General features: G+C 42.0%; 1 protein-coding gene across 4 annotated transcripts; it reads right to left on the bottom strand.

Moving 5' to 3' along the window:
* Positions 1 to 5,290: 5,290 nt before the first annotated feature.
* UHMK1 (U2AF homology motif kinase 1) lies at positions 5,291 to 35,709 on the bottom strand. 4 transcript variants are annotated; one of them, XM_035711103.2, is made up of 9 exons: positions 35,260 to 35,709; positions 33,308 to 33,600; positions 32,173 to 32,364; positions 29,885 to 29,979; positions 24,830 to 24,906; positions 24,580 to 24,678; positions 19,845 to 19,933; positions 17,535 to 17,656; positions 5,291 to 5,315 (listed from the first exon to the last, which is right to left on the bottom strand). In XM_035711103.2, exons 1-9 carry the CDS (start codon positions 35,525 to 35,527, stop codon positions 5,312 to 5,314), a joined length of 1,239 nt encoding a protein of 412 aa, XP_035566996.1. In that variant the 5' UTR covers positions 35,528 to 35,709; the 3' UTR covers positions 5,291 to 5,311. The 4 variants fall into 4 exon arrangements, with proteins under 4 accessions (XP_035566996.1, XP_035566995.1, XP_035566994.1 ...); XM_035711102.2 differs by lacking the exon at positions 5,291 to 5,315 and adding an exon at positions 10,700 to 16,297; XM_035711101.2 differs by lacking the exon at positions 5,291 to 5,315 and having other exon boundaries at positions 10,700 to 17,656.
* Between the last annotated feature and the right edge of the window lie 18,587 nt (positions 35,710 to 54,296).

Consider the following 54,296-nt stretch of genomic DNA (forward strand, 5'->3'; position numbering starts at 1 on the left):
CCCCTGCTTCATAGGACACAAAAAAGGGCTCTACAGCCAGGCCCAGGAAAAAGCAAATGCTTCAATAACCAAGGTAGATTGTTCAAAAGCAGCAGCCAGATCAACAATCTTTAATGCTTTGTTTTTTGCTTTTTCACTTTAGATGTAATGTTCCCAATCCAGAAGAAGTATGCTGCCCTTGGTGAGTCTGTACCAAGCTCATTCTTTAGATGAGGTCAGCAGGAAATCATGGGCTGCTCTCACCAGACGGGGAAGCTGAATAGAAACCGGGGCATCCCTGCCTCCCCCTCACCCACACTCCACTCCAGAAAGGAGAGCTGGCTCCTCTTCCCCCAGGAACCGACAAAGCCAGCATCTAGCCAAGGCCTGGGGCGTTTCCCTTAAATGCTGGCGGATGAGACAGAGAAGAAAAACTTCCTTCTCCTGTAAGTGGGATGGAATTTCCCCAGAGCCCAGGAGCCTTGGGGACACTCAGCGGAGGGTGAGGCTGGAGGAGGAGGAGGAACTGAGGGAAGACAGCAAGGTGTTGATGAAGACCTAGACGGTCAGGGTGGACCCGGTGGGAGGTTCTGCTCTGGACTCAACCCTAGGAGGGGATCAGCCTAAGAGGCGTGTGGGTTCTGTGCCAGAGTTAAAAACTATATCAGAGGGACCCAATATGTGCCTCAACTGTACTGAAGCTTTTTAACTTCCGGAAATCAACTTATTTTTATCCCAATAAAATCGGCCCAAAGGCAGGAAACCAAGTGACGCTTGACACTTCTACCTAAGGAACAGGCTCTTGAGTACACAGAGCTGTTTGGCTCCCTACTTCCAAACACTCATCTCTGAGCATCTCTACAGTGGCCCAAAGGCCCACTGAATTGCTTCCCCAATGAAAAGATGAATTCTAACTAGAGCTATAAAGTGCTGCTTATAAAACTGTCAACACTTTTACAATCCGTGATGGCCACTCCAAGACTCTTTTAAACTTATTTGGTGGCTCAGTGGCTGAGCAACTGCTTTTGGCCGAGGACATGATCCTGGAGTCCTGAGATCAAGTCCCACATCGGACTCCCTGCATGGAGCCTGCTTCTCCCTCTGCCTGTGTCTCCACCTCTCTCTCGATCATGAATAAATAAATAAAATCCTTAAAAATAAATCAATAAATAAACTTATTTGGGTTCCCCTGGTCTCTTGTTCAGGGCTTGCACCTGGGATCTTAAGGACCCCATGTAGAATATGTATCCTTTTAATTCGATGGCGATTTTAAGACCAACGGTGTCTTTCAATAGGAAATATCCAAATAAGAAAATATCCAAACAGGAAATGTGACTTTCACAAAGAATGACCAACTCCCTGGACTAGATGGGGGAGGGGTGTGCCATCCAGCAGGTTCAGGCTACTACTCCAGCGTGGTCAGGCAACCCTGTCCTCTTCTCTAGATGGGCTCTGAGCATCCGTCAGGTTGTCCTAACAGAGCTAACCGTTACTTCACTTACCCTTTCCTGAGAATTTTATTTTTCCACAAAAAGCCTGTGGTTTCAAGTTACTAAGGAACTTTGGAAGGCTGGAACACCAAGGGGTGTGGGAATAATGAGAGGCCTGTGAACTCAGACAACCAGGAGGCTGAGACGCGTCACAGTTGGATCCCATTCATGTCCGTCATTTCTAGCCTCTTGTTTTGCCTTGAAAACTAGCAAATTAATGTCTCAGATCATGTTCCTGGAACTCAAAGAAATGTCATGAGTAATGAATGAGTAAGTGTGAATTTTATCCAAGAAATGTCATCTGTCTACGTAGAGCGTAGGGACGTGGGGTACGTACAGGAAATTATTCCGTTTCATTGAAGCCAACTGTGAAAAGTATAATTAAAGAGAGACTTAGGGCTTGAAATTCTGGCCACACTGGGGATAGACGGAATGAGGCCACAGAGTTCTACTCTTGACAGATTAAACAGCCTCAGAAACAACTGGCCTCCGTAGGCTCACACCTGCCTCAACAGTAAAACATTCTTTGTAAATTAGTCATCTGCCAACTTACCAGGTTTCGCATCTTAAAGTAATAATTCCCTTTCACTTATTCACACAGCTGTAAGCTGCAAGCAAAACGAAGGGTTCATTACCTTGGAAGGAAAAGGTATTATTAAAATCCCAAATCAAAATCTTGTCCACATCCACACTTAAACTTGACAGTGAAATTGTATTAATGAGGTTATTTTAATACTCAGTAATTTTTATATGGAATAAAAATTTGATGACTGCAATATTTATTTTTTTCCCACAACATCAAAGAGTAAAAAAATATATAATTGAAGGGCGCCTGGGAGGCTCAGTCGGTTGAGCACCTGACTCTTGATTTCGGCTCAGGTCCTAATCTCAGGGTCGTGAGATCCAGCCCCGTATCAGGCTCTGCGATCAGCAGGGACTCTGCTTGGGATTCTCTCCCTCTGCCCTTCCCCTCTCAAATAAATAAACAGAATTTTTAAAAATATATGTAATTTATATTTAATCATTCTCTGACAGGCTTGAGAATTTAATAAGAATAAAAATAGTTAGGGCACCTGGGGGGCTCAGTCGGTTAAGCGTCTGACTTGATTTCGGCTCAGGTCATGATCTCAGGGTCGTGGGATCCAGCCCTGAGTTGGGCTCTATGCTGGATGTGGAGCCTGCTTAAGATTCTCTCTCTCCCTCTCCTCCTCCCTACCACTCCATGCACACTCTCTTGTTCTCTCTCTCGAAAGAAAGAAAGAAAGAAAGAAAGAAAAGAAAAGAAAAGAAAAGAAAAGAAAAGAAAAGAAAAGAAAAGAAAAGAAAGAAAAAAAAGGTCACCTGCAGGGCACCTGGGTGGCTTGAGCATCTGCCTTTGGCTCAGGTCCTGGGATCGAGTCCCACATCGGGCTCCCTGCATGCAGCCTGCTTCTCCCTCTGCCTGTGTCTCTGCCTCTCCCTCTCTCTGGGTCTCTCATGAATAAATAAATAAAATCTTTTTTTAAAAAAAGGGTTACCTATCACCAAAGCACCAACCTCCAAGTTCTCTTTCTTTTTTTTTTTTTAAACATTTATTTTTTATTTTTATTTATTTATGATAGTCACAGAGAGAGAGAGAGAGAGGCAGAGACATAGGCAGAGGGAGAAGCAGGCTCCATGCACGGAGAGCCCGATGTGGGATTCGATATCCCGGGTCTCCAGGATCACGCCCTGGGCCAAAGGCAGGCGCTAAACTGCTGCGCCACCCAGGGATCCCCAAGTTCTCTTTCTTGACCATAACCTGAAAGTCAGATGCTGAGGTCCTTGAGGGCTATGCAGCAATGATGAGAGTTCCACCTCAAGCCAGGAGCCGTCTCTGATTCCAAGTGTTGAGGGGGAGCACGGCATCCCTGCTCCTGATGTTCTAGGGGGAAGGAGCTTCTCTAGTCTCTTCTGGTGGTTGCTCTCTCCCCTTACTTGTTTTCAGAGGAACAGGAGTGGACTGACTGGTAAATCTGGGAATAGGAATGAGGCATGCAGAGCTCTTGCTTCTGCAGGCCTCAGCCATTTGGTAAGCTTTGTGGTCAATGCTCTGCACCTGCAGGAGGCTGCCGCTGAGAGTTATGTCTGTCGAAGCGTCTGGAGCAACATCAGGAAGCCTGTTGTGGCCATGCACCTAAACTACCTTCTCCAGCTGTCAGCAAACAGTAGCATTTTGATCTCTGCTGGCCTGATGACTTCCTATCAGTGAGCTCAGGACTTGGCTCAGAAGAGAGGCACACACATACATATTACAGCTGCCTCATGCCCTGGCAGAAATAAGGACAGCATTCCTATGATAACATACGTCCTTCCTGCTGTAAGATAAGTCACTGCTCTTAGAGGTCTCACAGTGGGAATGGGAAGGGACAGAGGAACGTTATTTAGTGTGAAGAAATGCTAACAGAGGTGGAGCACAAGAGTCGGTGGGGTGTGAAGGAAGTAGCTGACTCAGCCCAGTAACCACACATTTACAAAGATAGTGGTACATGGGCTGATTCTGAAAGGATGAGCAGTTGCTGACCAAGCAGTGATGCACAGACAGAGGGAGAACTCCAGGCAGACGCTGTAATGCCGGGTCTAACACCCCGGGGAGAGCTGGAGAGGAGGGCACAGGGCATACAGAGGAGGGTTTGGTAAACATGGGAAGCAACTGCAATGCTTGTTAAAAACACCGATGAGGGGCGCCTGGCTGGCTCAGTAGGTCAAGCATCTGCCTTCAGCTCAGGTTATGTTCTCAGGGTCCTGGCATCAAGCCCCCATCGGGCTCCTCGTTCATCGGGCAGCCTGCTTCTCCTTCTCCCTCTGCCCCTCCCACTGCTTGTGCTCTCTGTCAAATAAATAAACAAAACCTTTTTTAAAAGAAGAGAAAAAAAATTAAAATTAAAAAATAAAAACACCAACCACCAGGCTCTAACACAAACGTACTGATCCAGAAGGAATGTGCATTTTTAATCAGCACCCCAGGTAATTTTTTGCTCAAGAAATTTGGGAATCACTCTCTAAACTTGGGGAGCCACTGAAAAGCTTCGAGAGTTGGAGGAACTTGATCAGAACAGAATTTTTAACTCCTGTTGGGACAGTGGAGCTTGAGGGCGGGAAGATCGCTATCACGGTTACAACAAGAGCCTATGAAGATCCAAAACATGCCGCTGGCAATGGGCAAAATTTAAGAGATAGTTAAGGTGTTAGAGGGGCAGAAACTTAACTGACTGGTGTGTGGACAGTGAGAGAGAAGAAGTAGAGGTCTCCTACATTTCTGATGAGGTCACTGGGTGGATGGGCTATTCCCAGGAGGCAGAAGAGAATAGTCAGAGGTCTCCTTAGTTAATGAGCAATGGGCCCTTCTGTAAGCGCTGTCCCCTCTGCAAAGGAAGAGTCCATAACAGTCTTTGTAGAGTGTGGTTCAATATCTGATCCTATCTTAATGATCTAGAATGGACACTTAAAACCCCGTGCCAGTTAAACACGGTCTCCTGGTCATTTGTGACTGGGCTTACTGAAAGCCAGCGTTTTTAAAAGTGGCTGGAACTTTATAACTATGGGTAGCCGCATCTCATCAGTGGATGGAGATGCAGAGGGAAGACAGTCGCGGTGACAGCACCAGCAGGAGGAGGCGGAGAATAAAGCAGGAACACTGTCAAAGCAGCAGAGCAGGAGAAAAGAGAGAAAGCACTGGCAACTTCCCAGTTTCTGGGTCCTACCCTTGGGTGAGACCTTGGCTGCATTGTTACCCTTGCACTCCATAAACCGTGGCCTCCAACAGATGCTCCTGGGTTGTTCTGTTCAACTGGGCTAGTACGAATGGGTGAGAAGGGCTGCGGTCACCTACATAGATCACAAGGAAAGAGATAAAAAATGAGAAGCTATCTAGACACTACAATGACTTGCAGAGGAAAGTTAAAGGCTTGTTATTTCTGAGGGAGGAGAAACGGTCCCTTGGGTGTTATGGCTAAAAACAGAATTTTCCATAGCTCTTATCATTAAGTATGATGGAGGTCTATAAACATTATAATTAATGTAATAGTACTAGAAGTAATGAGTAATGGCAGACACTATTAGAGAGCAACCTCCACCCTGAATTTGGTGCAGCGGTATCATCCTCGGATGAACAAGAATACCCCTGCTCATGCCTTCCGCGTCCGTTCAGGAGAAACCAGGTCCTAGTGGACAACTCGGGGTCTGATGACCCCGACACCTATTTCCCAGGATGCAGGAACTCAGGCTAGAAGACAACGGACTTGGCTAAAGAAACTGGGAACGTTGCAGAAGGGGAGGTAGGCAGGGGGATGGGGTAACTGGGTGACGGGCAGTGAGGAGGGCACCCGATGGGATGAGCACTGGGTGTTATGCTGTATGTTGACAAATTGTGTTTAAATTTTAAAAATGTAATTAATTAATTAATTAATTAATTAATTAATTAATTAATTAAAAACTGGGAATTATTTCTTAGGTTAGCTATGCATGGGGACCAGAGCGCCTCAGTGAGTCAAAAGCTTGACCACACCTCATAAATCAGCAGTGGCCCTGGGGTTTTGTCTGGGATGATTTCCAAGCATGTGTTAAGCATTATTTGTCATGGAACTTTGTGCAATAAAGAAGTTTATTTTTTTATTAAATGATCACTAGGACATTTGTCAGTTATGATGGTTCTTTGGATCCTATTTGCTCGTTCGTTTTCCTCTTAAAGTCCCACATTCCAATTAAAATATTTTTGGGGGGAGTATGGGCCCTGAAACATATGCCATATTCAGCATGCCACTCCTCTGCCCCCAACTCCATTACTTAGTGACATGGTAAAAAGACAGGAAGGGGGCCCCTGGCTGGCTCAGTTGGGGGAGAATGTGACTCTTGATGTGAAATCAGGTGTAGAGATTACTTAGAAGTTTAAAAAAAAAAAAATCTTAAAAAAAGGACAAGGAAACATACTGTCATACTGTTTTTTGTTTTTTTCCAAATTTTCTTTGAGCATGGAACTTACAAGAAAAACTGTAATTAGAAACCAGAATTTAAAAAAATCTATCCTGGGTCTGTACATTGTTAGCAATTAGCAAATTTTTGAGACATAGTTTTAAAGAGAGTTGATTTTTTGTATATTTACTATTAGGTCAGGCATGTTGAGGTACTTAGGAATTTTAATTCTGCTTTCCTCTTCAATCATGACTGATGGATGTTAATGACAACACAGTCAATCCTGTTTCCCCCAAGAAAATACACTTTAAAAGAAATGTTAGCATTTATTAAATTGCAAGACTAGGGACAGATTTAGTTGTATCATCCGAACCGGTTTTTCCCCAACTGTTTTGTAGAACACAAATCTATCACAAATTTTAGATAGACATTAAAGGGGAGCCTGGATGGCTCACTCAGTCAAGCATCCAACACTTGATTTCAGCTCAGGTCATGAGATGGAGCCCCCATGTCAGGCTCTGAGCTCAACATGCAGTCTGCTTGCTGCTCCTCTTCCCCCTCCCCTTCCCACTTATGTGCTTTCTCTCTCTCAAATAATAAAAATCTTCTTTTTTAAAGATTTTATTTATTTGACAGAGAAAGAGAGAGCTCAAACAAGCAGGGGGAGTGTAGTGGCAGGCAGAGGGAGACGCAGGACTCGATCCCAGGACCCCAGGATCATGACCTGAGTTGAAAGTAGAGGCTTAACTGACTGTGCCATCTGGGTGCCCTAAATAAATAAAATCTTTTTAAAAAGTAGACATTAAATACAAGAGTCTTGACTGGATCCAGAGGGGGGAGGTCATAAAAGGCACTGAGGCAATGGAGAAAACCTGAACCTGAGTTACACACTGGAGGCTTCTGTATCAACACCAAATTCCGAGGGTGTGATAAGGTATCATCGTTCCGGAGGGCATCGTCTATTCAGAGGAAAGGCATTCTGGAGTCCTTAGCGGTCCAATGTCATGAACTTTCAGACAGTTCGAAAAAAAGGCTACATTTTATCTTCGGCTATAAACAGGGAAGAGCAAGAGGTACAACAGATGTGGCCAAAGGTTAACAACAGGTGAATCTAGGTGAAGGGTGCATTGAGACGATTTGTTCCAACTCTTAATTTAAGTAGGCTTCTGTGCCATGCTGCTCGGAGGAACCTGGGGGAAAGCATGCAGGCCTTCCAACTTATTCCGCCACGGGGTATTGTCATCCTACCTGGCTCCCCGAAGCTGCTCCTGAATCCATGCAGCATGCGAGTGCTCCAAGGATAGTTTGGAGAATGCTGGCTAAGCATTCTTAAGGGAGTAAACCCTGCTCTGAGGTTGGCTTGTTCAATTCCTGCTTAATCTTTGGGCTTTCATTCCTTTTTTTTTTTTTTTTTTTTTTTTTAAAGATTTTTATTTATCCATGAGAGCCACAGAGAGAGAGGCAGAGACACAGGCAGAAGGAGAAGCAGGCTCCCTATAGGGAGCCTAATGCGGAACTTGATTCCAGGACCCTGGGATCATGACTTGAGCCAAAGGCAGACGCTCAACCACTTAGCTACCCAGGTGCCCCTTATACATGTTTTTAAATGCATTTAGATATATGGCGTGCCTTTTTAAGCAAAAAAAAAAAAAAAAAAAAAAACCAAAAAACTTTAATAGCATATTAGGCTCCCAAGAAGCACTCTTCAGCCGCTGCACAAAACTGATACACTGCTGTCCACTCAGTGACCAAATGTGTTTGCGACCTTTGTCCATTTTTACCTAAAACCCAGCTCTTTTTGAGCTTCATCTTCAAAAGGTTACTACAAAATCTCAACTTTATTTTCCTTAATCTATCACTCATATCCTTCTCAAGGATTGTAGTCCTAACAATGTAGATGTTCTAATTATAAGGCATTTTTTGCTTCTGGTCTGGTGAATATTTTCCAACAGAAACATCAATAATATGCCTCACTGCTTTACAATCTCAATCGAACACATTTGTTCAGAGGTCCTTGTTTCAGAGCCTCTTGCCAGATCTTCATAACTCTGGGAGACATTTGATTTAGGTGGTATTTAAATATGCTGCCTTCGTCACTTACTTTCCTTTAATTGACCTAAGTGTTATTTTTATGTCATATGTAAGTAAAGATATTGAAGCATAATAGACATTATATGTAATATATAAAACATACAAGCAAATATGATTTACTAATGCACATAAGTACAATACACCGAAAACGGACGTTTGGAAATGGTCTAATGATTATGTGTTGTAAGCCTCCTCACAGTCCAACCTATGAGTCAAAAATTCTTATTAGAAACTGCAGAATGGTGGAGAAAACCATGAAGTACAATGAAACACCTGTGTTTGTAAATTGGAAATTTGCTTAGCGAATTCAATACACTCATTTTAAGAAGGGACTCCAGGACTTTGATTGTTGAGATATGCAACTTTATGCAGAAGGAAATGTAAAGGTGACAACTGAGCTGTTTTAGAAGATGAACAGGATTTCGGGGCACCTGGGTGGCTCAGTGGTTGAGTGTCTGCCTTTGGCTCATGGCATGATCCCGAGGTCCGGAGATCAAGTCCTGCATCAGGCTCCCTGCATGGAGCATGCTTCTCCCTCTGTCTCTGCCTCTCTGTGTGTGTGTGTGTGTGTGTGTGTGTGTCTCACGAATAAATAAATAACATCTTTAAAAAAAAAAAGATGAACAGGATATCATCATGCGTATGAGATGTGGGGACAGAGATGGCATTTTAGTAAGAGGCTCAATATCCAGCATAAAACATGGAATTTGTAGAATTATGGGTAGTTTGGCATAGATGAAGCATACAGTATGAATAGGGACAGAGGCAGGAAATGAAGTAGGATTTATAGGTGGAACCAGATGGTGACATTTTAGGTGCCAATCTAAGGTATTTTTTGAAGACAAAGGGGATCAGGGAATAGTATGATCCAGCTCATTATTCATCATGCAGATCTATGGAGCACATGAGACCAGACATGGGGAGCCCATAAGAAGCTCCAGCATGGAGGGACAGATCAAGGACTAGACGATGTGGTAGGAGAGGAAATGAAAGAAAGCAGGATCTCAGAGGAATCTCCAGGTTGACCGGAAGGTAACCTAGCAGGGGGTGTTCCCACCAACCCCAAGGAGTAAGATGTCCATCCCCACAACCATACAGTGGAGTAAACACTAGGTACTATCCTGACAGGCGAGTTGTGAGCACAAAGTGTGTATGTGGGGGGAGGAGGTAACACACAAAAAAGTATTTAGTGCAGAGCCTGACACAAAGTAAGTGCTCAATTAGTTACTATGATTATTGCAGCTTTCGGGGAGAAGGTGGGGGATTGAGGATTCCCAAGCAGCTCTTGAATCTGGCCTACGTCTGGTTTCAATCCTAAACCAATGCCCTTTGTTCAGCCCCGTGGTCTCCACATCAGCACCAGCGTCGCCTGGGAATTTGTTAGAAAAGCAAATCTGCAGGCCACCCCAAGAACGACAGTCATAAACTAGGGCTGGGTTCAGCAATCTGTACTCTTAATAAGCCCTCCCAGGTGACACGTTATAAGTGTTAAGGGTGAGAATTGAGGACTTGAAGATTTCGTTTTCTCTGGTCTGAGCTCTTAACACATCCAGAGGGTGTGCCTCATACCACCACCTATCACTTGAACTCCTCATCCAGACCAGTCCAGTCTGGAGGCTTCCTGAAAACACACTGCCCCCAGACATACCAGTGTATGACTACCACTTCTGAGTCGTAGGAGAAACTGGGCAAGTTTCTGTTCCCGACTTGGGCCTGAGGCTCCACCTATAAACTACCTAAAACAGTACCATCAGTGATGCTCCGTGTTTAAGAACTGCTCATGGTCACGATTGAACCTACTACCTCATTTGGTTCTAGTGTAAAAATAGTAGTATAGAAATACTACTACTGTCAGAAATTAAGTCACCTGTCACTTAATGAAAGCCATCTAACTTGAGAAAAGAACCAAGATTAGAACATAAATCTCCCAACTATGAATTCCGTTTTTTTCATTAGATAAGTCTGTTTCTATATTATCAAGAACATTCATTCCAAAATAAAAAGTTACATTTCAGTACTGCCAGTGTGATGCACTACCTCCATCAACAGAAGACTGTATTCTTTAGAAATGGATGGTTGAGGCCACATGGACCTTTTTCAGTGGTAGCTTTTGGTAAAAATCAAATCACAAAGAAAGGTATACGTACCTGTTATCTAAACTTGAATATTTATACTAAATGCAAGAATAGCTGAAATGAAAAAACAGCTCCTTTATTTTTAAGCTTTATTTTATCACCCTTAAGAAACACACATCAGAAAGCATATCAACAGTGCATCTTATGGTTTAAGTCAGTTTACAACAAAACTGAACAAGGCAATTGTGTTTACAGAAAAAGTTTTCAGCAAAAAACTACACGCAATACAGTCCATTGAAACGCAGTGTCCATACTTTTTAGGTATATAGGAAAGTGAAAATAAAAGTTCTTTGCTACTTAGCAAGAGAAAACAAGTTTCAAAGACTTGAATAGGAATCAGGAATTTAGGGATTTCAGAAAAGAACTTCTTGATATTGATACACATCTACATTTATAGTCCCATTGAGTTACTTTAAAAAAACAACAAAAACTCACAAACAATAAGACATCACCAAGAACAGAGAACCATAGTGCCAAGAAATGCCAAGACCAATAGGCTATTGAAACAACTGGTAGAAATGTCACAGACTATTCAATGTGTACTGTAATATTCTTGTAGTTCTGAGGTGAAGGTAAACCAACAGGAGAGAATTACTCCTTATAACTGGCTTTGGTTTGAGGGATATTTCACATTTTTTCTAACCATACCTTCTTATCAAAAACATAGCAATTACATGTTACTGAGGGAAAAGAATAGTAGATTTCAATCTTCACAACCAACCTCTCCAGTGCTAATATAGGAAGCCATGACCTGTTAAAATCTATTGATCATAATTGGATTTCTAAGAGTGATCAAAAAGGTAACAAAGATGGAGCCCTTGTGGGAAAAAATATCCCTTCTACCCCAGATTTGACACTGTTAAGAGGATATAAAGGAATGTTAAATCATTTAAGATTTTCTCAACAAAGAATTAAAAATGAAGGAGTAAATCCTGCTGGAAAAGACATGACAGCTTTACACTCTGCAAAGGAAATATTTCACAGAGATGCAGCTTAACTTTTTAAACTATAATAAATAAACACTACTTACTTCTGTAAGGTGCTATAACTCTGCAGCTAGTGCACACTAATACCCACTGTACTCGATGTGCAAAGGGAAACCCAGGGATGGCAAATCTCCAGTTTCTTTCTGATCCTTGATTTGCATAAGTGTGTTGATGCACACCAAATGCACAAAACTGGAGTTTAAATATTTATTTTTAAAAATTAGGTCAAACTGAATATGGATATTTAATCTGGTTTCATAAACTTGTAAAATAATTTTCTGGGGAAACAATGATGAGGAATGTGTAGGAAAGGCAATGTTCTACACTATAAGTACCACATCAGGATTTTTGCAAATAAACTACCACTTTTTGATCATAAACCAGATGGAAGGTCACTAATGCCAGTAAGAAAGCTATTTTCCTCCCCTCACCTCTCTATTTTATTACTTTTCTTTCTCTTCTTTACTATTAAGTTTGGCAGATATCTGACAACCCATGCTAACAAAATAATACAGCCATCCATAATTCAGATAACCAAATTGTATGCATGATTTAGAACACCTCACCTTGTCTGCTTTTCCATGTACTCCTGACATGGTGAATACCAGTAAGAAGATAGCCTAGAAGGGGAGGGGAATTGCAACCGGCGCGGGGACCAGGGGGCGGGTGTAACTACATGTAATTCTCTTGCTGACAATCAAGAGTCTAACAAAATAAACTCTTTACTGTACCACAAGGATTAATGGTTGGTTAAGGCAAGAAAGATAGAAGACTTCTCTTTGCCTCTAAATTAAAATACTATGAACTTAGGTCATAAAACATAGATGAGTTTCCTTTAGGACACTGTGGAAGCTACTCTCTTTAATGGGAAATAACACTCAGGCAATCATCTGATAAATTTCCCGTGAATTCCAGCATTTATTGTGATATAAACATAACCGCATGATTATGACCGCCCTCTGAAAAGCAAATAGAGCAAATTTAAAACATCAATCCTCATAAACAATATAAGGAACAACAAAAGTGCTGAGCTGTAGGAAGATGAATAAAAACTTTTTATCAGGAAAACAAAGGTTGTATAAACTTTATATCTTATATTCTGAACATCACCTTAATTACCACCTATAAAATATACAATTTCCTAAATGCTCTCTGGTTTATAGATATTTCATTTATAGCCCATTTCTCCTATAAAATTGCAGCAAAAATAGTTAAAATTGTTTACCTCCTTCTTAAATATTCACAGCCTTGTGGATTACATGCCACTGTGTCTACCTACTGGTCATCATACAATTTAAAAAACTGACAAACACTGAGGTGGGAGAGGTGACTAGGATAACAAAGCACAAAATCCTATGACATCAGGCAGAGAAGCAGCTACCCTTAAACAAAACAAAACAAAACAAATTCTTTAGATTTCTAGGGACTTTAAAAACTGAAATATGCACATCCCTCTGTAACGAAGAAAATGTAACTTATCCAAATATCCCACAAGAGGTTCAGAGGAGTTCCACATGATAGAGATTCAACATCTTTATATTCACTGAAAAAGCTTACTAGTAATACTAACTTGGAAAGACCACACCATCTCAAGTAAAGGTGATTTATTGAGCACCTTAAGAAGAAATGGAAAATTCTCTTGAGCTAATGACGACCAAAAGCTGGTTTGTATATGACCATATTTGCTAGGAAATAAATAAAAATAAATTGTAGCAGAGAGCCAGAGTAGTAAAATTTGAAGAAGGAATCTAGTATTAAAAATGGAACTAGATTCCAGGAAGAATTGATTCCGCCAAATAAGTCTGGCTTTCCATCATATGTAGTACTGGGGGGGGAAAATCAAATATGAAGAGTTTTACATATACAAAATAAAGATAAATGAAGGGAATTTTGGACTTTTATACATGTGACTCAATCCAAAAGTTATTCCAAGGAAAAAGGCAGAGGTGCAATAAATTATCATCATCTGGGAGCTTTCACCCAAATGAGTTTTAGTATTTTGAGGAAACACAAGGCACTTGCTTAAATCTTTGACTGTCTCCACATCCCCTAGACTAAAATTTAGTCATGATGAGATTCCATCTGTACCCTAATCTGAATAATGCCACCTAGCATGTACCCTTGCATAAAATTCTAGGTAAAACACAGTTACTGAGTGTCTCGCCCACAGCCTCGCCCAGTAACTATGTTATTGTAATCACCATCAGTTAGATGGTGCTTATTTTCATTAAATTACAAAAACTAAAATGTCATGTGCTGAGTAAAACTAATGGCAGAAATTATCAAGTCAGAATGCAAGACCTAAGAAGAAAATGAAGACAAAATGTTACCTGCATCTAATGAATAAGTGCAAAGGAGCCGGGAAACAGCATGTGAGCGCTCAAACTGGACTCGGGTTTATCCCGAAGGATAACTGATGCCCTCGGCAGGGTGAAAGCCCAGCGAAATAGAATAGAAACATGCCTTATGCCCAGTTTCTCTTCAACTTCGTCTACATGGCAGCACTGTTTCTGGCAGCATTCCTTATTACAAATGTGCTTGGAGATTAAAATAGAAGTAGAAGTAACATGACTCTAGAAGGCAAGTTAAATAAGAATTCAGGATTTTTTTTTTTAAAGGTTAACATATCTCAGCATGCTTTAGCAGCTGGAATTCCAAAAAGAAGGCAATACTTGCCTCAATGAAAACAAAGGAAAGGACAAGTAAAACTCTATGGTTTTGTTCTAAAAGCAGCCAGTTTTGGCTCAAGGCATTAGCAGAGAGGGAATTTCCCCCCAAAGAATTGCTATACTGATGGCCACAAACTAAAGGAAGACATCCAGTGGCAGTGAGTGCAATCTCTTATTGCAAGAGGATAATTGTTTTATTAGTCCTTTAAAATGCAGCCAATAGTTTTACTCTGAGTTAGTGCTACATTTTACTGAGGAGTCCAACTCCACCTGTTCTCAAAATGGGGCATTTGAGTTTTGAAAGTGGCCAGCTAGCCACCTCCTCCAATGTTTCCAAAGAATCAAAATTTCCTATAGAATAATCCATTTATATGTTTTTTCTGGGCCAAAAATGTACCATGACAATACCATGGGATAATAGGAAACTGGAAAGGCAAGAGGGAAGGAAGCATGGATGTTAACTTAGGGAGGGAAAAAAAACTACCTGAGATAAAATTTATCCAAAAGAGTAAGGTTTAAGTGAAAAAACCCCTTGCCTCTTTATTTTTACCCTGCCTCTCAAAAAGAAAGTTCCTAGGTTTTTAGTAACTTCAAGGAATCAAAATTTCTGTATATATATTTCACCCTATAAGAATCATAAAAATTGCATCTTTTGATAATATTTGGTTCAAGTTTGAGAAAGACAGTAAGACTAAACTTCTTATAATATCAGAGGAGGGAAAGAGAATCTGCAAATGTCATCTTTGGTAGTAATGGGCTAAAAGCTATAAAGTCACCATTTAAATCACAGGAGGCATCATTTTTTCAATTCTGTGGCTTTAATATAAAATATTTAATTCAATGCATGGTTACTTAGGCTCATCAATTAGTCCCTTAGCTCCCTCAAAACCTAGTTAGCATCTTCTATAATAAAATTCTACAGTGTTAAACACTACATATAGGTATGAATACAACAGCAACAAGAAGACAAAGAAAGCTGTGAAATTCAGCATCAAGATGCTAGCAGCATACTGCATCACTAAGCTCGAAAGCCTACCTGCAGTTTATTTGTAAGGGTTTCTTCTTCGTGGGGGTGGGAGGGGAAATGAGAAAAGGTACACGTGCTAACCTAGAATACCTCCCTTTAAAAGAATTCATGTATTCTGTGTTCATCAATATATATGGAAGAACCTGGTTTTTCTAATCACCATGGAAGCTGCTACCCCTACTAACATTTATGTTCTAGGAAAGCTTCAGTACTGGTTATACTCTCTTGAACTTTTATTTGGAAACAAACCAGCTAATCAGTTTCTGAGAGGGCCCAAATGAAAAGTAACACTTCTTCCTTCTAAGGGCACATTCTAGACACCTAAAATTTCCCCTTTAGGACCACGCCACAAGGCCTTTTGGCAATTCATAAATCAGCCTCCTTACACTAAATTTGGCTTCATAATAAATATTACGGAAGAGTCCTGAATAATATAACTGTAAATAATTCAAATGTTAAATAGTAATTGTTTGAATAGGGTAAAATAATTCATCCTTTAAAATGTAAATTCTCAGCTAAGCTCTCAGTAACCTGCATGGCACACATAAAGAAAGACTATATGAGGAGGCTTCCAGCAGGTAAAGATATAAAAGCCTTTTTCCTTAGGAAAAAAAAAAATTTTAATTTCATTTGGATAAGTAAACAAGAAAAAGATTTGTAATCTGTATACAACTTTTCTTTTTTTTTTTTTTTGTATAATCAGTGCTTTATAAAGGTTTCTTATTTTAAACCTTTGAAGTCAATCTACCATAAAATGGGAGGAATCCATGATTACAATTCCTAACATCATGTGATCAACCATGTCCACGAACTCAGGCATACCAGCATCCTGTGCTCAGGGACACATTAGATTGCTGGGAATCCTTCTAAGAATTCTTAGGAGCTTCTCTTCCTTGCTACTTCCATCTTATTACAGCTACATCTTTCTTAGCTTCCCTGCAGTCAAACACGCCAGACCATCTGGGATGCTGTTCCTCTAGATTCTCTTCAGCTAGAGACAGGCAGAGAACGGGTGAAGAGTAGTGGAGGGAAGGGGGTGACAGAGATAGAGGAAAGAAGAAAGAAAAGAATCCTGGATTATTCACTTTCTCTTTGCCTATTTTTTTCTTTTCCCTTCGTTGAACATCTTTCTTTTTGACCTACTTCAATTTCCATCACTGTAGGTAGAACCCTATCTTGAGAAATCTTACCATGACCACAGGAGATTCAGTACAAAAAGATGAGTTAATACAGGGTCTAAAGATCGGAGGACAGGGCAATTTATGTGTAGCAAACTTTTGCTTTGTTCCAATCGCTTTAAGAGAGTTTCAGTGTAACATAGCCTAGACTCATTTGTTCTGAGCCTCTTAGGAATGAACTATTTTCTCATTTACATTCTTTCAGAAAGACCAACTCTCAAAAAACATACACCCTAAATCTGACAGATGTGAAACAGCTAGGGAAGAGATAGGTATAGACTGTATTAGCTCACAAGACTCACACTATAAAGTACGCTGACTCAAATCTTCTCTAACCTTTCATACCTGCACACTCACTCAAGCATACACACTAGACATAAAAATTGTGCAAGATCAAGCATCAGCTTTCTATTTTAAAAGCCTTAATTAAAAAAAAAAAAAGTAGATAGGCTCACTGCAGTTTCTTTAAAGGAATATTCAGTACTACAGTACTCCTTTAAAAAAAAATTCATAACTCAGTGTTAAGAACACAGTAGGTAATTGCTGCTTGACAGGTTACTTAACAATGACTGGGAGCATCCAGTGCCAGCTATGAATATCAGTGGTAAAGAAGAACCACCTGACAACATAAAGGAGCAATCTTAAGGGATGTCACCAACTCTTAACAAATTTGTTAATATTCACTATGACATGATATTATTCATCCTTGCTTCATGATCACATGAAATAATTAATATCTTTTTAGGATACATACTGAAGAGCAGCACTTGCCCTACTGCACAAAAAAAAGGTTGCCCATATGGATGCTCTAAAACCCCTCAATGTATAGCTGAGAGGTCTTGTCCTACTCAGTGCCAAACGTTTGCAGTGCAGCCACTGCTTGAGCAATGATTGCACATTAGTAGGATTAAATAAATGTACAAAGTATTCCCTTAAAATGGTAAGGGGGTACTTCTGCATTCAGATATAGAATACAATAACCCAGGAAATGGAGGAGAAACAGGAAAGAGTCCTTAGGTTACTGATTAAAGCAAAGTTTGATACAGATACCCCCTCTTGTAGGCACTCAGCGGGTAGAATGTAGCCACAACAAACTTCCCATCAAACATCCTTCCAGTCAGTAATTTCTGAGCAGCTTTGGAATCACCAGCATTTGCATACTCAACAAAGACCTGGAAGAGGACAGAGAAAACAAAGTCACTTCATTTCCATCAAGACTGTTTTAGAGTAGGTTTCTCCAACTTTAGCGGACACATACGTATGTTATCCTTCGTTACAACACAGACTTGGTTTCAGGAGGTGTAAGGTGGGCCCTGAGTTTCTGCATTTCTAAAAAAAAAAAAAAAAAAAAACTTCCAGGCGATACCAATGCTGCTCGTCCATGGACCACATTTTTGAGCAGCCAGGTTTAGAATACCTCCTGAACTCAGCTGAACTCTGAAAAATCCAGACAAGTTGGATGAAAAATGTACATCTGCTGGCCATGTTCATACAGGAGTGGTGGACAGCTCTAGACGCTTGCCAGAGACAGGGCCAAAGAGCCTGGCAAGCAGGAGCGCTTCAACAACACCTCAACGATGGCCCAGGCTTTTAGAAGTGGAAGGAGGAAAAACCGGTCAAGGTCCCTGGGTTTTATACCATTAAAAGATTTGTAGAAGCCATAACTACAGTGGGGAACAAGTTTGAAACTAGCTAATTTCCTTTTCCAGAGTATCTGAATTCCTGAGACAGAGGATTCAGCATAATTTATGCTCTTTTGTTGATCTAAAGCAAAAGTTAGGGCAGCCCGGGTGGCTCAGTGGTTTAGCGCTGCCTTCAGCCCGGGGCCTGATCCTGGAGACCCAGGATCGAGTGCCAAGTCAGGCTCCCTGCATGGAGCCTGCTTCTCCCTCTGCCTCTCTCTCGCTCTCTCTGTATCTCTCATGAATAAATACATAAATAATAAAATCTTTAAAAATTAAAAAAATAAAAAATAAAGCAAAAGTTACTGGGAGAGGAAATAATTTCAAATGACTTGTCCTCAGTTACCCATAAACTTGTGAACCAGAAAAACAACGGCCTCAGCCTTCTCAGCTACATGCTCTTTTTTGATGTCAGCAGTCTTCAAAATGGGGTGCAAGCACCCTAGACACTGTGACTTTCAACGGGAAACAAAAATAGATCATTTGAAGGAAATCAATTTCCAGAATCTCAGCTTACAAGCTGTACCTTCCCCTAAAATCAGTTCTACCTAGAATTCTGAGGCAGACTCTCCTTTTTCACTTCCCCTTTCATAGAGGCCCTTCTCCCACCTAAGTCATTTCCAAAAGGAATAAAAAATTTCCAGGGTATGAAAAGAAGAGATAATTCCAAATAAACTACTTTTTAAATGAATCTTAATAGGTAAACAAAGTACCGTGCCCTGCCTCTAACTGACTGCTCACTCCTCATCTTAGTGAATATTTCCATTAAGGATGATGCATGAGGGGTGCCTGGTGGTTCAGTGATTGAGCGTCTACCCTCGGCTCAAGGCGTGATCCCGGGTCTTGGGATCAAGTCCCACATCGGGCTCCTTGCAAGGAGCCTGCTTCTCCTTCTGCCTGGGTCTCTGCCTCTCTCTGTGTCTCTCATGAATAAGTAAATAAAATCTTAAAATAAATAAATAAATAAAATCTAGTGTGAGGGCTGTTCAATACCTACAAATGCATGTGACCGCTCCCACAACAAAGAATGAGTCACCTCAAATGTCATTAGTGTGAAGGCTGAGAAATCCTGAATAATATTGTTCCCAGAAAAATCCAAATAATACAGATAAAAGATTTTTAAATGAACTTTCAAAAGATTTCTCTAACACTCTTTGCCCTGAAATTTAGAATAATAGTTTTAGAGGTTGTATATTTTATAGGTAAAAAACTAAGGGTCATCACCACAAAGCCAGTCACACTGAGACTGGAACTCGAATTTCAGGATTCTTAGCACACTTTCCTTCTTTAAATTAGCACTGATGATTCCATTACAGTGACAATCTAACCTAAATAGTTTTCTAACTCTACTTAATTAGAACAAAACTAGGCCATAATATTTCTGCAGCTGACCGTGACCTAAATTAGCATATGATACTGTTAGTGTCACTGTTCACAATGTAGAGAACACCTTTTAAGAAAAAAAATCTTAACCCATAAAAAAAAAATGCATGCATATATATTCTAGAATTTTTTTTAAAAAAGTGGAAAGTACAAGAAAATAAAAATATCCACAATACAAAATTTATCATTCCTACCAACATTTCTGTGTATGTACATCTTTCTGTAGAACTAAAACATTTACTTAGAATTTCAGTAACCTCTGGGTAATTCTGAAATTATAGAAACATTCACTTACTTGTCCTCTGCCAGGATTTTCCTTTGGCACAAGGAGAGATACCACTGGTCCATATTTTTGACACTCCTCTTTTACATCTTCTACAACATCTGATTATGAAAACAGAACAGTAACCACTTTGCTGTAGTTACCAAGCATTCATTATTTTAAAATTTTAAAGCATCAAAGAATGCAGGAATCCATATTCTCATTTTCTACATCTTCTAAAATTAAGCTTAAGAATAATATAAATTCAATGCATTTTTTTTAAATTTTTATTTATTTATGATAGGCACACAGTGAGAGAGAGAGAGGCAGAGACACAGGCAGAGGGAGAAGCAGGCTCCATGCACCGGGAGCCCGACGTGGGATTCGATCCCGGGTCTCCAGGATCGCGCCCTGGGCCAAAGGCAGGCCCTAAACCGCTGCGCCACCCGGGGATCCCAAATTCAATGCATTTAAACACTTTTATATGTTAAATTTAACATATGAATAATTAAAATTCAAATGATCAAAAAAAATTTTTTTAAAGGATGTATCCAATTCAGTTCAACAAATTGACAAACTTAATGACCAACTTCAATGTCATGCTTGTTTTTTTTTTTTTTTTTAAAGATTTTATTTATTCATTCATGAGAGACACAGAGAGAGGCAGAGACACAGGCAGAGGGAGAAGCAGGCTCCATGAAGGAAGCCCAATGTGGGACACGTTCCCGGGACTCTAGAGTCACGCCCTGGGCCGAAGGCAGGCGCCAAACCACTGAGCCACCCAGGGATCCCCTCAAATGATCAAAATTTTAAAAAAAGTTTTCTCACTTTTCTTTCTCTCCCTGAAGGCAACAAACATTAACAGTTTCTTTTGTATTCTTCCATAAATATAAGCTTACAAAAAAAATCATAAATGCTTTTAAGTAAAAAATTCCTATCTTGCTTTCTCTTTATTAACACAGTACATCTTTGGGACGCCTGGGTGGCTTAGTGGTTGAACATTTGGCTCCAGGGATCGAGTCCTGCATGGAGCTCCCCACAGGGAGCCTGCTTCTCCTTCTCCCTCTCTATGTGTCTCTCATGAATAAATAAACACATAAAAACACATTGCATCTTTAAGATCCTTCAACATCACTCCATGAAATTTTCTTTTTTTTTTTTAAAGATTTTTATTTATTTATTCATAGAGACACACAGAGAGAGAGAGAGGCAGAGACACACACAGGCAGAGGGAGAAGCAGGCACCATGCAGAGAGCCTGACGTGGGACTCGATCCCAGGACTCCAGGATCACGCCCTGGGCCGCAGGCAGTGCTAAACCGCTGTGCCACTGGGGCTGCCCACTCCATGAAATTTTCTTATCTGTTTTTATGGCTGGGTAGTATTTCACTCAATGAGTGGTCAATAAATTCTCCATGGTGTCCCTCACTACTAACTAAACTATTTCCAAATGTTTTGTCCTTATAAATAATACTGTAATAGATAAACCTGTATATATCTCATTTCACTTATCCATTTCCAAGTTGACCTAGAAGTGGAAATGCTAGGACAAAATGAATACGAATTTGTAATTTTGTTAGAATTACCAATCTGGGGCAGCCCCTGTGGCGCAGCGGTTTAGCGCCCCCTGCAGCCTAGGGTGTGATCCTGGAGACCCTGGATCCCATATCAGGCTCTCTGCATAGTGCCTGCTTCTCCCTCTGCCTGTGTCTCTGCCTCTCTCTCTCTCTCTCTCTCTCTCTGTCTCTATGAATAAAGAAATAAAAAATCTTAAAAAAAAAGAATTACCAATCTGCCTATCATAAAGTTTAACAATTTAAACTCTCTCCAATGATGTATAAAAAGTATTTTTCTATACTCTACCCATAAAGTTATAAAATATTTTCACTGTCAATGTTGGGTGATGAGTGGCTCAGTGGTTGAGCATCTGCCTTCAACTCAGGTCGTGATCCCGGGGTCCTGGGATCGAGTCCTGCATCGGCAGAGTCCACAGGGAGCCTGACTCTCTCTGTCTCTCAAGAATACACAAATTTTTAAAAAAATGTTAGGGGACAAAGATCTCACCATACAGTTTTAGTGAGCATTCTGATAAATGAGAATGAAGTCTATGAGACAGAGTTGCGCATCCTCTTCTCTAAATTGTCTATTTACACCCTTTACCCACTATTAACTGAGTTGATTTGTAAGGGCTCTAAGTTAAGAGCTATAAAGTTGAATAATTTTCCCTTTTATTCTCTTGATTTGGAATCTTGATCTTAATCTTTACAATCTATTTTGGTCTGAAATGGAAGGTATGAATCCCCACCAAGATGACAAGACAGCCATCCCAACATGTATGATTTCTAGCTAAGCAAGTTCACCTAACACTAGTAAGCATTATCTGATGACAACCTTGCTAATCAGAACTAACAAAGGTGCTGAATGCTACTATATTGTCTGTTGCACTTTACTTCATGTAAGATTCTCTATTATAAAGATTTATTTACTTATTTATTTATTTATTTATAGAGCACACACTCGTGTGAGGAGGAGGGGGCAAAGGGAGAGGGAGGAAAAAAACAGACTCCTCGCTGGAGGGTGGAGTCGGGGTGGGGAGACTGGCTTGATCCCACAAACATGAGATCATGAACTGAGGTGAAACCAAGAGTCTAATGCTAACCGACTAAGCCACCCAGGTGCTCCAGTTCATTTAAGATTCTTTTTTTTTTTTTTTTTTTTTTTAAGATTTTATTTATTTGAGAGAGGACGAGAGAGAGCACATGCAAAGGAGCGGGGAGCCTGATGTGGGGCTTGATCCCAGGACCCTGGGATCATGACCTGAGCCAAAAGCAAACATTTAACTGAATGAGCCACAAAAGCACTCCCATGTAAGATTCTTAAACACTTAGAATAATAGCAACATTAAATACTCAATGTATTTACAAGCCAAAAAAAAAAAAAAGCAACATTTTATAACAATATACAAAAAAAGGAGTAGGCATAGTATGCCCAAGGTTTACTCAAGAAAGCCCAAGCTTGAATTTTATAGAGATAAAAACTATTAACAGAATTAGGTGATGAAGACAGTACGTAGATGGATTTCAAGGACATAAGTAGTACTGCCAAGAGATTATTTAGGACCTCTGAGCCCATAATGACCTGATTAAAACAATGCTGAGGGCAAGACTACTATTTCAAATAAACAGGCATGCTGAAAAGTTGAGGTTGCAGATTGTTCCAACTATTACAGATTCAAAGAAATTATGTTTGTTTTATTTGTCAGATAACTATACAAAGCTCAGGGACATAAAATAATTTACCCTTACAAAAGATAGTGGGGGGCAGCCCTGGTGGCTCAGAGGTTTAGCGCCACCTTTAGCCCAGGGTGTGATCCTGGAGTCCCGGGATCAAGTCCCACATCGGGCTCCCTGCATGGGGCCTGCTTCTCCCTCTGCCTGTGTCTCTGCCTCTCTCTCTCTCTCTCTCTGTGTCTCTCATGAATAATAAAATCTTTTAAAAAATAAATAAATAAAAGATAGTGGGGTCAAGTTAGGTTTATAGGAAATGGTTTAATTTTTCACTACGAAATGTTTAATACTAAGCAACTGATATTTTTAAATTTCGTTCTCTTCCATCCATTCACCACTCTTTCAGGATGCTCTTATTAAAACCTAAGTTTGACTATATCACTCTCCTACTTTTTTTCATGGTTCTTTATTGCATTCAACAAAGAACAAATATTTATTGAATACTTAGATCAGAAGCCAGGACTATCCCTGATATAAAGTTCTTTTGTGTCATATTGCAGTGTTACTATCTCTGGGATAAAATAAAATTCTTTAACGTAACAAATGAACAGTTCACTATTCTCGGAACATGCTACACTTTCTCTCATCTTGGTGTCTTTGACATTTCCTCACCCAGCCGTCAGCTTTTAGCCAAGCAACTCATTACGAACAGAGCTCAAACAGCATTGCCACAGAGCCACCCTCATGTGTCACTTAGCAGGAGTCTCTCTCTTCTCTGCCTCTGAGTATTATCTACTTTCGGATTTACCAGAACTCTACCTGTTTGTTGATAAAACAGTCTCTCCTACACTGAAGACAGGGAATAATCCCACAGTGCCAAGTACAAAGCCAGTTTTCAGTAAACACGTCTCAAGGAAATGAATTTATTAAAAGCAAAAACAAGAGCTTAGAAGGAGTAAGGAAGCACAGGGCAGGACTAGAAAGAACAGATGGAAAGAACATGCCAGGAAAACTAATCTTTATTAATTCAGGAAAGGCTTATGACATGTAGAGGAGTCCAAAGGGCCTGAGGAAGTGCCTTAGCGTGCATGGACTGAGTGGATTCAACGACAGACATTTATTTCCCCAGTTCTGAAGGCTGGAATTCCCACACCAAGGTGCAGGCAGATGCGTGTCCGGTGTCCATGGCTGCCTCCTTGCCATATTCTCACATGGTAGAGAGAGCTCTCCTGTTTCTTCCTCTTTTTTTAAGAGCGTTAATTCCGACACGAGGGCAACCCCCCCCCTTATGACGTAACCTAACCCCATTAAATCCTAAAGGCTCCAACTCAAAATATTATCACACTTGGGATAGGGGCTTTGCCACTGAATTTTGGGGAGACACATTCAATCTACAACAGGAATCAAAAAGTGGTATTTTAGAAATCATGTAGCTCAATATCTTCAATATAGAAATGAGCAGAATAGACATCTTATGAATTGATATGTCTACTTTAGAATTAGCTACGAAAGACATTAAAATACAATTTAGGAAGCAGTTACCTTCATATTCCTCTTCATTCTCAAGATAATCGTCATCCAGCACATTCAGTAGTCTTAGCACTGGAGTAGGAAGCATCACCAGATCTTCAATATGAGGGGCTGTTAAGGTTCATTATAACACGGTTAAATGTAAACTCACCAAAATAAATGGACGAACACTAGGCACAGGAGCATGGGAATATAAGTGACCTCTGATGTCTTATTTAATTGTTAAACAACCAAGAAAAAAATAAAGACGTATACAACTTACCAAAAGGAATGCTAAAGAACGGGCTGCATAATGCCATTTCGGCAGGAATTCTTCTGCTTGGATCATCATGAAGCATGCTAAAACACAAAAACAGGTATCTATAGTTATCGTCAAATCTTTTGAAAATGAAACCATTAAAGAAAATTTAAATGTCGAAATGTCCAGCGCAGCATTAATTATATTAGCATGGCTTACTGGGCCATTCATCCACAAAAAAAATACAAATGCTATTTCTGAGTAAATGGTTTAGTTAACTCATGATACATACCTATGGCACAATATTACATTTTAATTAAAGATAATATTTTTGATTAATAAATGCAACATGGGAAAGTGATCCATACTAACATAACATTAAGTAGAAAAAAAAACTAGACATAAATTTAGGGTAATCCAAATTTAAAAAAAAAAAGGAAGAAGAGGATAGTGGTGAGATTATTTCTGATTTCTGTCAAATCTCCCCAATAACAGCATAACTTGATAACAAAATAAAAAACCCATGGATGATATGTACAACAAAACTAAGTAACCCCAATAAATGCCAAAACCCAAGAGGCTAGGGACAAACCATCAATAGTAGTAAACCTTGTACCATATCAACTTCTGTGTGGAAAGAAGCAGAGACAAGCAACCAGATGATCTGATGAACCAGAGAAAATAACCCAAAACTGCCAACAGGTACTCACTGGAAAGCATACTAAGTCAACTGCAGAAAGCTGACCGTCACTAGAAGGGATTATACATTCTAATTCCAGCTGAATGCAAGGGAGTCCTCTGGGAAATCTGAAGGGGTTGGAATAACCTACACATTACCACTTCTCAAAACTAACTAGCTGAAGCTCCCACCCAGGGCAAAGTCCTACAGAGAACAGAAATCTTGAAAATGTAATCCAAATCAAGTAGGTTGGGGTTGGGCGGGGGGGCGGTGGCAGGAGGCGGGACACACCAGGAAAAAAAGTAGTAGAGGGGTAGAGGCAGGAGACTTCAGAATAAAATCACTCCCCGCCACCTTTTAACATTATACAAAAATTGAATAGGAGCCCTATGCAATTAGAAAAGCCATCCCAACACCTTCTCCTGAAAGTTTAGGAAATGAATTTCATATAAAAACAAACCACATAAAAGCATTATTAACAAAATTATTATTATTATTTTTAAAGATTTTATTTATTTATTCATGAGAGACACAGTGAGAGAGAGAGAGAGAGAGGCAGAGACACAGGCAGAGGGAGAAGCAGGCTCTATGCAGGGAGCCCAACATGGGACTCAATCCCAGGTTTCCGGGATCACCCCCTGAACAGAAGGCAGGCGCCCAACCAGTGAGCCACTCAGGAATCCCTATTAACAAAATTATTACACAAAGAAACGAGAACTACAAAATGACAGTCCTGAGACCATGAATGCTTCCTAGAAAGACATGATCAGAACATAGGACACTATAACCTACCATTGTAAAAGGAGAAAAAGGCATTTTTTAAGTGATAAAAGATATGAAAGAGAAACATAAATCAAAATTAGAAAATCTCAATAATTAATAGAACTCAAGAAAGAATTCAAAATAAAATAAAAAATCATTTCATAAAACAAAGCTAGACGATGAACAAACACAAGAGGTAGTATCTTAAAAAGATAAACACAAGTGAGAAAGGAACATTTTTTAAAATAGAAAAGAATAAAAGAAAAGATCCAAGAGAAAGTCATAATAATGAATACTGTCAAAGAAAAATCCAATATATGTAGAATAGGAGTGCCTGAAGGAGAAAGCCAAAGCAAGAGAATGAATACTAAAAACAGGACTTTAAGAACACTTTCCTAAAACAAGCAAGCAAAAAGATCTGAAGCTACTTATTCTCCTGAGAATTTCAACCCAGAACAATCAAAATCAAGATATATTCTGGTAAAATCAATAGACTTTCAAAAAGATGTAATCGTCTGGCCACCTAGATAAAAAAGACAAAGGCATTTTTAATACAAAGACAATTAGGAGTGTCTTTAGACTTTTCAACAGCAATACTACATGCCAGAATAAAATGGAGTAACATGTTTAAGACACTCAAGAAAAAAAAAGTATGCCAAGGATTTTCATATCCAGATGAACCGACTTTTAAATGTAATAAGCACAATTTAGTACTGGCAGTGTAAGAGCTCAGAGAATATTAATCCTTTGGCCTCTAGAGATCAAGCTTCAGAAACTAAAATGATGAGAGCGACAGCCCCACAAGGACCAGTGGTGAACAGTAACATACAACTTACATGCAGATCTACGAATAAATGCGAGTGTTAAAACAGAGTGTATAGCATGTGATGGTTATACAATATGATGATGCAAATACAACTATTTTTCAAATAGAGGAAGAATGGGAAAAGCACATGCAAAAATAATCATTTTCAGTAATCTTCCTAAAGTATTATTATTCTGAGACTTGTCTTAATGTAGGGTGGAATAAAGCAAATGAGTAATTATAAAATATTCTAATTCTAGCATTCCCCTTGTCCTTAAGAATCAGAATTCTTGGCATTGGAGAAAGAGATGTGAAACAGAAGTTAAATAAAAACTTTGTGGTCTTGAATTTGAATTGGAAATATCAGTATGAAACTCTGTTCACTTAAAATAAGGCCTAAAAACAATGTCCCAATAACGAGTATTCCTAAAACCCAGACTGTGTTTTAAAATTACTATTTCCTACTAAAAGAAATCAGGCTTCTTGGAGAAATGGCTACATCCAGGTCTGGGACAGGAAATGTGTAAAATGAACTGGGAACATCCTGTCACACCAGATAGCAAAGAAGCTGTAAATGATAATAAGATCCTCCAAAACCAACTTACACAAGGTCACATTCATCAAAGATGGGGCAATTTTAGCTTCAATTAGGATACGAACTGCGATGGGTTGCAGTTACCAAATCAAAGCACATTGAACTTTCAAAACGGAATGGTATGACAGGGAATCAACTCATTATGAGAGAGAGAGAAAATTAAGCATTTACTTTGTCTTTGGTTAACCAAATGAAGTTGAAAGACAGGATGAGAACATCCCCCTTCTACAGCCCCTGACTAAGTAATGAATCTAGGCACTGAATGTTAACAATTACTAACACATAAAACAGAGATGGCTACATTATGTGCCTCCTTATAAAAGAACACAATACTATCTATAATCTTGCCAAAAAAAAAAAAAATCAACCCTCTAGATACAACTACCACTGTATAAGGAAAACACAGAAATAGGTTAAGCTACACCAGGATTAACACCATCAGCAAAATTCAGACTGCAAACAGCTACGTATAGCGAACCACCCAGGTTTTTCAACAAGTAAACAAGGGAAAAGCAGGGTAGGAAATGGAAAAGGACCTTTCAGATTAAAATTTAAAAGGATTTTTGTTTAGAAGAGCAACACTAAACCATAGTGTTTAAGGATGCACGCTAAAATGAAAACAAGGGGGCAGCCCCAGTGGCTCAGCGGTTTAGCGCTGCCTTCCGCCCAGGGCGGGATCCTGGAGACTCGGGATCGAGTTCTGCATCGGGCTCCCTGCATGGAGCCTGCTTCTCCCTCTGCCTGAGTCTCTGCCTATCTCTCTATGTTCTCATGAATAAATAAATAAAAATCTTTAAAAAAATTAAAATAAAATAAAATAAAATAAAAACAAGGAAGTAATTACCCTAAAAATCAGGGCAGTGGCTACTTTCAGGAGGAAGAAGGGCTGAAAATTAAGATGGGGACACAGAGGATTTCTAGGGTAGCTGGCAAAGTTTTATTTCTTGACCTGAATGGTAAATACAAGAATATTCCTAAGGATTCACTAAATTACACATTTGTTTTCAGTATCTGTTTTATTCGACAATTAAAAAAGTTCAAATAATTTGCATACATACATGGCAAAATACTGAAAAGAAATTCACCAAAGTGTTAACACTAGAGAGTAGGTTTATAACTTTTATTTTGCTGATCATAATTCTCTGTAGCTTCCAAATTTAGTATTAGTTAGTTGCACAAAGGGGAAAAAGTCCGAAATAACAAAGTCAATACAGAACTTACATGATTTGACTTCCAAATTAGAACCCATTACATAATTTCACAATGCCATCTTTTCCATGTAAAATGCCACTTGTAATGTCCATTTTTGACATTGTACTTTAGTTACGTAAGATGTAACCACTAGGGGAAACTGAGTGAAGGGTACATAGACCTCTTTGTAACATTTTTGCAACTTTCTGTGAATCTGTAATTATTTCAAAAATAAAAATCTCTTTAAAAAAAACCCAAAACTTAGTTAAAGGTTTATAGGGTCAATATTCCAAAGAAAGAATAATATTCTGACTTAATGGAGAGATCTACCTTCCTGCAACATAGTAATTATTTTACTCATTTCTGGCCCATAATGCTAGAAATGTGAAAACCCAACTATTTAATAATGTACATTATGTCTTATTTTAAAATATCTAATGTGTTTGGACCCACTCAGAAGTCAGAAACATTATATCTGTCCCCAGAGTTTCCAGCAGTAATTATTTAAAATAATTATTTATATATATATATAGATATATCTACCTTATTTAAAATTTTTTTTGGTAGTCCAAAAGCAAACTCAGACTTTAGTTAATAAATACCCTCTTTATTTATTTTTTTAAAAGATACTATTTATTTTTTTATGAGAGACACACAGAGAGAAGTAGAGACACAGGCAGAGGGAGAAGCAGGCTCCATGCAGGAAACCTGATGTGGGACTCGATCCCGAGAACCTGGGATCATGCCCTGAGCCAAAGGCAGACGCTCAACCACTGAGCCACCCAAGCGTCCCAATAAATACCCTCTTTAAAAATGTGCCTTCAAAAAAACTCTAAAAGAAACAAACACAAAAACCTCATTTCCATCAAGTATATAGGACTGCCAGAGCTGTAAGAGGCCAAGGGTACAGCTGCCAGGAGGAACCTCTACATGATCACCAGAAATAACATAAATCCATTCGGTAAACATCAAAACCCAAACCAAAACAAAAATAACCGTTACATAATAAATGTACACATAGAAACTTTAAAGTACACATGGTGTTACCTTTTGATAAGGTCTCTTAGGTGATAGGCTGGAATTGCGGCATTCACCACTGCTTTACTGGCAAATATGTGATCAATAATAGCAGAACTGTTTGCCTAAAAAAAGGGAGAAAAGTCTTCCTTTGGTTATTCAATTCATTCTGTATTAATGAGTACTAGGCACATAGCACTGTAGTTTGGTAGGTAAAATGCAACAGTAAACACTCTCTTTTGAGAGTTTACAATCTTACCGGAGGAGATTATGTGCCTAACACTAAGCTTCTAGAGGAGAAACTTTTTTTTCTCTATCCTCAGCACCTAGCACAGTACCTGGCACTTTATATGAATATCTACTAGATGAGATGAATGAGTAAGAATACCAAAGCAAGCCCATAAAAATGTAGTTTAATACAATACAAAGTGAGAAAAGGAATGTGTGGCAATGAAGTCTGAGTCTTGGTAAGGAGTCTTCAACTGGTTTTCAGATAGGAATAAACTATTACAGAGAAAGCATCCGTCACATTATTCGTGCTCTAAATCCTATGGAACATAACGCTTTCTCCCTGAGTACTGTGCTTTCTCAGAATGTGGAAGAATGTCCATGAGTAAAAAGACCGGACACCATCCTTATCACTAAAATTTTCTGAATACTTACTACAGGCCACATGCTATGCTAAGAACTACGTTGGTTGATCAGTTAGATTTTATTTATTTATTCATGAGAGACAAGAGAGAGAGGTAGAGACACAGGCAGAGGGAGAAGCAGGCTCCCTGCAGGGAGCCCGATGTGGGACTCCAGGATCACGCCCTGAGCTGAATGAAGGCAGATGCCACCCAGATGCTCTCATTTATTTTTTTAACCTCAATACTTCTGTGAGGAAAATGCTATTATCCTCATTTTAGAGAAAGTAAACCATGGTTCAGTGACCCTAAATAACTTAGTAAGAGGTGAAGCCAAGATATGAACCCTCAAGCGGTTTGACTTCAGAACCTATACTCATACTCACTTGGCAATTTTGCCTCCACAAAGGTGATTAAAATATAAAATACTGTTTTTATTTAGAAGAGTGAATACCGGGGATTTAATACACAGCATACCTCCAAATTACAGACAAAACGCCTGAATGTGACCTAGTTCTGATCAGCTCAGGGCCAAGCAGATACAGTCCAAAGGTCTCAAAGACAGGCAAAGTAAATGCAACTAATTGATCTGTATTTGGATTAGCACTGAAAAAAGAATACTTAGCCGCTTCATTGTGTGAAAGTACCAATGCGGAATAATGACACTGGTTTTGCTTGCATGGCAGCATTTTTTGCCAAAAGCAAGCAGTAGGTACACCCACAAGACTATTAAAGCATTCCTTCCAGGAATACTTCCAGAAACAGAGGACTAAGGGCCGAAAAGAAATAAAACTCTACATGGTACAACAGCCATACACAAACTGTATGTTACTAGATGCTCAAAAAATACGTGTTGCTTAATATCAAAACCAAACAACCCTAAACACTGTATTATTTCTCAAACCTCTAGCCTAAAGGATACTGATACCATCACAACATTTAGGCCCCATAATATGTTTGGAAACATAATATAGTTAATTCCTAAGTTACAAACATACAAAAGTTCATTGTTCCGTCAGAGACTTGGAATTTAGACCTCATGTTCCCACAGAAATAGTGTCATAAGCAGCACTCACTTTACCAGGAGGATTCAAATATGGAATATAAATTAATATAAAGCACTGCGGAACTTGGACAGAACACTAAACTCTGAATAGGAAGAACAGAATATGGGGCCCATGTCTGGTACATCCAGTGGTATGATCCAGAGCAAGTGGCTTGAATATCTGTGCCTTCAGTTTTTCATTTGTAAAAGAATAACCAATACACGCTCTAATGATCCTCATAGAATTGTTAGGAAATTCCTGGAGACTGTACATTGAAATACTTTAACTATAAAGTGTTACCTGCAGAGCCTTATGTAAAGATTATTATTAAACTTATATTGTTGTACTGGTAATATTTTAGAATGTGGTATAACTAAATCACTTGTTTCAGAAAAATGCATTTATTCATTTTATCAACCACTTACTACACACCAGGCCCTAGGCTAAGATCAGTAAGTATGCAGTACTCACTAGCACTCTAGCTATGAACATTAATAGCAGCATTTAAGGTACCAAAGATGCAAGGAGGAAGAGTATTAGAGATGGAAGTAAACGGCGTCCCCAGGGAGAATCACTATAAATTGAATATTCTTAAATCAGAATTAAGAACTGCAAACAAAAGAAAAGCACTGGTACAGTTTACCTTCCATTCCTGAGATCTGACTGTATGTTTCAGTTTCATTCCTGAGAACATTTCCAGTAAAATGATTCCTAGGCTCCAAAGATCAACAGCTGAGGTACATTCTGTATCACTCTGCAGGCCAGCCTGGGCCAAGCAATTTTGCAGTTCTGCTTCTGGAGCCCGATACCCGTCTGTCTGAATATACTTCACGTCCTAAAGAAGACGAGTAAATATTACAACCAAGAAAGCACTGTTCACTTTCCTTCCACCTCCACAGTGTATTCACTTCTCTTCACGCGTAATAAACCACTGCCAACCTGAATGCCAAAGGATTCCTAGCCCTTGGCTACCGTAATTATTCGGTTCATTAACTGGGCAGTTCTCACAGGCAAGCTGTACACTTTCCATACAGCTGCCTCATTTCTTGAGATTGTCTCTCGACTGTTAGGCATTGCTGATAAATAAATAAGGACACTCGGCAAAGAGCCGACAAACCATGGGGACTGGAGGGTTTATCAGAACCGTTACATGTGTTTTACCACTAGATAGTGCACCAACTATTACTACTATGGAGGGCACCAGTAATAGTAATTATCTGCCAACTAGATTATCCTACCAAACCCAAACGTGCATCTTTTTATACATGGTGGCAATGAAATTTTTACTTGCTTCATCCTTGAGTATTTCAGTGTTTTGTTTTTTTAAAGATTTTATTTATTCATGAGAGAGAGGCAGAGACACAGGCAGAAGGGGTAGCAGGCTCCCTGCAGGGAGCCTGATATGGGACTCGATCCAAGGACTCCGGGATCACGCCCTGAGCTGAAGGCAGACGCTCAACCACTGAGCCACCCAGGTGCCCCATATTTCAGTATTTTAAATAGAAATATCTCTAAATGCCTACCAAAGCGTTCCTGTTACTTATTTATTTATTTAAGATTTTTATTTATTTGAGAAGAGAGAGCTAAGCAGGGGGAGCAGAGAGAGAGAAGGAGATTCCCTGCTGAGCAGGGATCCTGACTTGGGACTCAAGGGCTCAATTCGAGAAAATGGGGATCATGACACAGATCTGGGGATCTGACACAGCAGAAGGCAGACGCTTAACTGACTGAGCCACCCAGCACCTCCCCCCCGCCTTTTTTATTAAAGCATTTCTTACCTGATTGCCTTCTTTGAAGCTCAGTCCAAAGTCAATGAGTTTAAAACATTCATTCTCTGCACTCCACAATATGTTACGTGGTTTGAGGTCTGCATGGACATAACCCTCATGATGAAGAAAAGCAAGGGCCTCCAGAACATCCCTGGCGCAATGCTGTATCATCCACATAGAACAACCCTGATGACTGGAATATAAAAGCAATTCCGAAACACTGACATCCAGGAGTTCAAGCAACAGACAGCGTGATGGCACATTTGGAGAGAAGTGGATTGTAAAGACTCCATACAAAGTCACTAGAAAAAGAAACGAGTTATAATGCTTTAAAATTCAGAATAAGTTACAATTGATAACTCTGTAGTGCAAATTTGGGATACTCTAGACAAGGATAACAAGGATGAGCAATTACACTTCCACTGTAATTTATTTTTCCCAAAAGTAAGATTTTTTTGGCAACTGGATTATTTTAATGAAACAAGATGAGAAAACCTTCCACAGCTCATTACCAGTCAAAGATATTAAATATGGCACAATAATTCAAATTGTACTTCACTAAGCATTCAGTGGTGGGTGAATATACACACTCGGTGCAAATTCTTTTTTCCTTGAAGAAAAAAATGATTAAAAATAAAATCCAGATATTATGGACTCTTGTGATGGATGTCACAACATGCAAAAACAAAATTGAAAACTGGTTCTTTTTTGTTGTTGTTTTTTTTTTAAAAGATTTTATTTATTTATCCATGAGAGACAAAGAGAGAGAGAGGCAGAGACACAGGCAGAGGGAGAAGCAGGCTCCATGCAGGCCGCCTGACGTGGGACTCAATCCCGGGACTCCAGGATCACACCCTGGGCCAAAGGCAGCGCTAAACCGTGGAGCCACCCGGGCTGCCCAAAAATTGGTTCTTGATTCAAAATAGCATTCTATTACCTAAATATTAAAAGCGGGGGGGGGGGATAAATAAATAGTACAAGATTCAGACTTTTGAGATGACAACTTAACCTAATCTTGCAGAAATTCAACAAGTCCTCAAGCTTGCAAGACTGAAAAAAAAAAAAAATCTTGCTCTTAAATACCAGCAGGATTACATACATCATTCAGCAATCTTTTAAAAAAAAAAATAGATAATACCAGTGGTTAAGAAATTCTTCTCCAAAGTGGTAATTAAAAAAAAAAAAAAAAAAGCCACTCTTCAAATTACACATGGATTATGCTGGCCAGGAAGCAAGACATTTCCTTATTAGCCAAAAGCTATAACTAAGTATAAACTCAGTGTAATGAGTGAAGACTGCACAGATCGATCACGCGTAATTGATCATTTTTATCACATATTGTGGATATCTGAAATTCGTAACATAGTCTTACCAGGGTGAAAGTATAAAGTGTTGCTCACTTCCACGCTTTTAGAGGGACTCCTATGTGAATACTGAGTCATCCCCCCCAAATCCACGCTAACTGGGTACCAGGCAACGTCTGTACTGAGTTACTAGCGTGATCACAAGCCCTGGGGCAGGGGCAGAGGCAGGGGCAGGGCAGTGGGGAGTCCTCACTTCCCACTGGATCGCAAAAGATTCACAATTTCCAGACGAGGCCTGACACGGGTGGTGGCAGAGATAGGCCTCCTTTCCCTGGAAAAGGTTAACTCTGGGCTAATAAGTTGCGGCACTCCCCGAGGAGACCCGAAGCCAAAAAAAAAAAACCAAAAACCAAAAAACAGAACTTAAGTGAGCATCTATTACGTGACACGGGGCGGAGCGGACCAGCACCCCGGCCCCACTGCAGACGGGGGGGGGGGGGGGGGGGGGGGCGAGGGAGAGGGGCCCGACCACGTCTGCCGCGGGAAGGCCAGGCCAGGCCGGGGCAGGGGGGCAGGGGAGGGGGGCAGGGGAGGGGGGCCGGGGGCGCGTGGCTGCGCCGGGACCGGCAACGAGGGCAGCGAGGCGGCCGCAATTACCGATGTTCCGGTGACCCTGCAACTGCTCCAGCGCCGCCCTCTCTTTGCGGAACCCGTACTCGGCGGCCGAGGCGGCGGCGCCGGTGGTCCCCGGCGGCAAGAACTGCTTGAGGGCGCCGGGGGGCGAGCCGGGAGTGCCGCAGCAGCGCACCCGGTACACCGAGGCCGAGGAGCCGCTCCCCAGGCGGCTCTGGACCTGCCACAGCCGCCCGAAGGCTTCCAGGAACCGCGGCGGCTCGGCGCCCCACGCGCAGCCAGATCCCGCCATCGCCGTGGACGGAGGGCACTGGCACGGGAGCGGAGGCGACGCCCGGGGCAGGCCGGCAGGGCCCGCGGTCACATCCCCGCCCGCCGGACCAGCGGCTCCGCAGGGAGGGGCCTGCAGCCGCCTCTCCGACTGCCGGGACCTCAGGCCGCCATGACACCGGAAGCCCCGAGCGCCCCGGGCGCCAGGCCGGAAGTGGGGGAAGAGCCAATCAATCTTGAGGGGCCGAGGGGGCGGGGCCGCGGGCCCGGAGGGGGCGTGGCCGCGGACGCGGAGGGGGCGGGGCCGCCCCCAGCACTGGGGCTCGCGCAGCGGGAGCTCCCAGCCTGCGCGCGGTACCTGCTGCACCCGGCCGGCGCCAGGTGCTGCCCCGGGCGTCCGCAGAACCTCAGGCTGGTCGCTCTCCTTGTTGAGGCGCGGCCCTCAGCACCGAGGCCCTAGGACAGTGTAGCCCAGCCTTGCATCCCTCCCAGGCGGCCTCCCCAGGGCGAGGGCGCAGGTGCTGCAGGAAGGGCCCCGCCCCCGCCCGGGGTTGCCCGCAGATGCCCGCAGATGCCCCCAGCCTTCCTCCTGGAGGCCCCGCCTCTGTGCTCCCAGCCGCCCCCCCCCCCCCCGCCAAGTTTGTGGCGGCCTCGTCAAAATGCATCTGCCCTGGGCGACCGTGGTTCGCCCAGTTTTCATATTTGTAGGTTTCAGGTATTCATTCATTTCTGCTCGTTTCGTGAACGTTCACCGAGTCACGAATGCAGCCAACAGCAATCTCAGTCCACAGGCTGGGGTGTGCAATAAGGATAGCCCTTCCTTATTTTTCTGTTCTTCCATTTCACCTACTTCCAGTTCCATTTGGATGGGGGGGGGCAGAAATTTAGTGTCAGACAATTTGCCCCCACCCGCTTTTCCTCCGGTTTCGTTGAAGTCCCCAGGCAGGTGGGATAACCGGTGGTGCAAAGTGCAGAAGCTGAGGAGCCATCTGCTCTCCGGTATCCTGGCTCATCACCTTGCTCTGTTGCTGCTGAGATGTGCCTTATTTATGTCTACATGATCCGAGTCTGGGATTGGGAAGAGCTCTGTGCATTCTCCTACTTTTTTTTTTTTTTATAAAGATTTTGTTTATTTGAGAGACAGAAAGAACATGAGTAGGGTGAGGGGCAGGGGGAGAAGCAGACTCCCCACTGAGCTGGGAGCCCAATGTGGGGCTCCATCCCAGGACCCGTGATTCATGACCTGAGCCAAAGGCAGACTTAACCAACTGAGCCACCCCTCTCCTGCTGTTTCTTTTTTCTTTTTAAGATTTTATTTATTTATTCATGACAGACACACACACACACACAGAGGCAGAAACACAGGCAGAGGGAGAAGCAGGCTCCATGCAGGGAGCCTGATGTGGGACTTGATCTCAGGTCCCTGGGACCAGGCCCTGGGCTGAAGGCGGTGCTAATCCACTGAGCCTCCCGGGCTGCCCTCTCCTGCTGTTTCTAACAAGCATTTTCCTCTATGCCTGAAGTAAATACTAAACTCTCAGAGGAAAAAAATAAAAATAAAAATAAAAATAAATAAACTCTCAGAGAGTTTGGGCTTTTGGCATATAAAAATTAAAACTCACAGGCTCTTCTAAGGCAATGAGCGCAGGCATTTATCTGCTTATATAAAGGGAAGGTGAAGTAGGAAAACTGGAGAGCGGGGAGAGAAAATTTAGGTCCTGATTAGAGAAAAGAGACAAAATGAACTCAGATTTCAAGTAATTTGAAGGGCAGAGAATGTATTAGACCTGCATATCAGTATGATCCTAGGCATACAGGTAAAAATGCTCTAAAGGAGATGAAGATAAATTGCTAGGACCCTGTAGAAGTCTAAGCAACCCATATCTTAGAAAAGTGTGAGTAAAAAGCATTTCGTTCCAATCTATCTTGTTGAAAGACTGTGTTGTAATCATAGAGAGAGTAAATGCTGAGCTTGTAGGTGACTAGGTCCTCCTTGTGAAGAATAGCCATTGTGATAAGCCCTATCTTGGTCACATATAAGCCCTTCTCCCGACTGCTACAAGCAGAAGTTACCAGGTTGAACCCGATCTCTTGTAAGGTTGTATTTCTTTGTGCTTTCCCAACCTCTCTTACCCTAGAAGGTCATCCCATTAGCTCCCTTGCTGACGCTCAATCACGGAGCCACCTAGGCGTCCCTCTTATTGTTTTAAATTGCTACATTTTGAAGTAATTTTTTAAAAGATTTTATTTATTTATTTATTTATTTATTTATTTATTTATTTATTCATGAGAGACCCAGAGAGAGAGAGGCAGAGATACAGGCAGAGGGAGAAGCAGGCTCCATGCTAGGAGCCCGATGCAGGACTCGATCCCAGGACCCTGGGATCATGTCCTGAGCCAAAGGCAGATGCTCAACCACTGAGCCCTTGGAAGTAATTTTTCAATGTAGCAATAAAAAAGTATAAACTAGAAAGGAATAAATAATTAATGTGCAAAATTAACATTATTACAGAATTGCTTTGTAGACTAGCTATATACATTTATACTCTAATTAGCAGAGTACATGACTCCCAATACCCATATCAACATAAAGCATTGTTATTAAAATTTTGTCTCAATTTTATAAGCAAAAAATGATATTTGGATAGTTTATGTTACAATTAGAGCATACTTTTCTCATACTTTTATTAGATATTTTTATTTTCTCTAAGTTTTCTTGCAAGATCACCTGGTAGATTTCCTTCTTCCCTTTAGTTTCCCTCACTCCAGTCGTCTTTCTGCTTATATCCTCTTCTTTCCACCTGGCTGGGAAACAGCAGAGAATCGCTTGGAATTCCACTTTTTAACTGGAAGGAATTCACTGCCCCTCTCCAACCCATTCTTTCTTCTCTCCTGAAGATTGATTATTTGTGTGACCCCTTCCAAAAGAATTAATATGTTGAAACCCTAATCCCTAATATGATGATATTTGGAAATGAGAGTTGGGCAGGTAATTAGGCCATTAGAGTGGAACTCTCATGATGGGAATAGTCCCATCATGAGAGGTACCAGAGCAGGGCACCTGGGTGGCTCAGTGGGTTGAGTGTCTGACTCTTGGTTTCTCCTCAGGTCCTGATCTCGGGTTGTGAGATCGAAGCCTGCATTGGGCTCCACACTCAGCAGGAGTCAGTTTGGGATTCTCTCCCCCTCTCTCTCCCTTTCCCCATTCCTGTGTGTGTGTGTGTGTGTGTGTGTGTGTGCACGCACAATCTGTAAACAAGAAGAGAACCTTCACTGAGAACCCGACTGTGCTGGCACTGTGATCTCGGAATCCAGCCCCCAAGATCATGAGGAATAAATGTTGTTTCAGCCACCCAGTCTATGGTAGTTTGCAGCCTGAACTGACCAAGGCACAAGAAAACTTTGGCTACTGAGAATGTCTATCAGAGAATCCATTTCTTCCTGGCATTGGAAATACCTATTTTCAGAGACTTTATTCTTAGTCCCTTCTGTACCTTCAGGTAGGTGAGCCAATTGGGGGTCTGTCAGGTTTCCCATCTTTTCAATTCCTACATCCCCTTTAATGTCAGAGGCAGCTTTAGAAAGAGGTGGAACCAGGTTTCTTGGTGATTTCTCTGTAGTTGTGGAGATCAAGCCCTGGCTTGAGAGTCAGACCTAATTTCAATCTACCACTTATGTCTTATGTGACCCCATGGAAATTAACCAAACTCTCCTGGTCCTGGTTTCTTTGGCTGATTTTAAGATGGGATGAAATACCTGTTTTGTTATTAAGTAAAACAACACATGTGTTGTTATCTCAGGACACACAGTGGACACTCAGTAAGATTTGTTCCTTTTGATGTTGAATGCAGGTGGTGTCGGGAGCCCACGGCCAAGAAAGAATTCTTGAGACATCTTTGGTGCAAGAAAGTGATTTTATTAAAGCCCAGGGACAGGCTCTGTGGGCAGAAAGAACTGCCCTGGGGTAGTGAGGAGCAATTAATTATATACTATGGGGTTGGGGGAGGTAAGGATAAAGGGAGGTGTCCCAAAGGACTTTCACTTTCTCGTATGCCAAGGAAGACCCTCAGGGTACTGGAGGCCTGGCTATTATCAAGTTAAGGTAGTTTTTCCCTCTAGCAAAGCATTACCATTAAGATAGTTGGAAGTTTCCTGGGGGAAGGTCACACCTATCTCACACAGGAATGGGGGAGGCGGTTGCGCTTTGCCCTTGACTAGCCTTCTGCTCTCTCATCACTTTCACTTATTCTATGATCCCATGCTTGGACTTAGCCCATCAGAACAAAATAGCACCTTATCTTGACTCCTTCTCAGGGGACTGCGGAGATGCCACACGTGAAAATTGTGTCCCTCGCCACTACTGCTAAATATTTCCTCCAGGTCTTCTGCCCCCTTGTGGTACCTAAGGGACCTTGTATCATATTTCCTTTCCATGCACAAGTTTACATCCCTCCTTCTTCTATCCAAAGGAGGAGGATAACACGTGGTGCAGGAAGTTCATCTTGCAGACCCTTTTAGAAAGTCAGGATGGACCCGCTTCGACAGGGTATCCCACCACCTGCAGAATGGTGAATTTGAAATCGTAATGCCTGGAGATTCCTGGTGACCCGAGGTCCGGGAGGAGTTTGGCGTTTCGCTTAGGGAGTGCACTGGTTCCCTCTGCTGTTGCATGGGGACATCACAGTCACTGAGGGCCTAGAGGCGAGTCCGCAAATGCTGCAGAATTAGGCTCCCAAACTTAGAGTGCTATAAGGAAAAGAAGGTTGTTTTTGTTTTTGTTTTTGTTTTTTTCTCCAGGGTGTAAAGGGGGTGGCTTACTCACTGCATCTAATCCAGGGATCACTGTCCTTGGCCATAAGGCACAAGAGAGCTAGGCAGGTCCCTTGATGGGGCTGCAGCATCAGAGCCCAAGGAGGGGTCAAGTGACTTGAAGAGAGGAAGATGAATCGGGATCGAAAGGGAGACATTGTTTCGAGAAAAGATGGAAACTAAGTTGACAGAGAGCTTTCTGTGAGCTGTTCCGTGGTGAAGGGCCTTCCATGGACAGTAGATCTTTATAGAACCCTATACAAAAGTATTGTTTCCTATCTACGACCCTATATGACCCTGTGTGGCTATCTTCCCAAAAGAAGCATGGTGAAACTAAACAGAGAAGCCTTTTCCTTCAAACTGCTTCGGGATGGAAAGGCCGAGAAATAAATCGAGGGGGTGGAAAGGAAGAGGGAGCATCACAGATAGCTATGCCTTTTCCACTTATTACTTCTGGCAGAAAAAAAATAAGGTAATATGTGTGCAACGAGTTTGGAGGCCACAAAGCATGTTATGGAATCACGTTCCTACAGAGATGCAGAAATGGAGGTCACAAAGAAAAGGTCATGAAATCCTCCAATGAGCTCTTATGTGAAAAGTAGGCACTTGGTAATAGAGGTGGGCCTAAAGGCTAGGAAAACTCATTCCTCAAGGCACTGATGGAAATATCAGTCCAGTCTGGACCTTCACAGAGAGGACTGTGGGACCCAAATCCAGAAAGCTGGAAGGCCCAGGAGCTTGAAACCATTTATTCACTTATAAATGTTTAAAAATAATTGGGGTCACCTGGGTGGCTCCGTCGGTTAAGCATCTGCCTTTGGTTCAGGTCGTGAGCCTGGGCTCCTGGGATCCAGCCTTGTATTGGGATCCCTGCTCAGTGGGGAGTCTGCTTCTCTTTCTCCCTCTGCCCCCATCCCTCGCTCTCTCTCAAATAAGTCAATAAAGTCTTTAAGAAAAAAAAAGAAAAAGAAACATTAGGTTTTACCAAGCAAAGAACTCAGTCAGGTGAAGGAGACGGACCCCTCTGAAAGGTGAAGGACTTTGCTTAGACAGAAGGGAAAGTTCATCATCCAAGGTTGAAGAATCACAAGATGGTGACTCTAGGGAAGTGAGCTGATGAACTGGGAAGCGCCCATGATCCCAAACTTGTCCATTAAGGACATCATCAAAGAGAGAGGGGAGTTTGGGGGTTGGAAGAGCGGATACGTTCCCTAAAAAGCCTGCTGAGGAGGAAGGTGGGTTTACCTAGAATGGTCTCTATCTATCTCTTAGCTGGATTTGAGGTGGGCTCTCTGATGACATTTAGCAGCAGTTCTGCACTCAAGACACGGTTGGGGAAAGGCCAGAGGAAGGGGGGATGTCTCAGTGCTGCACTTGTCAACTGGCCCCGGGAACTATTCGTCCTGGAAACTCTTCCTGGAGGACATCAGAGTCAGCATTTGGTTAGTATATATGAGACTATACTCCTGATCCTTCTCCCCAGCTGCCTTGTCCACTGCCGTGTGCAGCTCAGCTAATGGAAACTCAGTCCTTCCAGATGCTCAGCCCCAAGTCTCCGAGATCCCCTTCAACTCCTCTCTTTCTCCCACCCTCAAAACACACTCAGATTCCAGCCACTTCTTCTTCTTCTTTTTTTCTTCCCTGGTCTGAGCTCCCCCTGCCTCCTGCCTAGATTGAAACAACCTCCTACCTGGTGTCTCTTGCCCTCCTAGAGTCTACTCTCAACATTGTCACCAATGATCTGGTTAGAACAGAAGCCAAGTCCAGCCGTGCCTTTGCTCTCTCGGCTCACTCAGAATGAAAGCAAAAAAAATCCATAAAATGGACCAGAAAGCTTTATGTGATTTAGACCCCATCTGACCTCTCTAGCCTCCCCTCCTCCCACTGTCCCCCTTGTCCATTCTGGCCCCAACACACTAGCCTCAAACACAACAAGCTTCTGTTTTCTTCAGGAAGGAAACTTGCCCAGCCCTCTGCCTAGAACCATCTTCCCTCAGACATCTCCCCCTTTCCTTTCAGGTCTCTGCCTAAATGTCACTGAATCAGAGAGGCCTTTCCTGACCACCCAAATACAGATTAGCAATGCCTTCCTTCCCTTACATTGCTTTCATCTTTATCCATAGCATTTTTTTTGGCACAGTATATTTTTTCTTTCTTTCTTTTTTAAGATTTTGTTTATTTATTCATGAGAGAGAGAGAGAGAGAGAGAGAGGCAGAGACACAAGCAGAGGAAGAAGCAGGCTCCATGCAGGGAGCCCTATGTGGGACTTGATCCCGGGTCTCCAGGATCATGCCCTGGGCTGAAGGCGGCGCTAAACCACAGAGTCATCCGGGCTGCCTGCTTCTTTCTTTCTTTCTTTCTTTCTTTCTTTCTTTCTTTCTTTCTTTCTTTCTTTCTTCTTTCTTTCTTTCTTTCTTTTCTTTCTTTCTTTTCTCTTTCTTTCTTTCTTCTTTCTTTCTTTCTTTCTTTCTTTCTTTCTTTCTTTCTTTCTTTCTTTCTTTCTTTCTCTTAATAGTAGATCCTTCTGCCTAAAGTGTAACCTTGATGAGGACAAGTTTATGTCTGTTTACCACTGTATCTCCAGGACCTGCAACAGGGTCTGGCATGTATTAGATACTTAATATATTTTTTAAAAGATTTCTTATGTATTTATTCATGAGAGACACAGAGCGAAAAGCAGAGACACAGGCAGAGGGAGAAGCAGGCTCCCTGCGGGGAGCCCAATGTGGGACTCAATCCCAGGACCCCAGGATCATGACCTGAGCCAAAGGCAGATGCTCAACCCCTAAGCCACCCAAGCATCCCATTAATAAATATTTTTAAAACTGCCTACTTTTGGGATCCCTGGGTGGCGCAGCAGGTTTGGCGCCTGCCTTTGGCCCAGGGCGCGATCCAGGATCGAATCCCACATCAGGCTCCCGGTGCATGGAGCCTGCTTCTCCCTCTGCCTATGTCTCTGCCTCTCTCTCTCTCTCTCTGTGACTATCATAAATAAATAAAAATTAAAAAAAAACTGCCTACTTTTCTTTTTCTGGAGGCACCAAACTGAGGCCAGTGAATGGAAAGATGACAATCAAAAGGGAGAAATGAAGAAACCCCAAGGTGGACTTTAACCAAAGGCATTATGTCCTCAAAAGGAAAGAAGAGTAGAAAAAGAATTTGGGGAAGTCAACTTCTAGAGAGGGAAAGAACAGAAGGAACAGGGAAATTGACCTCAGCAACATCCACCTGCCTTATAGGAAGAAAAGTGCTCAGCCTATTGCTGGGGTTGCAAAAGAATAAGCAAGAGCCCCAAGGAAAAGTTCAGTCTCCTCTTAGCTCAGAGGCTTTATTTCATCTCCTCCCGCTGCTTCCTGATTGAGATGAGAATTTCCTACACAAGCGATTCTCAGGTGACAGAGGCTAGAGGGCCGAGTGGGGATGGAGATGCACTTTCCATCCAGAGCGGGACTCAATCCCAGGACCCCAGCATCATGACCTGAGCCAAAGGCAGACACTTAACCGACAGAGCCACCCAGGCACCCAGTCTTCTCTCTGTGTGGCTCCACAGTCCTGGTTTGCCTCGTTGCTGTCGAGCAGATCAAGCACAAGCACCTGTAGCATCTGAAGGGAAGCCCCAGGCCAGGGCCACCCACCCCGCCTCCCCCAGGACTATAGCTTCTCCCCAGCAAGGAAGGCTCCGGTGAGATTTTCTCATCCTCCATCCTGGACTGAGACTATTTCTTAAAGGACTGAAGGACACTGCAGGATGAGAGATGGGGAAGAGAAGGTGGTTGGGAAAGAGGAGGCCAAGGAAGAGGGGTCTGGGCAGATCAGGCCATTGGTCTCAGGGCCTTCCTTTGCTCCTGTTCTCTCTCAGCCCCGAGGGTGCATGAGCAGAAGCCCCAATCACAGTGACGTGTGCAGGAGGTGGACTTTCTAACCTCTCCGCTCTCCGCCTTCTGGGAGTGTTAATAAACAGTGAAGAGATGAGCCGCCCAACCAAAGGAGATCCTCGGTAGTCCAGAAACTGCACGACCATTACATACAATCAAGAATTGTCTCTAGCTTCAAGTGTTGTGTTTTTATTCTTGACCTCAACGTAGTGAAAGTTCACAGAAGACATACCTAAGTCCAGATTATCTTAAGTCAACATTTGTCACTATTTTGCCTGGTGTCACAAAGTAACTGCCATGAGCAGTCGCTTGCACTAAGAGCTATTTATTACCGTTATTATTACTTCAAAGAGTTTTCCCCTGAAAATGTAAGATTCTACTTACGAATGATTGTTCTGGCTCTTACAGCCTGAGCAAGTTTCCATTAAATCCTTTCTGCTTCTTGGGCACATGTATGAGGTCATGGCACTGATCCTTACTATGTTACTATGTCCTAATATTACATGAGTACCATATTTTTTTTAAGATTTATTTATTTGAGAGAGAGAGAGAGCGAGGGATGGATGCAAAGAGAGATTAGCAATTTGAGGGATTTGTTTGTGTAGGTTATGCTGGAGCTGTGTTATAATATAAAGTATTGATCAGATTTAAGCAAAGAAACCTGACTGGTGTGCAGCGAAAAATGGTAGATTTGCATTCCACCACCTCCTCGCCTGCCGATCAATCACTGGATACAACCTGACTTCCCTTATTACTTGAAATGCAACAAGACCCTTTGATTTGCTTTTTTCCCTACTGACATATGTGTAATGACTTTTTACTTCTTTTTGCCGCTTCGATCTGGAATTAATGTTTCTAATGAATATCACAAATTTTGGCCTATTTCATAGCAATAGAACAGATTATTCCTTTCTGAATATTTTTACATATTTTAAGTGCTCTTTATAGTCTCTTTGAACATTTAAAGCATATTTTAGCTAATCTTAATTTTGAATTATTATATGTATATATATGCAACAGATCTATAATGATAAGACTTGCACAATTTAAAAGTCATATTATTTGACACTCCTTTTCCCACAGAAATAAAAGGAAAGTGAGATTATACATATCTAGAGAACATAAACCCACAACTCCCACAATGTGTTTTTGCTTTAAGATCACTTTGTCTTTTGCCATCATTATCTGCAGAATTTAGTAGAGTCCTTACTTCCAAGTCAAAAGTATTTTTATCACACTGATTGGCCTTGCCCGTACTACTTTGTCTCTACCAATTTCTTCCTCATAGTGACCAGTTTTTCAGGGTCAGTTTACTCTGGCGCAAACTATTGAACAAAGATATGGATGTTTGAAGATCTTAAAATATTTTGAACTATGCAAAATAGTACATGCTGAAGTAAAATCGTAGGAATAAAAATGCATCATAAAGAACTATGTTAGAACACGAAACAAGAAATCTGAATGATTACAGATTAAGGAAGAAAAGAATTTTATGGTATTTATTATAAATAATTTTGTAAAGGTGGCTGCTGGCGCTGATTCAGTTGCTCAGATGTAGTATCAAGGTCCTGGGCTCCCTCCATATCCCCTTGGGTGTTTTCAGTGTAGTTTTTGCCCTTGGGCTTGTTGCATGTCAGTCTCCTACATCTCCGGGCACATCTTTCCATGGAAGCATTCAAAAGCAGGTGGTAGGGATGTGCCAAGGCAGTCAGAGGCTACTCTTTCAAAACTCTCTCTATCAGGGAATAAAATGTTTTTGTCCAATTGGCTAAAACTAACTTATGAGCCAATCACCGATTAAAGAAAGATATTACTGTACTTGATTTAGACCAGGTCTGTTTCGTCCGCTGGGACCTGCGTATTGCTTACCTGCATAAAGTCAAGTTTCTGGGGCACCTGGGTGGCTCAGTCGGTTAAGCATCTGACTCTTGATTTTGGCTCAGTTCATGATCTCAGGGTCATGAGATCAAGCCTTGTGTCAGGCTCCACAAGGAGTTTGCTTGAGATCTTTCTCTCTCCCTCTCCCTTTGTCCCTTCTCCCTTGCTCTCTCTCTAAAATAAATAAGTAAAATCTTTTTTAAAAAATCAAGTTTCTGTTAGAAAGGAAGAGGGGGAGAAGCATTATTCAATAGGCAATTAACAGTGTATGCAACATCCACAAAATATGCTAGATGCTACGTACTGCATAAGAGTTATGGGCTTAAAACAATAATGTACTATTACTTCTGGTGGTTCTGAGGGTTGATGGGTAGTTCTTCCTTGGGGTCCCTCATATGGTTGTAATGAGATGGAAGGTGACGATGGGGTCTTCTGAAAGCTCCCTCTCTCTTCTCTCTGATAGGCAACAGCTGGAGCTGAGAGCATCTCTCTCCCAGTGATGCAGATGGGCTACCTCACAGTATGGCAGTCTCAGGACACCAGGCTGTTCCACAGTGACTAGTACCTCCTGAACAAATATTCCAAGAGATCTAGTTGGGAGCTGCAAAGCTTCCTATGGCCTGGCCTAGCTTCAGAAGTCACCCCATGTGGGGTGCCTGGGTGGCTCAGTGGGTGAGCGTCTGCCTTTGGCTCAGGTTGTGTTCCTGGGGTTCTGGAATTGAGTCCCTCATCAGGCTCCCTGCAGGGACCCTGCTTCTCCCTCTGCCTATGTCTCTGTGTCTCTCATGAATAAATAAATAAAATCTTGAATGTATTAAAAAAAAGAAGTCACCCCATGTTACCTCTGCTGTATTTTGTTGTCAAAACAGCCACATTCCATTCATATGAACAGCAGAGGAAGAGATTCCTCCTCTCCATGGGGGAATGGCTTTCTCCTGTAGGAGGGGAAGGTGGCTCTCTTGAAAACAAACTAGCATACACGATGGTATTGTTATGGACTAATGCGTGTGTCCTCCCAAATTCATATGTTGAAATCCTAACAATCCTAACCCCTCATGTGAGTAGGGGCCTTTGGGAGGTTGATTAGATCATGAGGGGGTGAGGACTGTGATTACTGTGCCTTATAAAAGGTCTCAGAGAGCTCCTGCCCCTTCTCCCTTGTGAGGACAAGTTGAGCAGACTGCTGTCTGTGAATCAGGAAGCGCTTTCACCAGACACTGAATGTGCCAGCACCTTGATCTTAGACTTCCAGCCTCCAGATCTGTGAGAAATAAATGTGTATTGCTTTTTTAAAAAATGTTTATTGTTTAAGTCATCCAGTCCATGGCATTTTTGTTATAGCAGCCGTACAGAACCAAGACAGGGGGATGACAAAGTATGGCTACTGGCAAGTGATGGCTGATATTTTAATGTACCGGCTAATGGAATGCCACAACACGGCGCTGGCATGAGCGGGTTTATAATTCATATTCACCAGCGTTGCAATTATCCAACTCTTGATAAATCTTTCTAATTTAGGGGGATTTCCCTGATTGAAGTTTTAGAGAGTAGTCATTCATGCCACCCTGTTTTTAATTTGCACTATTCAAAATATTAAATATATCCTCGCCGCATTTCATGTGCACCTCAACAATGTCATCTTTTTCTCTCTTTTTTTAAAGATTTTATTTATTTATTTAAGACAGACATAGTGAGAGAGAGCACAAGTGGGGAGGAGAGAGAGGAAGCAGCGCTTAATCCCAGGACCCCAGGATCATGTCCTGAGCCAAAGGCAGATGCTCAGCCAACTGAGCCACCCAGGTGCTCCAACAATGTCATCTTTTTTGAGTTTCCTCGTCTCCTTTCTCTCCCGTTTTTCTTTGCTTGTTTGTTAATTATCGATTTGCATATCACTGGGCATAAGGAAGGGGGGTCAGAGAGTGCCTGAGGGCTGGGCTGGGGGAGAGGCACTCTGGGGAATCAGAACATCTAAATGGGTTTCTGTTACTTGTGGAGTATGTGATGCAAAGATCTCCTCCTCCACCTCCTCTGCCAAATCTTCAGTAAATTTGACCTTGTTCACTAATCCCTTCTTTGAGTGAGTTTTGATTTCAGCAGGGAAGGGCATTGGCAAACGCATTGCAGGTCATTTTCTGGGGCCATGTCAGGCAGGGCTGGGGAAGGATGGGGAGCACCGACTGAGAGTTTAAAGACCAAGGGGATTGAGAGAAAGTAAGTCCCTAAGAATTTACAGAATCATTACAGGAGTTACTTCCAGGCATGGACTTGCAGAAATGAGGTCATTCCTCCCAAGTTTCAGGTACTGGGGTGGGGTCCACTGGAAGCTGTGTCACACTCCACAGCACTCCACTTACTCCTATGTCAGCCAATCAGGCAGCTACATTGTTCTCAAAGTCCCCCAAGAAAAACATCATTTTACACGTGGGAGAAACCCCTTAGCCTCCTACTATTATTAGTACATTTGGGTAGATTGAGTAACTAACTAAATTAGGCAATGGCCTCATATCCAGGAGACCTCTTAGAACTCATCTCGCTGATCACTTGTTGCCTCCCGTCAATCAAGCAGATTTGGTGAACACCTGCATTAAGCATGTCTTTTCATTTTCTGTATTCTGATATTTTGACACTAGGGGCTTCTCTGATCCTGGAGTGACTGCCCCTCCCAGGACTAGCCAATTCCTAGAGGTAGTCAACTGCTTGCCTTGCTTTTCAAATGCAAACCAACCAATCCATAACCCACACCCCCAACACCCTCCTTGATCTCACCTCAGCTCTAATCACCCCAGGACCAGGTATCAGGCAACTCTTGACAACCCTTCTGCCTCAGAGCCGCTGACATTACTCAAACTAACCAATCCCAAACCTGCTGTCCTGCCTGGCCTGTCCCTTCCCAAAGAAACCACAATAAAGGCTCTGGCCTGGGGTTCCTCTCTTTCTCCCACCCCATAACCTACCACAGTGCTTTTCCATGTGTCCCCTTCTCTGTCTCCCGTGGAGTGGCATGACCCCTCCTCAGGAACTGTAAGTGATCAACTTTTTTCAACTGCAATCATCTTCCGATCTATGAGCCTTACTGAATCTCGCTCTTCTGTTAATACACTACATTTTCAAACAGCATCACACTTGGGTGTGCCAAATTCCTAAGACACCCAGGATCACAAGGAATAAAAGCACTTTTCCCAGGAGAATCCACATCGTTGGGCTGTGGGTACCTGCAAGTGCCTTAAAATCTGAAAGAAAGCAGAGAGACCGCAGAGCACTCATGTATGAGGGTGGATATACGCGTGTGCGTGTGCGCATGTGCTGGGGTGAAGTCAGAGCACTCCTGCAGTGTGTGTGTGTGTGTGTGTGTGTGTGTGTGTGTGTCTCCCCTTCTCCACACTCTCCATGCTTTCTCAGAGCATTTCTCTCAGGGGTCCAGGAGATGCTAGAAGGGGCAGTTACCTGCACAAAGCTGCCAGGCCGGGATGACGGGACATATTATTGTCTTTAGGGTTTAAGGCTGTGCAGGTGTGAGCCTGGTGCAGGTTGCAGAGACTGAGGAGTCACTGAGGACGGACCCCTCCCAGGACACAGACCACCCTCCTCCCTCCTTCAAAGACCCTCTAGGATAACACTAAGGCCCTGTTCACAAAGATGGTGGATTCCAGTGTAACTGGAGGCCCTATTAGCCAACCTGTGGGAGGCAATAGTGTCTCGAAAATGAGAAGAACAAACAGGGGCCTCTCTAGGCCATCCCATAAAAAGAGGAAATAGAAATGAAGGGAAAAGAAAACAGTAAAGATTCCAGACAGTTCTGCAGACTCTTCTAATTCCAGCCCCTGAGAAACTAAAGGGAAAAACAGGTCATCCATCTGAAGTCGCTCAGCCATCAGCCAGGATCCATCTGTACGTGGGTTTTCGTCACTGAGATGAATCCCTTCTCTGCTCTGGAGTTTCTCTGGGGGCCTCGGGATTCACTGCTGCAGTTTTTATTTCGAGCTCATCTCAAGTCAGCTGGAGGTTTAGAAGAGGAAGAAGGAGGTGAAAGAATTGGAGGGAGGGAAGTAAAATTCATATCTGGGGTGCAACTTCAGAATGTGACCTTATGTAGAACTAAGGTCACGGCAGATGCCATTAATTAACATGAAGTCATAGTAGGGTAAGATGGGTCCTTAAGCCAACATGACTGGAGTCCCTACAGGGAGAAGAGAAGGGACACAGGGCGCTGAACGCCGTGTGAAAACACACAGGGAGAACCTCGTGGATGACAAGCAGAGCTTGGAGTGACGTGTCTATAAGCCAGGGACTGATAAGGATTTCTGGCAAATACCAGAAGCTAGAAGAAACACGGAAGGACCCTTCTTATGGGTTTCAGAGGGATCGTGGTCCTGACAATACCTTGGTTTCAGCCTTCTAGCTTCTGCAAGAAAATAAATCTCTGCTGCTTTCAGCTACCCAGTTTCTGGTGCTTTCTCACAGTAGCCCTAAGAAATGAATATAGGGAGGAAACGAGAAGTCTATGCAGGAAGCATTCTGGCCCTACTGGCCATGTCAGTGAAACGGAGGGGCCGTTTTCATAAGAGTCATCCAGTCCCCAAGCTTGTCGTCACTAATGTCTCTTATGCCCCTCCCCCAGAGTGAAATGAAAGAGGGCTATAGAGTGATGCGAGCCCTTTTAACACAATTAGAATTCTGTGCTGGACAAAGCAGAACTGAGGTCCACGCTCTTTCATTATCACTCAGGCTGAAGTTTCCTGCTTTTTTTCTTTTGGTCTGATGAGAGTAAGAGAGAGAAATCTCGAGAAGTAACGGTATTTATTAACCAACTCTCCTGCAGGAGCCTTTGGGGAAGAGATGTTGGCTCCCGCAGACTCCCGTTGATGGCAGGAGGGCTTCCGTTTGTGAAATTATGTGTCTTGTAAACACAGAAGATAAACTTTGGCAAGACCATCTCTTGCTGCTACACACACCCCATCCCTGAGCAATGTCAGGCAGACACCAGCACTCACAGCTGTGTGCTGTGGCCAGAGCTGGAAATGAGAAGAACAAACGGGGGCCTCTCTAGGCCATAATTATATGGCCTCTATGGCCAATAATTATAACTGCCTTCCTGCTGAGATTTCTCTGGGGGTGCATCACTGCTCCCCATCTCAGGGGCTGAGCCAGGAAACACGACTGAAAAGGTGACAGAGGAGACAATACCCTGTCACATGCCTGGGCAGCAAGGCAGAGATCCGCCATTTCCTCAGGCTGACCACTTAACCACCATCGTTTTGTTTTTTTCTTCTCGTGGTCACCGACATTTGCCTTGGAAACTTCTTTCAATTCTAGCTTTTCCTTCCAACATCCCGAATGGGGAAACTGAATTAACAACCCTCCTAAGTCCTGGATCCTGTGCATATGTTACGTTACTTGACAAAAGGAACTTTCCAGATGGAATGAAGAGTGATCGTTGATCAGTTGACCTTAAAAAAAGGAGGTTATCCTGGACTGTTGGATGGATCCAAAGGAGTCCCAGCGATTCATGAAAGTAGAACACAGTTGGTGGTTAAAGATCAGAGGAGAAAGGCAGGGGGGAGTGTTTGAAGTGTGGGAGAGACTAGAGCCGCCATTGCTGATGGTGAGGATGGAGGAAAGAGGTCACAAGCCAGGACATGTGGAAAAACTCTAGAATCTGGGAATAGTCCTCAATGACAGCCAACAAGGAAGTGGGTTGCCAGGTCTACAACTGCACGAAACCGAACTCCACAACAATCTGGATGAGAAGGAATATAGACTTCCCTCCCAGAGCCTCCAAGAAGGAACACAGGCTGATATCTTGATTTTAGTCTTTTTTTCTTTTAAGATTTTATTTATTTATTTGAGACGGAGAGAGAGATAGTGAGAGTGAGCATGAGCAGGGAGAGAGTGAGAAGCAGGCTCCCGCTGAGCAGGCAGCGGGATCTAGGACCCTGGGATCACGACCTGAGCGGAAGGCAGATGCTCAAACAACTGAGCCACCCAGGCGCTCCTTGATTTTGGTCTTATGAAAAGCTAAGCAGAGACCCAATCAAGCCTGCCAGATTTCTGACCTAAGGAGACTGGGATAATGAATTTGTGTTGTTTTAAGCCATTGAGTTGGTGGTTGTGATAGCAGCAATGAGAAACCAATACACCTAACAAGTCTGGTTCCCTCGGGAAGTAAAACCAGGTTTCTCCTGTGGATGGTGAAGTAGATACCCTAAACTTTTCTCTCTCCACTCACCTGCCTTTACATTGGAAAGTTCAAACTTCTTTACTGCGAATTAGCCCAGCAACAAAGCCTTGTTGCAGGAAAAGGATTTTAACCTCAGTTTCTTTCATGTGGTTTTAACAAGACTCAAGCTTGTTCACTTAAAGCAAACTGCGTGGGGAAGAAAAATAAAGCTACCTAATGTTTACTTGCCTAATGAGCAAACTTCCTAATCATATCTTCTCCTAAAATTTATAATCACCAAGTTTACCTTTTTTTTTTTTTTACAGATTTCATTTATTTATTCATGAGAGACACAGAGAGAGGCAGAGACACAGGCAGAGGGAGAAGCAGGCTCCCTGTGGGGAGCTCGATGTGGGACTCGATCCCAGGACCCTGGGTCACGCCCTGAGCCGAAGGCAGACGCTCAACCACTGAGCCACTCAGGTGCCCCAAGTTTACTCTTTATATTTGAGATTTACCCTTTTGAGATTTTTGTTTGCACTTCTTAGGGATTTCTTTTTCTCTTTGTTTACTCCTGAATATTGCAATTTTAAAATAAAGCGATGCATACAAAAATGATTTTCTGACATATAAAAGAGTTAAAACATTGAGATGCAAATATACAGTTGACAATTGAACAACACAAGAGTTAGGGGTACTGACACTCCCCTATGCAGTCAAAATCTCCACATAGATTTTGGCTCCCTCAAAACTTGATTACTAATAGCCTATGGTTGACCAGAAGCCTTACCTATAATACAAACAACCAATTAACACATACTTTGTATGTTGTATGTATTGTATATGATATTCTTACAATAAAGTAAACTAGAGGAAAGAAAATGTTATTAAGAAAATCATAAGCAAAGATACATTGATTTATAGCATTGTACTGTTTTGACAATAAAAAAATTGTGTGTGTATGCAGACCAGCACAGTTCAAACCCATGTAGTGCAAGGGTCAAGTGGACCCCCTGTATTCACCTATTAAATGGCTCAGAAGTTTACCTGTGCATTACAGGTGTGTTTATATTAATTTAATACCAAGCTGTTATTTTTAATAGTCAATAGTTATAACACGGCTTTTAAAAACTTATTTAATTTTTTTAAATTTATTTTTATGATAGTAACAGAGAGACAGAGAGAGATAGAGAGGCAGAGACACAGGCAGTAAAAACTTATTTAAAGATTGATGGGAGGAGGAATGAGGGGTAATCTGCGGTAGGGGGACTGCAGGAAGGATGATAAGCCAAGGTTTGAGGACATCAAAAAGTAGTGGAAGCTCAACATTGTTGTGGAAATGTTGACACACTATTAGTAGACGGAGTAATTATATCCCAGTGGGTAATTAATTACAATTAGAGACAAATAATTATAATCCCCAAATCAATGGAGAAAGTATTCATACTAATTAAAAAATCTAATGCCATACATCAGCGTATTAGGATCCCTTTTGCTGCAACAGTGAGTCCCAACTCAAATGCTTAAACAGAAAGGAAATTTATTCTCTTACCCCACTGAAGGTCCACAGGAGGAGGTCCACTAACTCTTGAGTTAGTTGATAAAGCAAGTCCGTGCAATTGTCAAGGACCTATATTCTCTCTTTCTCCACTCTGCCCTTCTCAGCAGGCAGCCTGACTCCTATGGTCCCAGGATGATTACCAAAGGTCCAGGCATCCCATCCAGACACATACCAGACAAAAGAATGAACAGTCTTGTCTGGAATTTTTTAGATACAAACAATAATAGCCAACTGAGCCCTAACTATGTGCCAGGCACATTATGTGTTTATCTTCATTTAATCCCATCAACAACCCTATATGATAGATATCGTAATAGTCATCCTTATTTTCTAGAAATGTGGCATCGTGGAGTATGTGTCTCTCACATAGCTGGTTCTGCCTTTAAAGTCAGGGAGAGTTCAGAAATACTAGGATTCCCCTTAGAGCACATTCAGTATAATGCTGGTGCGATGGGTTAGCTATTGGAGGAGACAGAGCGCTATGTTCTAAAATAAGATACCAGGCATGAC

Source organism: Canis lupus, chromosome 38, assembly GCF_003254725.2.
Source record: "Canis lupus dingo isolate Sandy chromosome 38, ASM325472v2, whole genome shotgun sequence".
Lineage (NCBI taxonomy): Eukaryota > Metazoa > Chordata > Mammalia > Carnivora > Canidae > Canis > Canis lupus.

Bases quoted from the DNA above. Each gene is read 5' to 3' on its own strand.
- UHMK1 (XM_035711101.2), bottom strand. From the start codon at position 35,527: ATGGCGGGATCTGGCTGCGCGTGGGGCGCCGAGCCGCCGCGGTTCCTG. The intron at 24,679-24,829 runs GTAAGTTGTATA...GAACCTTAACAG, and splicing joins GTTCTTTAGCATTCCTTTTG to CCCCTCATATTGAAGATCTG. The intron at 19,934-24,579 runs GTAACTGCTTCC...TTTCATAATCAG, and splicing joins GAATGAAGAGGAATATGAAG to ATGTTGTAGAAGATGTAAAA.